The following is a 72,089-nucleotide window of genomic DNA, read 5'->3' as shown; positions in this document are numbered from 1 at the left end:
TTAGGTAGTTAACAATACAAATTTTTGAGTTGTTTGTACCTTTGTTACTTGTCCCACATTTTTCTTTTATCAATGGAGAAAGAAAATGACAAATTTTGGAAAAAAAAAATAGACAATACTTTATCTTAGTTTTCCTACTTTCCAAGTGTAAAATGAGTATAAACATGTGTCTAACTATTAGGAAAGGAAGAGCTTTAACTTATAGGTCCTTTTGGGTTGTTGGTGGTTTGGAGTGTTATAGAAACTTCCACTATCTTTGCAAATATTTTATCTTCATTTCATTCTCAAACACTCCCTTTCTTTCTTTGAATTTGTTTATTAGTGAATGACTAAAAAATGTTGTTGATCAAACATATAATATGGTTTATTAGTTATCTCCATCCTTTGGTACCAATCATTTATTTCTTCGGTGGTTTGAAAGTTTTCATTCAAAGTGTGTAGGTTCACATTTTGAAAGCTAGGTCTCACAAACCTAGTAATTTACTGATTTGAACTTAACTTCAATTTTGAGCTTCTCTTTATCTTATATTTCTTTATTGGGACTTTGAGCACTTCTTCAAAAAAATTCAATGTTTTAATGAATTTTAAAAGTCATTCCTTTTACCAATTACCTCTCTTAAGCCAATTCTGTGAAAAAAAATTGTCATTAATATCCTTTCATTTGTTCTTAAGTTTTATTTCAAGCCTTCATCAATGAAAGCCCCATTTTTTTACTTCGTTGGAAGTATTTCTTCTATGAATACTTTGTCTTGCCAATATCTCTTTGAAATATTTGAGCATTTCTTCCTATTAGGACAGTGGCCTCTTTCTCAAACTCTATTTGCAAAATGATTTTTTGCTAACTCTTGTGGGAGTTAGATTGGTTCTAAGAACCTTTTGACTTACGAGTATAGTGCATGTCTCTTCAAAGACTTCAACTTTCCTTTCTTTTACACAGCTTGAACCTTGTCAGGACTTTAATAAGTTTTGAGAACTTCCTTTATCGTTGACTTCCTTAAGAACTTCTAACTATGGAGTATATTTTTTCATGTTAACCTCTTTGTTAGAGGTTTCAATAGTTTTGAGAACCTTGAAACTTATAAATATGCTTTAGAAAACTTTGGAAGAGGAACACTTTAGAAGTTTGAGTATTCTTTAAAACCTCTAAAGTTATTGATTTGACCCTTCGCTCCCACAAGGGTATGGCTAAATGCAAATCTTAGTTTGTGGGTGCTGGGGTTGGGGTTCCCTTTGGTCATTTAGCATTTTGGTTTGTTCTTGGCTGCATGTTAATCTTTTCATGTAATATTTGTTTTAGGTTGTGGGAGCCTACTGGTAAAACCCATGTCTCCATGTTATGGGCTTTAATGGTTTATCTTTTATGACCTTTATAAAGGGAACCTGGTCCCTAAAAACCTTTTTTTTTTCTTTTAATAAAAAACAATCTTGGACCAACTAAAAGTTAACATTTTGACTTGGAACAGCAACAAAAGAAGATGAATAAAAATATTATAATAGAAATGGTGGTTAGATGAACCTTGACAACTAATGACACAATCAACCAAACTTACAAAAGTGTCAACATAGTGAAAATTACCTAAATATGGAGACTTTTATGAAGACCAAAGGCATAATAGATTTATTTCAAACACTCAAATTACACAAAACATTATTTAGGTCAAATAGATGATTTTTTTATGATCGCGACAAATACAAGGAAACATGTCTCAAGAGACTAAATAATGATCAATGCCAAATATTAGCTTCGAAGGATTCACTTCTTCCATCTATTTTACAAATGGTTATGACCTTCCAAATTTTTTGCATTGTTTATATACAACCCTATCCTATGATTTGTCCATGTATACACAAAATTGGATGGTGGGAAGTTTGAAGTATTGATATTTTGTAAGTTTGGCAAAGTCAACTTGTGACTACAAAGAGAGTTTGCAATCAACCTACTTTCTTTGAAGCATTTTGAATTGTGTTGAAGCCAACCCCCAACATAGATAGATCCCTCTTGTTGTTGATTAATGTGGTTTCAATAATTGCCTTGACATTTCTCTTATCATGATATATAATTAGGCCATTCACAAAGATGTTAAATTAAAAAAATTGCCATAGAAGATTTTAATTCACCTCAGTTTGTAAATCAGTGCCGACTCAACCCAACCCCCTCCCCCTCCAACCATGAGATTCAGTTGATTAGAGCTTCTAGAAAACAATGTGTTAAAGTTGTACTTTGTTTCTCATCTTCATGATGGATCTACAGAGTATAATCTGAAATGTTAATGCAAAATTGAACACATATTTCCTAGAAACTCTAGTCAATTGAAGCTATTGATCTTTTATTATTCTTTAGGATTATTTGTTATATTTTGAATTATCGGTGTTTTTCTTTAATAATGCAATTTCCCCATAGTTCTTTATTTTTTGCATTCTTTTAACTCTTAGTTATCAGTATTTTTCTGGATTGTGTAATTAATCTGTCTATTGTCATTTCCAAATTTCTCTTCTTTTGCATCCCCAAAACCCAACTCTCCATCTCCACATCCCTATGTACCCCATTAGGAAACTTTATGGAACTAACCTTTATAGTCTTGTTTTCTATTACTTTTAATAGATGCCCATTATTTTTGTTGTGATTAGAAATAGTTATTATAATCAATTGATTTGAATGGCCAAAAAATTTCAACATCTTGGAATATATTCCAAATCATGCAATGAGACAAAGGCATATGGGTAAATCGAAGCACAGCATCACTTAGGATCCCAAGGTGATCAAATCATCATCAATGCTAGGCCCCACATAAAAACATTATACATCTATCAAATTGTAGGACTGTAGAAATTTGGATTCACAATAATACATTAAATTGAAATGACCAAACAACTTTATAAAGTAACCCACACTAGGGCCCAAAGTGGATGGATGCGCTTAGCTATTTTTATCATAAAATACTTCAAATTTTTACAAGGATGTATGACATGAAAGGCAAGATTTCAAGTAGATTCACATAACAGTTGATACTATACATACAATTGAGAGAAACCCAAAATGGGTTTTTTACAAATCATAAAAGAATGTCATTAATAAAACTTCTTGTTAAACCCTTTTTAAAGCATATGGATGAAATAATCTTAGGTATAAGGTATTAAAAACATGCAATAAAACCACCCTAAATACCATAAACAATATCAAATGTATGTACCAACAGTAACAAGATAAAGCATGACACTTAATGAACTCAAAATGAAAAGAGCAAGAAATTGAATACACTTGGCACAAAAATAATACTTTCAAACTCCATAGATACTGCATTCAATCATTTCACACCATTTCGATATTCCTCTACAGACTAATTCACAACCATCATAATCTTTCTCCTAACTAAGCCATCATCATAATTGTCAAAAAATAGTGACCTTGAGATGTGATGTCCTAGCTCGCAAGAGTTAGGTTTTCATAATGAAACCACTGCATGTTTAATAAAATAATTTCAAACAAAACCACCAAAAATGGTTATTGATATACACCACTTGATGACCCCAAATCAGTGCTCACAAATATAGTAAAATATTGGTAAGATAACTTTTATCTCTATTATTTTAATACACTCTCTTAAACTATTCCTTCATCAAGGTTCATCTAGTTCTTTTAATGATTTATCTTCTTCACAACTTTTTCTAGTATCTTTGCACCCTTTTACATTCATGATGAACTTTATAGGCTCTTGGTCCTTATGACTTGTACTTTGATTGTCCTCCAAAACATGAGTTCCACAAGAACATTAGCATTGTTATTAATGAAGTACAAACTGCAATAGCGACTTCCATCATGATATGATACATGTAGCATAGGAGTATTTGAGCTATCAAAATTGTAGATTTGGGATACGTCACCTTTAAAATGGTGCACATGAATGTTACTTCAAGTCACCATGGAGGCTCCTTGACTCACGGTTTCTCTTTCTACCTCATTATCCCTACCTTTATATATTTCTTACATACACACATAGACACTCATTTCTTCCTCATTATCTCTATCTTTCCCATATCTTTACCATTAGCCTCATTATATCTATATTATATTTCTTGTATTTGTCTTTGATCTATCTATCTATCACCTCATAATCTTTATCATTTTATCTCTTCATCTCCCCATCCTCTCTTCTCTTCCCCACTTTGATATTTGATTATAATCCATTTATATCTATCAATATTTTCATTGTTATATTTTTGTTATGTCTTTCTCTTATTCAACTTACTCACCATCCCCCCTTCCTACTTCTCCTTATCCCTCTAAATGTTGATTCCTATATGAAACTAATAACCGAGACTTTTCAAATCAATAAACTACTTCATCATCTCTACCTCCTCTCCATCTTACTATATTATTTTAACTCTTTTCTTCTTTCTCTCTTCCTTTCCCCCTCTTCATCTCTTATTTTTGTATTCACATATCTCTCTATCTTTACTTATTCTATCTATCACCTCATAATCTTTATCATTTTATCTGTTCAACTCCCCATCCTCTCCTCTTCCCCACTTTGATATTTGATTCTAATCCATTTATCTCTATCGACCTTTTCACATTTATATTTCACGTTTGATTCTAATCCAGTTTTCTATAATCTAAAGGGAAATTTTTTTGCTTTTAGTTTCAATGTTCAACAAATATTTCCATCTTGCTAATTTTTACTTTGTTGTTTCTTAGTGTTAAAAAATTTCAAATAATTAAAGATAATCTTTGTTTCTAAATATATTATGGCTCTAAATCTCTTTCTACTTATTTATTAAATAAGAGATTTTTTTTAAAAATAATCATAGATAAAATAATTGAATTTTAAATCATTTTGTTGAATATGCCAACAATTTATAAATTAATGTCCCACAAGGGTGTCTCTGTTGTGCGTATCAAATAGTTGTTTGTCCCCAAATTTTCCTTTATAATTATTTTTTGATATGCTTAAATGCTATCCAATCTTAATAAATGGATTCGACTCTAATATAATCTTCTACATAGAGAAAGCATGCCTCCCATTGTCTAAGGCGTGAGTGGGTTGCCAATATGGCATCACATGTACATATCTTTTTAGTTGCTAAGAAATTATTCCCAAGATCAATGAATATGTGTGAATAATTGTATGTTGTTTGGAAATTTGCAAATGAACGGGGACTTCAGAAAATGATTTCAAATTTTTAACATTTTAATTTCTTGCTATAAAACATTGCCTTTAAGTTTGATAACTAATGAACAAAATGATGGCGATTATAGTTAATTGTATAAACTATCTTATGTTAATATACAGTTGTAGATTTCTTAAACCTAACCCTAATGCAATTATATATGTATTTAGTTTTGTTTCTTTAACATGACATTTTAGATCATTAAGAATTTTGAATTCAAATGTTCAAGCTAAAGATGAATTATTAAATATATAATTAGTACTTTTAGATTAATAGGCAACTTCAACATCAATGAATATGTGTGAATAATTGTATCTTGTTTGGAAATTTGTAAATGAGCGAGGACTTCAAAAAATGATTTCAAATTTATAACATTTTAATTTCTTGCTATAAAACATTGCCTTCAAGTTTGATAACTAATGAACAAAATGATGGCGATTATAGTTAATTGTATAAACTATCTTACGTTAATATAAATCCAATTATAAAATTTTAATTATCAATCCCAAACTAACTCAAAACTTAATTTATATCATTATAAGAGTGAAGGAAACTCTCTCAATTCTACGAGGATCAATCTATCAATTTTCCATACAGTTATAGCTAGAGTCATTGTACCAACAATAGTTATACAAGTTGTAAAATTGCCCCCACCCCAAGAATTTTAGGGCTTCTAAATTAACCAATGAGCGTGACCATAGGTGTGTATGACTCAGTTTCAATGTGGAATGGCTGGTTTTTTGGTTTGTTAAAAGAGCAGCACCTAATCAACAAGTGGGAAGTTAACGTCTTTATATTTTTTCCTATTTTTGGATTGTCGGATATGATTTAAAAAAACATAATGGGGGATTTGAATGGGGAATAGAATCTTAAAAACCTTAGGGTGTCTAATTTTAATTAGATCTCTAAAAAGCTTAAGATGCTGCACACATAGAACTTATCTCCTAACTTAAAATATATATTTTAATCTGAAGCTTCAAATGCTACATCCATAGACCAAAAAAATAACAACATTGTGGAGAAACACTATGAAATTCACTATTGGAAACTGTCACAACATAAATCAACATTTTCAAAAATATAAATATATAGTTCATGTGTCCTGACTCAACCTGCTTTTGTTCTACTGCTTGCTGACATCCACGTCAGTGTAAACTGAATTTTCTATTTCCCGCCACCATAAACGTTCTGAAAAGTTTCAAATTAGGAGTTATGTAACTCACATGTTCCAGATGATTAATTATTGCAAACTAACGAAGAGGCTTCACATCATATAAACATGTGTTGTACTTAAAATGTAAAGAAACTAATTCAAATTTAGTTTCAGATATATATTGCCTAAAAATCTACAAAGCCTGATCCCACATGTAGTTAATATATATCAAATTTAAGGTAATAGCATGCAGTATAATGCAGTCATATTTAGCATATTGGAAGTCCCTTATCTTGTTCAGTTAATGTATTACAATAATTTGTAATCCTATATATTAGTGTTATCAGTATAATAAATACTAAAGTGCCTTGTTTTCTAACCATGATTCAGAGTTCTTAGTTTTCCTTGCGATGCATGAGTCAATCCTATCTTGTGTTTGCTTACTGGGTTTTTCTGCTGCCTTAATTCCCTTTGTTGGGTGATCAATCCCCTATTTTAAGTATTTATATCTTTCTCATGGGTCAGCAGAGACATCTCCCTTCCCATGGCATCTTTCCCTTCTCTTAATCATGTATTATTTGTTGAATGATGTTGACTCAGCAATGTAGTATATTTTTACACCGAGAGGCATTCTAGACAATGGCAACACAAATGCCCAGCATGGAAATATGCCAAGATTCCTTGTCAATAAAAAAGAATTGGGAGTAGTTACAAACTTCCAAATTAAATATTAAAAAAGAATTCCCGAAATAATAGCTGGCCGAAATAATAGGAAGCCAAATGGAGGCCGAAATAATATGCCCGAAAAAGTAGGGCCCGAAAAAGTAGGACCCGAAAAAATAGGGCCCGAAAAAATAAGGGCGAAATAATTTCAATATGATTTTTTTTTGTTAAATATAATTTTGCATGCAGATTCATGCTTATTTTTTGTGGGGAGTGGGGGAATTTGAAACAAATTCGTGGAATGTGAAGAGACGTCTGTTGGGGGATATGAGGATCCTCTCAGAAGTTATAAAACCAAGGCTCCTCATTTCATTTTCATTTTATGTTTTTGCAGGAAGGAAGAGGTGGAGGTTATTAGAGGATTAGATTGGAGTTTTTGAATAGGAGTAAATTGAAGTTTTGGAGTAACATTTTTGCAGGTGAGATTTCTATTTTTTATTTACATTTTCATTTAGATTTAGATGTAGATGTAAATTGAAATTCAAAATTAGTTATAATATTCTACTTTGATTTAGATTTCAATTTTAATTAATTTCATTTAGATTTAGAATTATGTTCATAACTATTTAGGCTTGCATTTAATAGTTTAGTATTGCATGTTTGATTTAGATTTAGATTTGTATTCAAAATCTATTTGATATATGTATTTTATAATACTTTTCATTGTTAATGGTGCTTGATGGGAGTGTTTTAGGGGTGTCTTCTTTTCTATTTCTGAAATATTTTGGTCCAATATGTATTTTCCTAACCAGATCTATCCATTTTCTTCTAATTCATGCATGGAGCTTCCTGACGCTATTAGCGCATTGCTGGGACTGAATGGGAATGGATTAAAGATAAATGACTGACTCTGGATCTGGATATGCATTTGGAATTGGCTCTGTTGCGGCTCCAATTTATAGGTTCCTTCCTGCTACCTATTCTTTCGGTGGTTTAATCTGGTTAAGTGCAGATTGAGAGGTTTTGGCTCATTCCCACCGGTTTGTAATTTTGTCACGATGTCTAGCGTGTGGCATTCTGATGAGATTCTTCATTGGAAAATGATGCGAATAATTATGTCAATGTTGAACGACTTGTCCAATGTGATAATTGCTCTAGATATAGAATGCGGCCATGGTGATTTTCTTAGCAATACAATTGAAAAAAAGGGAAATCTGGTATTAACACAATGTTATAGAAAATCTCTGAGCAGAAATGCTTATAAATACATTCAAATTTCTTTTGTAACTCATAATATCAATCTCACTTTTTCTTGTGCTCCTTTAGTCTAAGAAAGATAATAGATTGGAGTAACAAATTGCTTCTGTAACGATAGTTGCAGGTGCAATTATTTTAGCAATTTTGGGCATTCTAACTGTTCCTATGATGGGTACTTATGTTTTAGTTCTTAGATTATGTGATTTGGTTGTATTTAGAGTCTTTTTAATAATGTTTGAAACTACTATTAAATATAATAATAAAGATTAATTTAATGTTAAATATAACATGCTACAGCACTTATCAAAAATATCAAAAACACAATTGCTATAGCAAAACGAGAATGGAGAAAAAACTTCAGTTTTTGTATTAATTCGTCTACTTAAAATATATTACAATTGCCATATTTTATATTGAGAAATGCCTCATATGGACTTTCGCATGCTTATTTAACTACACTACAATCAAGACTAACTTTGTACTTAATCTAATTTTATCGAATGAGACTGGCCCAAGATTCCTATGTAACTGTTGTTATAACAAACATAGACAGCTATAGAACTTGTGATTAATAATTTATAACTACTTGATTCTCCATATTTCATGTGTAAATTCATGATTCTAAAAACTCAAAGTTCAAACTGCATGTTACATTCTCTTCCTTATTTGGTGAATTGGTGCATGACTATTAGATTAAACGGTGCATGGAAGAGACAAAACATTGAAAGAAATTACTATTTTCTTATTATTATTGTTGTTGCTATTTTTAAATTTTTTATAATTATTGTTAGTCTTGATGTTGTTTTTAATTTTATTATTACAAATATTGATTATTAATATCTTTGAGTTCATCCAGAGAATAGTACTAAATCTAGAAAAACTTAATAATAACAGTTTGAGATAACTGCAAAAAGATTTTATTTTCACAAATATTCTCTTTATTTTGAAAATCTGGTATTATTTTGGTAATGAATTGTAAAGTAGAAAGGAAAAACTTTTTGTAAATCTTTTTTGGTTACTGTTTTGCTTGCAGTTTTCATTTTATATGAAAGTTTATTATTTTTTCAAATCTTAAAAATAAAATTTTTTATATATGTAATTTTATTTTATTATTAAAATAATAAGATTTTGGAGGTTGTAAAATATTGAAGTTTAGAAATTATTTTAGATTTTATAAATGAATTTTAACATAATATTTATATTAAAGAAAGAAAAGATAATAAAATTGTTACTTAAATCAAATATAAAAATTATAAAATTTTACCTAAATTTATTAATTGCATAAAAAACTATTAAAGATAATTAAGTTCTATTAAATGTACTTGATTTTATATTATAGAAATACAAACAAAAATTATAAATTGGGACAAACTTTAGAAATGAAGTCAAATTTAAAGAGAGACAAATAACATGAGGTGACGTGTGTGTGTGTGTGTGTGTGTGTGTGTGTGAGAGAGAGAGAGAGAGGATAATCTTAGAGGGGGTAGAAGGAAAAGGGGAGAGGGGGAGAGATGAGCCATGGAGAGAAAAAGCATAAGAAGGGTCCAAAATAGATGGAGATGGAGATGGTGGAGAGAGAGAGTCCATGAGAGAGAGAGAGAGAGAGAGAGAGAGAGAGAGAGAGAGAGAGAGAGAGAGAGAGATTACAATTAATCCTAACCCTAACCCTAAATCTAAATTATAATTATAATTTAGAGTAATAATATTTATTAATTATAATTTTATTAGCTATCATATGATTAGTAACCCAAAAATTATCTTAACAGCAATAATAACACAAACCCCAACTCTAACTCTAACTCTTAACTCTATCTCTAACTTTAATTCTCCCCCTAACCCTAACCTTAACCCTTTATAATCCTAAATCTAATGCTAATTCTAACCCTAACCCTAATTATAATCCTAATCCTAGCCCTAACTCTTACCCTAACCCTAAATCTAATCAGGTAACTTTAACCTTAACCCTAATCTAACCCTGATCACAACTCTATCTCTAACTTTAACTCTAACTCTAACTTGAACCCTAACTCTAACTCTTATATGAACACTAACACTACCTCTAATTTTAACTCTAACTCTAATTGTAACCCTAACCCTAATGCTAATCCTAACCATAACCCTAACACTAACCCTAACCCTAATGCTAATGCTAACCCTAACCATAACCCTAACACTAACCGTAACCCTATCTCTAACACTGATTTTAATCCTAACCTTAGTTCTAACCCTAAATATAACCCTAACTCTAACTCTAACTCTAACTCCAACCCTTATTCGAACTCTAATTCTAACTCTATCTCTAAACCTAACCCTAACTCTTATTCTAACCATAACACTAACCCTAACTATATTTGTAACCCTAATTCTAACCCTCACCCTAATTCTTACCCTTATCCTAACCCTAACTCTATCTCTATTCCTAACTATATTGCTAACCCTAATTCTAACCCTAACCCTAATCCCAACTCTAACTCTAATTTTAAACCTAACCCTAACCCTAACTCTAACTCTAACCCTAACAAGAACCCTAATTCTAATTCAAACCCTATCCCTTACCCTAATTTTCATCCTAATGCTAACCCTAACTTTAACTCTAACCCTAACCCTAACCTTAACACTAACCCTAACCTTAATTCTAACCTTAACCCTAACCTTAACTCTAACACTAACCCTAACCCTAACTTTAACACTAACCTTAACCATAAACATTAATTTGTCCCTAACTCTAACCCTAAATCTAACTCTACCATAATTGGACTCTAACCATAACCCTAACCCTAACTTTAATCTTGGCTTAAAAATTTTCCCTAACCATAACTCTAGAACCTTAACCCTTACTCAAGCCCTAACCCTAACCCTGGCCCTACTATAACCCTAACCCTAGCCATAACCATAAGTCTAACCCTAACCTTAACCATGAGCATAACTCTAACCCTAAACTTAACCATAAACATAACTTTATGCCTAACTCTAACCCTAAATCTAACTCTACCATAACTAGACTCTAACCCTAACCCTAACCCTAACTTTAATCCTAACTAAAACCCTAACCCTAATCCTAAACCTAACCTTAACCCTTACTCAAACCCTAACCCTATCCCTATAATAACCCTAACTCGAGCCCTATAATAAGCCTAACCCTAACCCTAACCTTAACCATGAGCATAACTCTAACCCTAAATCTAACACTACCATAATTGGACTCTAACCCTAACCCTAACCCTTACTTTAATCTTGACTCAAACCCTAACCTTCACTCTAACCTAAACCTTGACTCAAACACTAACCCTAACCATAACCATAACTCTAACCCTAACCTTAACTATGACCATAACTCTAACCCCAACCTTAACCATAAACATAACTCTAATCCAAACCTTAACCATAACCATAACTCTAACCCTAACCTTAACCATAAACATAACTCTAACCCAAACCTTAACCATAACTCTAACAATAACCATAACTATAACTCTAACCCTAACCTTAACCATAACTCAAAACCTAACCCTAACTCTAGCCCTAACCCTAACCTTTATTCTATCCCTAAGGTTAACATTAATTGTAATGGTAACTTTGTCCCTAACCATATATCTATGTTTGACTATAACATTTTACATTACAATATGCCAAAAAGAAAATTACTTTTTTTAAACCATAATCCTACCCCTAACTCTAACCCTAAATATAACCCTAACTGTAAATCTAACTCTACCATAATTAGACTCTAATCCTAACCCTAATCCTTAGTTTAACCTTCACTAAAACCGTAACCTAACCCTAACTCTAACCTTAACCTTGACTCAAAACTCTAACTCTAACCTTAACCCTTACTTTAATCTAGATGAAAACCATAGCCCTAACCCTAACCTTAACCCCAACTCAAACCCTTACCCTAACCTTAACCCTGATGTAACTCTATATACAACCCTAACTCTAAATATAAACCTAACCTTAACCATCACCCTAAAACTAACCCTTTCTCTACCCCTTTCTCTAACTCTAACCGTAAATCTAATTTTAACCCTAACCCTAAGCCTAATTATAACCCTAATTATAACCCTAATTTAAACTCTAACTCTAGCCCTTATTCAAGCTCCAATTCTAACTCTACCTCTAACTCAAACCCTAAGTCTAATTCTAATCCTAACCCTAACTATATGTTTAACCTAAACCCTTACTCTTACCCTCGCCCTTTCCTTAACCCTAACCCTAACTCTAATTCTAACCCTAACTATATTTGTAACCCTAATTCTAACCCTAATCCTAACATTAACTCTAACTCTAATTCTAAACCTAACCTTAACTATAACCCTAACAAGATTCATAATCCTAAAAATAACCCTAGCCCTAACCCTAATGCTAATACTGACCCTAATTGTAACTCTATTCCTAACCGTAACTCTAACCCTATCCATAACTCAAACCGTAACAATAGCCCCAACCCTAACACTAACCCTAACCCTAACTATAACTCTACTCTTCAATATAACATTTTACGTAACAATATGCTTAAAATAAAACTAAATTAAAGTGATGCAAATAAACACCATATATAGAATTAAAAAATAAAATATTCAAGAATAATTTTATAGTAAGTTTATACAATTGTATTTAAAAAGAAATAAATAATTCAGCACTTACCTTAAAAAAATAGAAAAAAATTTAAAAATACTTTTCCTATTGTGCCGCGATTGCCACTAGCTTATATATACCTCTATATATATTACACCGAGAGTAATCATTCTCGAGGTGCCTATTTTCATTTTCATAAATCCCAACTGTGATTAAAATAACCTTGGGATTAAATGAAAATAGGCGCCTCGAGAACGATTACTCTCGGCGTAATATATAGAGGTATATATAAGCTAGTATAAATCCTTTGTTAAAGCTTTGACTGTCGTGAACGCTCTCCACGTATCCACTGTGGGCATTCTTTTCTATACACCATTTTCTGGTGCAACGGCAGAGTTTTTCGGTGGGTCTTCTTTTCTGGCGTAAGACGACCGGGAAGTCCGAACAAACCGATCAAAGCTTCTCAAGGAGTGAAGCCTATCGGCTTAAAATTTTTTGATTTATGCATTTGCTTTATTTATAATTTAAAAAATAAAATCTGAATAATTCGCAAGCAAGTTTGAATAGAACCATCATGAAAACTTCGCTTGACAATCAGTGTTGACTGCCAAATTTAAGGCTCTGACCCACACCAACTGAATTCGTTTTACCTTAATAGATAATTACTCCAAAAGTAGAAACTTTGACATTCACAAATCATGAGCAGATATTTAATGTAAGCTGCTGAATGTTTAGCACGAATCATATAAAACAAAGCAAACAATCATCAAAGTTGATGAGCCCAACTTCATATCATAACTGCAATATTACAAGAACAGCTCATGATCAAAAGAAAGATTTCATTTACATACGTTACAAGAAGCTGTGCTGTGTCAGATTTATAATAACGTTACATTCTCATGTGATATCATATGGCTTTATTCACTCAACATTTTTGGTGATAGATGGTCGATGATATTTGGAGTTAACTACAAAGCACAACTTTATCCTTAAGCTATGATATGTCTAAACATGTCCAGAAAATCCATTGTAAAACTGTCCCATCTTCTTTTATCTAGATTTGTATCAACTTTCATAAATTAAAATGACTAATTTAATATTGACATAACATCAAAACAAAATAAATTCACCAAAAAAACGCTTAACATTTACTCTTCACTTTTAAAAGTATGGAACTACAGGTTCTAGACCTTTGATTAAGTGTGCCAATGCATCTGATTTACTTTATTGTTTCAATTACCATCGTTGTTCTTATTTGTTCTGGGATCAAACATAATATCTAGAAACCTTGCTCTAATTGAAAATAAATGAAAAGACATTTCCAACATCTTGAAATATTTCCCAGATTTCATCTAAGGGCAAACATATTTGGGGTAGATGCAGGAATCTCAATAGGAGTTGCAAGTTTAAACTATAGATCCACCCAAGATGGTCAAATCAATCGCAATACTTATCCTCGGAAAATTATACATCACTAGATTCACGGGTGTGCTAAAAATTGACTTGATCCCCCACATTATGCTAATCCCTTTTTCTTAAAGTTCTTGATTGAGTTTATCCCAAATATGCAAAATTGATGTTAAAAAATTATGTTTTATAATTATTATTTTAGAATCAGGCCATGGATTAGAAGCTAAGAATGTCATAATGAGTAAATTTCAAATATACATACATTGATATTAAAAGATTACAATTATGAATTTGTTGAAAGTAAAATAATAATTAGCCCGTAGCTGCAAGGCTAACCTGAAGCTAGCTTCATGTGTCAACCAGTTCATATTTAGAAATGAATCTGTCACTAATTCAAGTTAGTGATGTTGTGCATTAATCATATTAAATAAATAAGATGCTCATCAAAGTTGATAGACCCAACTCTGCATGAACTGCAATATCATAAAAGCAACTTCTAAATTAACGGGAATAAATTGTGCTCATAGACCCCAGCAAACATGTGCCTTCTGAATGGCAATGTTAGTCCTTTTGAAGAGCCAAAAACAGGCTCATCAGTGTGATCCGGAAGCAATTTAAAACTACAATAGCTTTTTAGCTTTACATCAAATATAATGGAGTTCAGCTTGCTAAGCTGATTTACCTGTTCTCCAAGGATTACATTTTTTCTGGGTTAGTTCTCAAAAGTGCACACAACTTAATGAGCTTTAAACAACAATTAAAATGAGCAGATGATAATTCACACCTAGGTCTTTTTGCAGTTGATGATATCATCAAACAGTGGTCAATACTTCAGCCGGGGTATCTGATTCCAAAAATTTCAAGTTCTTAATCAACCACCAGGCAAAGGGATATTGATGTCTGTATTACGCCTTATCTCACTCATAGACTGTGAGCCTGGCCAGGCCATGGACTGAAAATTGGCAACATTCCTAACTTGTTGACTAGCATTGTTACCAATAGAAGCTCCAGTACCTTGATTCAACAAAGGATTACTAGTAGCTCCAGATTTAGCTCCCAAGGAGTCAATCATAGGTCCTCTAGAGAGGGGGATGGGAGTTACTGCACCACCAGAATTCCCACCCTGTAACAGGCCGATGGAAGGTTCAGGATTTGTTGATTTCGCCTGAGCTTTTCGGCCATTTGAAATGAAACTACCTACCACCACCTGCAGCAAGTTGCAAGTTGCATAAATTAACTAATAAAAATAACAAACAAAAACAAATATGTATATCTCTGATGTTACCTGTACTGGACTGGCTGCCATTAAATTTCCAGCCACCCCTCCACCAATAACACGGCCATCAGGACCAGCCAATGAAACACTCAGCCCACCAGTTCTACTTCGTGTTCCACCATTATCAGTGAGCAAGAACGAGCCTGACAAGGAAAGTATCTCAAAGCGACCCTACACAATGAAAATGTTGAATTGTTGATTGTATTGGTTATTATCAGTGTCAGAGTGTCCAATATATCCATTAATATATGATTCGGAATTTAATGGCAACAATAACTTGTAAATTTTCGGCATACTGGTGATTGAATATCTTCAGAAAGTTTAAAGTTGGTCCAATTAAATAATTGAAAAGTTGGCATGGGTGAGTGTGTCAAATCCCTTGAAATAAAAAAAACCCTAGCTACCTTTTCCAATCTTACTCAGAAATTGAGTCAGAGGGTCAGGTATGTTCTCTGAAATTATCTCTTTGACATAATTCCTACCAGCCAGAGCATTAATGTTTACCTTAAGTTCAGCAAGCTTTTGCTCAGAATGCAAGAGAGTCGGAACCTGTTTAGTCACTTAAAGCTATTGGAGATGAAAAATTCTTCTATTGCCATCTAAATAAAGATCTCCATGACCAGAAGGCACAGGTTCAACTAACCCCTAGACAATTAAAAATACTGAGAACCAAAATAAGGAGCAATAGTTGTTTAGGTTTTATTGTGCCTGAAAGAATAAAATTGTATTCCAGCAAACATTGCTGAGCTGGTTGCTTCTTTATACTATCTTGGAAGTAAAGTAAGGTCAAACAAGAAAGGGGGCTTATATATGCTACCAATGGTATGCACTGGAGAAGAGGATGCTTCACACTTCTTTCCTAAGAAAAAGTCCTAAATATATTTGAGATCTTAACCAGACAGAATACATCCAGCTTTTTCTGGGCACCTTTCCAGATAACATTTGCACATCAGTAAGTAAGGCAACAAGACATATACTATTTGTTTGTATCTTCAAGATAACAAATATTCTTTATATCAATCTAGGCTTTCAACAATATATTTTGAGAACCACCCTTTTAGAAGGTTAATAAGTTAACAGATTGATACCTATATTACCAGATTCGCTTCTGGAAGTTGGGTTCGATTTGCTGCAAATTCCAGTCCTTGTCCCATTCCCTGGAAATTCGACCACGGTGGGCCAAATTCGTGCCAAATTCTTGGAGGGACCTGAGCCAAATTTACCAAAATTTATGGTGCCTTTGACTAAACGTGGCAGAGCCCGGGCTTACCTTGGTCAAGAAAACAACTTTTTTCAACATTTCTTAAGTCTTTGTCTAATTTAGTCTATACGAATATAAATATGGAAAAAATGTGATTATTTTGGTAGGTGAATAAAGTGCCAACCACCAAGGTCTTATTCATGTCTATTATTATCTCCTTCCAGTTTGATTTTGCATACTTGTTCTGTTTGCCAATGACCAATATACTATTGGGAGTAAACTATCTGGTCACAATTAATGTTTGCACCATCTCATTTGCATTGGCATACATTTTATTTTTGCTGCTGCATATTCCTGAAGGTTCAGTCTGCATTTACTTGAGAGTGCGGCCATCTAAATGTGTGCAGTCTTGGTTCTGTTACAGAAGATAAATTGTACTTGAAAAGCATCTAGTGCTTCAGTTAACCCTTGAAAAATTTAGAGTACTTTGAAATGCTTCCATTTGCATTACGTTTGGGCGGCCATAACTTGGACTGGTGTCATAAAGCCTAAGGCTCATTTCACTTCATGAAAAGGTCTATTCTCTATGTTTATATTTGTGAGTGATGAATCCTATAGATCTAAAATGAGATGTGCGGTGATACATTTCCAATTGTTAATATATATATATATATATATATATATATATATTTGCTATGTTGCTTTACTATTAGCATACTAGTGTATGAACTTGTTTGCTGCATATACATGTGTGTGCGCGCGCGCACAAATGCATATGTGTATGATTGTGTGTGTGTGCTTGTGTGTGTGTGTGAGTGTGAGTGTGTGTGGGGATGTGGGTGGGTGTCTTCGTACGAACGAATTCAAACCTACCAAAAACAATTGAAGGAATTTTGAACCCAAATTTGAACCGGAAACTTAGATTAATACTTTGAACCGGAAACATAGATTAATATACTGCATCACTAAAAGATAATATAATGGGATGTATGAGGGAGAGTAGTGACAATAGAGCTAAGAAACTAATGGCCTGTAGAGACGAAAGTCAGATGAACTCTCACAATTATTAAAAGAAATCCTTATTTACTCCAGGAATTCTTATAAAAGATGAATCACTCCAATTTCTTGATAAAATAAGAAAGAAATGATATGCTATCCTTTTCTTTGCACCGCATATGCGAAGCTGGAAAGGCTAAAGATGTGCTGTCATGTCCCAAGTCCAAAATACGAAAGAGTCTTTCACTCATTCTTGATCCAGGCAGAAACACCCAAAGTTGCTACTGTACCCCCAATACAAACTATTAAGCCTTAAGACCCACCAAAAGCAAATTGGAATACAATGGTATCCACCACTGCAATCCAGTGGAGAGCCATCCAGGCCTGAACCTTTTCCATGCAAATGCAGAAATCATTGTAAAACATTTGTTACCAAAAAACTAAAAGCTGAATACCATTGACATTCTACACTAAAATGATAGCAAGAGAATATTTATCCATCCCTAACATAATTCACACAATCTTAAAATCAAAACAATTTTCTATATTAGTTTATGAGTATTTACTCTCAAAGTCAAGAGAGACCATCCAAGAGGCCACAATGTTGTGTACTTATCTTGAATGGATTAGTTGCACAGGAAAAAATTAGTATACCTTCTTGGGAGCTTTTAAGATCAAGATTATCACGATCAGAGGTTCCAGATGATAATGACTGTCCATGTCATTGTCCCAAAAGAAAAATATATAACAGCTTCCAATCAAAATTAGCTGCTAGAATTCTACTAAGATTTGCACAGCAAACCAATAATATTGTCAACAACCAAACAGTAACAACTCCCCCAAGGAGACAATTTGTCACATCAAAGCTATCTTCTGAAACTGTAAAACTTGATCAGCACACTTCCCTATTTTGCATTGTGATGTCAATCTTTGCATGTTCAATCAATATAAATTCCAATTGATAGTAATATTCAATAGATAAGTATTAAATGTCAATTGATGGTTAAATATTTAATATTTATCTTTATCAATTGGCATTTAATATTGATAATTTTAGTTGTCACAATGCTTGATTCTGGTCTCCGCTCTCAGACCCCTTATTTCTTTTTTGGCACTCAACATCTTTGGGTATGCCTGAAAACATCAGGGTACATACTCAGGCATACCCAAACACCCAAAATACATACCCAAGGCGTATCCTGGGCAAACCCGTACTCAATGTGGTACAGGATGCCTTGAGGGCATACCCAGTAATGTTATTCAAAGAATTTTTGGCAAGTAAATGCAAAAAAAAGCCACGAGAGAATCGGGGAAAATTTGAGCAAAAATCACCTGCACAACCCACATGCCTTACCCTCACAAGTTTTCTATTTTACTACTCAAACCCAGTTGATATCACATACTTATTTATTAATACCATGTTGATCTTTTAAAATCACAAGTCTTTACCGTCAAATTGCTTGTTCCATGCAAACCATCAGTTAATAAAATTTGTATTATCCCATTTGAACAGTTTCTTGACTTTCCTGGCAGTTTCAGCCTCCTTTTCCCAAAGTTATAGCAAACTCCTATCTCTTTGGCTAGTTTCAAGATCCCTAGGATTTTACACAGTCGAGGATATTTTTGTCAATTGTTTATTGTGTATAATATATTAATATAATTAAAAACACAATGATAATATTATATTTATGCTGGTATTGTATTACAAATATATTATTATGATACAGTTGTATAACTTTCTTCTTAAATCCATTTTTTCTGAAAAATCGTATACTTTTGGTTTGCCAACTTTTTCCCAAAGGATTTTTGTTTGACTGTACATTTAGAATTATAAAATGAAAGAACAATAATACTCATAAAACCATAATATTAATAAGTATATTTTTAAAATACCTCAGAATATCATATTCATAATCTGCAAACATGATAATAAAGACTTAAAATGTCATTATACAATGAAAATTCAAAATTATAACTGATATTAACATTCATATGCTTCTTAATCACAAGCACCAAGGTGAATGTTTGATTCAACTTCATTTGAACCACAATCCATTGGTTTGCCACTCCCATTACTTGTGTCAAGTGCAGAGGTTTCCTCATCTATAAGGGTTTGGGCAAGTTGTACAACTGTGGCATCTAAATCAGTAGACTTAGGGGTTAGATCCCAATTCTTTGTCACACCCTCATTGTATTCAGATTTCCTATGTGACAAGAGACAAAGGTTGGAGTGTTTGTAGATCAAATTATTTTCTTTTTTTCACCCAAATGGTTGCTCTTGACTAAGTCATTTGAACCCCGCTCAGCTGAAGAACCTACAATCTATTGAATTTGCATACGACATTTAGTATTTAATTTTATAATTCAACAATCAAAGCTAAAAACATAAATTATAAAATAAAAATATTATATTATATTATATAGAATGATATCATTTAATAAAAAATAATGAAGATGAAAAAAAAGATACATGCCTGGGAGAGAACTTTAATTGCAAGAGGCTACAAGAAAACAGAACCTTGACCAAGTAGATACTGCCACTCATCAGTAGCCATCCTATAATTGTTGGAGTGAAAACATCATGATATTCTGAAGATACGAAGTACTGGCCAAAACTCACTCAAACAATACTTAGATTTCCTCGCTTTTATATCTTTTTTTAAATGCAACCTTATTGCCAACAACAACCTCCCCATCTTTATATGGTGCCACCCTCCTCAGAAATGAAAGTACCTCTTTGCTGTAACACTTTGGCAACAAAGCAAATGCTAAGAGATGTAATGGAGTGGTCATCTTGTTCCAGCAATCAACACTAATTTGTTGCACAATTTTCAAAAAAATAAATTCTTGAGTCATGTTCCTAGCCTCTACCATGAGTCCATACCATCATAAATTTCACCCAAACATGGAAAATGAGTACAGGCATAACTAATCATGATCAGGATAGGCTCAATGAAGATCAAAACATATTCCACACGAGCCCACCACTCATCGGCTATCGAATATGTTGGCAAGTGTACATCATGTGACCATACAGGTGTTGTCATTTATGGCAAACATAACTCTCCAGTATGGGTGCAAGTCTTGATGACAGGTTTTGATAATTAAGATACATGAAAAATCTCCAAGTCCAGGAAGGCTACACAGTGCATAGTCAAATAGTTTTGGTTAGCTAAGATAGAGGAATGATCAGTTGACTCTATAATCAAAGGGATATGATATGAGATGTATATAGTCTACCATTGTGATACTCGGTTCTTATGTGATACAGAATAAGCTACGGTATCAGGAAGTGACATGGGTTGAGGTTGGCAGCGATACAGATCAGTTTTTATAATCAGAAAAATTGACTAAGTAAATCAAATTGGTTCGTCAATTGAACTAATTGGTATCAATGGGACGACATTCAAGTTTTAACTCTTGGATAGCATATCTATATATTATGTTTTGATATTGTGACAACACATTTGATTAAGTCCTAATTGGGCCAGCAAAGATGAGATAAATTATATTGGTATAAAGGAATGTATCTTGAGATGTGATGAGGTAATGAAATATGTTAATATAAAGCCTTGATGTTGGATATCAAAGCAGAGAAGATGCGAGCTTTCATTGGAGCTAATCAAAAATTGTAATGCTAATTGTAGTTCATTAACTCTTATGTAAATCTTTTTGTAATGGAAAATGAGTCCTTGCAGGTGGCTTTAACCTTCTCCATTGAGCAATGAGTTACAGGCGAGTGCCTCCTTTTTAAGGACCTTTAATAGGGTCTTGTCCTTTTATAGGAGCTATGCACTGGATGTATTGCATTGACTCCTAATAGGGCCAAGTTTCTTAATAGGGGCACTTAACTAGTGCATTATCTTGTGGGTTCAATCCCCACCAGGGTTTTCCCTTGGCTAGGGTTTCCTCGAGAACAAATAATGGTGTTATAAGTTATTTTGTGGTGTATAATTTATTGTTATGCTTTATCATTTTAGGTTATTGTATGGATGTATTGCATTGACTCCTAACAAGGCCAAGTCTCTTAATAGGGATACTTAACTACTGCATTATCTTGTGGGTTCAATCCCCATCAGGGTTTTCCCTTGCCCAAGGTTTCCTCGAGAACAAATAATGGTGTTGTAAGTTTTTTTGTTGTGTATGTTTTATTGTTATGCTTTACCATTTCAGGTTATCGTATAGTATTATTATAAAAAGGTTAAATTGTTTAAAAGTGCTGCAACATTGATTCACCCCCCACCCCCTACCTCTCAGTATTGCTTGATCCTAACAAAGCAATGCTTTTACCTTTTGGCCTCTTTTTGTGCTTGACTACCTCCATATACTCACTAGGTTGTTGATGACCACAAAACTCGAGACCTCTTGCACCTTCGCAAGTTAACACAATTGTGTGAGATGCAAATCATGTCTCAACTACCTAACATGGTACAAAACAATATAAGTCATATCTCAAAAATAAAATAAAACTATATTAGCTTCAGCAGCTTCAACTTGGAGAAGACCCTTGATATGAGTTGCAACATATGATCTGTCGCGAACATTTGGATCTCCTCCACCTTCATGTAGACATGTTTAAACCATCCAATTCATGTACGAATCTTTTGTGATATTAAATTGAGTGAACAAACTGCACATGGTGTCCAAAAAACGTGACTCTATGTATCCCCACTATAGACCTATCTGCCCTACAATTTTTAGCGTGGTTTGAAGACTTGGACAATGTTTTCATGCCCCACCATTTCACTAGTTTCTATGAGGACATTGGAATGAAACTTATTCCTCACACTACAAAGGCTTCAAAAACATTTCCCTTTTATAGGACACTACTTTAACATTGATCAATGATCATTTTTTGCAATCTTTCCATACTAAGGCTTTCTCCTTTCCAATAAGGTGTTTCACACCTTTTCATACCCCAAACTAGCATAATGAAGAGGTGTATTGAAAAGTATATTCACCATATCCTACCAATAAGGTGATCTAACAATATTGAAAGGAAACGCATCACCATAAAATGCAACAAGCAATGCATGAAAGGTTGAGGGGCAGCTAACTGTGTGAGGCCGCTAGAATTTTTCTACAAGCATTTCTTAGCAATAGGATGTGAAAGACCCTTTGATTTGTTATTTCTCCTAATGGCAACCTCTTCCACTTTAATATAAGCCAACACTAAATCATTTGACAACCTTTTTTACTTGGCCCCTTATAAGCTTTTATTCCTTGTAAAGGAATGGCACATATATGACCTTTCACTTGAAAATAAGAGCTTGTATACTCTATGTTGCAATTATTACACCACCAAAGAAGCTCCCATCACCAAAAATTTGTTTAATCATGGTTGTATATTGCCAAAGAGTAGACCCTAAATCAATTTTAAATGGAACATCCTCTTGGCAAGAGAATGTGCACGATCCTTTGATTTTCTATTTCTAATGTTGGCACCCTCTTCCTCTTTAATATAAGCCGATATTAAATCTTTTGTAACCTTTTTTTATTTGGCCCCTTACAAGCTTTTATTCCTTGTAAAGGGATGGTGCATATATGAGCTTTCACTAAAAAATATGAGCTTGTATACTCTATGTTACAATGGTTACAACACCAAAGAAAACTCCCATCACAAGAAGTTTGTTTAATCATTGTTGTAAATTGCTATTGCCAAAGAGTCGACACTATATCAATTTTAAAAGGGACTCTTCATTTCGGCCCCAAGCAATCAAATTAGAACTGTCAGTTCCAGTCATTCTACATGTACCTAAAATGAAAAACATTATGCAATTCGAAACAAATTCTTAGCTTATTAAAAAAATTAAAAATCTTGAAAATATTATTCAAAATTTGAAAAAAAAAATCTGCTCATCTTTGAAGGCTAAATATTCTTTGTCCAACAATTTATAAGCTTTTGGAGTGCATCTTACTCCTTTGTAGCCTTCACCTTTTAAAAAATGAAGCAACCTTCAAAACCCAACAATGGCAGCTTGGAGGAAAAAAAATAGTTTTCTTTTTGCTTTGTGTTTGTGAAATGACTTCCAAGCACCAAATAGAAGTTCAAGGCGAAATCCATCATTGAAGGCAAAAAACATTATTTTGTTACAAAAATCACTATATGGTCACCTTTCTTGGGCATACTCCCAGTTCACCAAGGTACCCAAAAGCCAAACTCATAGGTACCTAGGCAATCTAGTGCTACTCTAAGCGAATGCGGGACCACACACGCACCACAACTAGACCCACATCACACCCACACCCAGATTGAGCCTTCAAGGGAGGGACCCGGTGACAGCATTTTTTTCTTCTTGCTATAGATCTTAATGGCTTTAAATTGTTGTTTTTGACTAATATGTTTCTATCATAGTGGAAGTAAGACAAATGTTTTCAACATAAATGTTGGCACTGTATCAGCAATTAGGCCTATCCATTGCTACCAAAGTCGCCATCGTTTTCATCACAAAACACAAATTTTACACCATATCAAAAACAAAGCTTATCCATTTACCATCCCCTTCATTGAAAACCTCTATCATATCAGGTTCCTCCCTGACTTTGGGCACTTTTCATCAAAAACAATGTATCTAATGATATTTGTTCCTAGCAACTGGTAACTCACCTAGGCAACTCCAAAGACTAGGGGCTTATATTTTCCCTGCATTCCTTAGCTCTAGTCATAAAACTCCTGCCTATAAAGTAGTGCTACCATCTCTTGGATCATGATCCTGAACATAGTTTCAAAAACTCACCGAGTACTAGTAAGCATTTGAAGAAGACGATCTACTTGCACTTGAACTTACAACTCGGCACATATGAGTTTTGGCAAACTGGGCAGACTTCCTCGGTACACTTGGCAAATCAGTCTGGTGTATTCACCAGACATGCTTCACAAGTATTCACAGCAAGAAAAACATAGAAATTTGTTCAAAACCGACTAAAAATATGATGTATGCGGTCCTTTTTAAGCATATTCAACCATTCCATTTCTTCACACAGTATTTGTAAGATTGATCGTGTGAATTATGTATACAATTTATATATTTTAATGGAACTAAAATGTTTCCAAAGTTGTGGAGTCTTGCCAAAGCACTGAATCCAAGTCAAATTTGGAACTGATGGTTTTTATTTGAACCATAGTCATGTGAACCATACCATCCTGAACATAAAATCTACCTCTTGCTTACTCTTCTGCTTGATATGTATCAACTTGATGTTCCTCAATGATATAGAAATGCTTTGAGCTTCTTGGATGTGATGTCTACTCACCATGCCTAACAATTATGGCTCCTCTTTGCATTCATCAAAATGATTTACCTTTCACTTATTTGTCCCCCCAACTTGCTTTCCTGGTACTCTTAAGTTACCTGATCATTTCCATAGAGATTCTTTTATATTGTACTTGGGTAGTCTCCTGTCAATATAATGATCCCCTAGTTGATAGCAAAAGGCCACATGTTGATCCATCAGTTGCCCTATGTTTTGTTGGGACTCAAATTTGAAGCCCTTATTTTGAGTACCATTGAAAAAATCAAGCCCTATAAGTGCTTTTTAATGCATGTGTACCCGACTGTCTGTTTGAGGCCTAAGGGTGTTTAATGTTTCTAACAGCTTGCATTCAGTATATCCAATCGTCCCATGAAGACAAGTTGCCATTCCGAATAATTTGGTGAAGTTCTGTTTTGAGCAATGACCAAATTTGCATTTTTTCCTGTGTCAAACAGTGACAAAAGCCTGTGCTTGCATTTGAATATCTCGCACCTAGTAACGTTTCACGACTCACCACTTTGGGTGTGTTTAGTGTCCATACCAAAGAGCCTATGTTTTGGATTTCGAGTCATTTTGAATCTGTTTGACTAGGTTTTAAATCCCTCAAAGTTGGTCATTTATTGTTGTCATGCTGATGCAAAATATTCAGAATTCTAGGAGACCCTGTTTGACTTGTTATAACTTTGACCCAGTTGACTGAAATGAGAAAATTCCTTTTGCATTGCATTCTAGAGGTCAGAGACTTGCTATGTTTCAATTTTGAGGTTATGACGAATCCGTTTGATTAGTTTTCGAACACGATTCTAAATGCAATTCGTAACTTTTTACTGATGTCAGTAAGTGCAAATTAGTTGGTGCCCCTATTCGTGATGTCATATCTCTGAATCTGTGATAGGTGAGATCGAATGGATTGCACTGTTGCGTTCTACACTAAAAATACTTTAAGTGTGCTAATTTTCAAATCTTGACAAATCCGTCTGCACACTTTCCTAGGTCCGTTCCATTTGTAAAAATCACCTTTTTGCTAGTGTTTCTAGTTCTACAAATTGAGTAGCCCACTTTGAATACTCGCCAAACGCGCCCAATTATTTGTCATGAGCCCTAATCACAAATTCATACTCTCCTCATGACGGTGAACCAATTCTCCAATTTTCATGCCCCCAAGTGTCAGTTTACCCAGTTTTTGAAGCCAAATCCGAACATGATTTACAGTTTTCTGGCGTGTTTGCTTGCAGGCAATTCTGAGAGGGCAACTTTGACAGTCAATATCTTTTGACCGAGAATTTGTCATGAGACGAGATCTGGCATGGTCCAAGAATGCAAAACAGAGAATCAGTATGTCTGATTGCAGAACTCAGTCAGGTGTTTTTGTTAGTTTTTAAAGCCGATCAAAGGACCTTTGACATGAAATTGGCAATCAGCAAGAAAGAGGCCAAACAACTTGTAAATGACAATTCAATGATTGAGTTTAATTTCAAATCAGTGTAATATGTTCATCAAATTGATTTGACATGTCAGGGGTTTGAATTCAAAAAAAATTTAGCCGGACCCACTTCAGGGCCCGACTGTTTCCATCAAGTTGATAAGTGATTGGGGATTTCAAAATGAGGTCCATCTTTCGAAAGGCATTGCAAAACTTTTCAAGCATAATAACATGGGTGATGTTGTCATATATTCAGTAAACAAAACCTTCCAATTTTGAGTTGGAGCCGATTGCCTGTACTATCGAATGTTTTAAAGGCAAATGGACTATTGCTTAAGACACAAATGGAGTGTGAAATGTTGCTCCATTTTATAGTATAGTTTTCTCAAACTGAGTGGCGGCCAAAAAGGAAAATCCCTTTTAGTGCAGCCATCACAAGCCCAAGTGTTTGAGACATCATTGAGTAGTAAGAAGTATGAGCGAAATTTCATAGGAGAGCAGACAAACAAGGACCTTTGCGTGAGACTCAAAGTGCCTCAAGAAGAAATTGCTTCAGTGATAATTTGCTGGTGTCGCTTTTTCCTTTGCCAATCTCCTTTAAAGAATGATAGAAGGGACATGTAATGGCGTCAACCCTTATGAGTATTTGTTACAAAAATTCAGGACTCCAATAGAGGCAATGATAAAAGACAATGGGATTAAAGAGTGGTCCACTCACTCGCCCACGACGCCTTCACCATGGCATGGTCGCCTATCGTTTCTGGAGGCCATTGACTGGATCGACCATCGGTGTGAACGTTTTCCTTTTTGAGAACCGCCAGTGCAGCGAAACCTTCTAGGCTCCCAGCTCACCATGAATCTTTCACTTGGTGTTAAAGTACCCAAAAAAAAGAGGCATGGAGCAGCCCAGTAAAGGGAAGAAGACGCAGGTCAAAAGTTTGTAGAAAAGGGCATCCCGTGGCATTTAGGAACTATCCACACCGCACGAAGGGTGCACAGTGCGAGTGCACCATGTGTATGGGAAGCTTCCACGCTACATTAGATCTGGAGGCGTCAGGATAGGAGGAAGTTTCACCAAAGGCAATGGCAGGAGGGAAGGCCAAGCTCCACATAATAGAAATGCAAAAGGGGGCGACTACAAACAAGAGTCCCATGATTTAAAGCGGGCTGCTAACCGAGACTCCATTAAGTGGACAACCATTCCCGCAATCACTCCAGTTCTTTGCAAATTTAGAAATTAAATGTTTTAAATAAAGTATCAATGGTCTCGCTCACTAAGATGAAATTGCATCTATTTGGAGGCGTTGGAGAGGCCTATCCAATGGAGCAACGTGAAGACAATGCAGTGGTCGTCCATGATAAAAGGTAAGGTACATCTCCTCACTCCAATTGCAAATGCAAGGGGATTTGTATATGGAAGCAAAGCAGCAAAGAAAAATCATGAAGAATAATCCCACATTGCACAAGTTATGTGTTTTAAGTTCTTTAAATAGAAATCCACTAAATAAGACTAATGTCTTAGAGACGTGGACCTTTTAAAAGGGTAGCACAAGTAGCTTGAATGGGCCCATCCGTACTTGGACGACAGCTGGAGGCAACCTTACAAAAATTTTGAACCAAACACATCACCCAAGAATGATGACGTCATGCAAATATGGCAACCGCGAACGAACCAACATATGACAAGCGACAAGATGTGCTCCAACTAGGTGCGGATTTCGAAGATGCTGACGTGGCACGGGGGACACGTGTCGCGAAGGCGCTTCCCCGCTTGCACAGTCAACAGCTACTGACTGTAATGCGAGGAAGCACCTAGCTGACACGTGTCAGTGGGCCCCGATCGGAGGTGATGTGGCAGGCCGGCCAACGTGGTGACGTGGAAGTCCAGTGACGGTCGAAGAGCAAATAAGGAGCTAACATGTGGCGATGACGTGTCAGCCAGTCAAAGGGTCCGACCAATCGGGGCATGACACGTGGTAGGGTTGGTCAACCAAAGTTGACAAGAAATGCATGGGTGAGGCAAAAAATTAGAATTACTAAAAAATGATTTTCAAATAGATTCCCGTGCAGAGTTTTTTTAATTCAAAAGGAGATATATTCTAAAGTTTTAACTGTAGAGTATTTCAAAATTTTTTAAAATGAGATTCAATCCAAAGACCATGTACAGGGGGTATATTTTTCAAATTAAAGTTTTGGGCATTTCTGATAGGCAAATATGGCAATATTATATATCGCCAGAACCGGGAGAAGACGAACTTTCCATTTTTGGAGTTTGTTTTTGCGCAAGAAGCCGTCTATTCAAGTTATACGAGGATTTCTCCTAGATTCTCACCTTGCAATCGCATTGAGGTATCAAAGTTCAGTTTTGATTTCGAGCAAGATGATGAACTAAATGTGCATAAAATGCAGTTAACGTCGAATTTGGTTACCTTCAAGTCAGTTAAATCCAGATTTTATCAGCATTTCAAATATTTGAGCAACAGAAGGGTTTCCATCATTCACATGAAATATTTCCAAGTTTGTTACAAAAGAATGATAAAAACTAAATCAGATTTCAAGGGTAGAAAGAGGAGAGATGTTTTACAACAGCAAAGGATGGAATTTCAAGTGGACATATGTCATCTTCAGATCAGATCCGGGAATTCATTCCTTGTCTATATCTCTCTCTTTCTCATCCATAATAAGGGGGGTTCCGGTTTTGGAGAAAAATTACTCACTGCTGTGATACCATGTTGTTCCAATCTTGAGTTTATTTGTGAAACTAGGGTTCTAGTCTTGATGTGTTTTCATTACTGTGACACCACATTCTTCAGCATATTTTCTCTTGTATGAACAGTAGTAGTCAAGATAATATAGCTAGTTCTAATCTATTAGGCATTTCTATGTTTTAATTTCATGCATTTGAATGTATAGTTTCAAGGAAATAAGTACAAATGAGCAGAATTTCTTTAGCTTCATTCTAATTCTCGTCTCCTATCTCTTGAATCTGCAATCTTGTGTGGTTTAAGGACAAAGAACTGAGACCCATTTGCATCCCCTTAAGGTTGTATGTCTGATGTGTTTTGTTGTTGGAACAAAGGGCCAAGTAAATGCTTGATGTGTTTGACAGGGTTGCTGGTTATTTGAGAAGGATACTTCATAAGAATGAGATCTTTATGAACACCGATGTCTAATTCACAAAGTGATAAGATAGATCTGATATCTGGGTGTATGAAATATGTCATTGATATCACAGTTGTATGTGTTTGATTCATAGAATTGCCCAATAGATAAGGCACTGATCAGCTATAGGATCACTTGTTCATAACATAGTTGGAAAACTCGCCAAATGCAAAAACTCGCCAAGCCCCCCAAAAGTTTAATCGGGAAAAACTCGGCGATTTTAAAAAAAAAACTCGGGAAAAACTCGGGAACCTAAAAAACCGCTGAAATTTAATTAAAAATACATTTATTTTGCAAAATTTAATGAGAAGATGCATCTAATAAGTTAATTAAAGACAATACAAAAGAAAGAAACAAAGTTTAGATATATATAAATGCATAATGCGTACAAAATTGCATTCTCATGCAGAATGCTCATGGTAGGAAGCAAAATAGTAAATTACTAAATAGTTTCAATCTGTCAAACTAGAAGTAAATACTAAAAGTCTAAATACATCAATACAATGTGACAATGCCAATCACATCTTCCTCTTTCCACTTGCACTAGCAGGAAAGCGAGGGGGTCTAGTCCTAGAAGAAGTGCCCCGCACTGGGATAGGGCGTGAGCTGCGTGACTGTGAACTCTGTGGCTGTGCCCCCTCGCTCGACGTCCCTACTGACTGGCTCGGCGTCCTAGAAGAGGATGCATCTCCTCCTAATGGTAATGTCTGATCCTCGCCTGAATCATCATCATCCTCGTCCTCATCCTCAATGTCATCCATAGTGAACTGAAAATCAGTGTCAACCTCCCCCTCCATGGCCTGCCTCTCCAAATCAGCGATCTCATCTGGTGTAAAAAATGGACTTGGCTCCTGTGCTGTCCAATCAGAATAAGGATCTATCTCATCTAGATCAAGCGGACCAGGTAGTTCTAAGAGCTGTGACTTTTTTATGCGCAACTTAAGATTATAGTGCACATAAACAAGGTCATTAAGCCGTTTTTTAGTCATTCTGTTTCTTTTCTTTGTATGGATGGACTCAAATAAGCTCCAATTGCGCTCACAATGGGATGAGCTACAAGGTTGGGATAGGACTCTGAGAGCAAATTTCCTTAAATTGGGGGTATTGCCACCCCAACTTGCCCACCAAGCATCTGCAAAACAAAATTTAAAAAGTTATAAAGCAATAAAAAACAAAATCAGAAGCACAACTTATCAATTAGCAAAAGTTTTAAAGTTTGACGCTTTACCTGGTGCTTGAGTAGATCTTGCTCTCTTTGCTAGCATAGAAGAGAACAAAGGACCCCTTGATTCCACATAGATTTGTTGTTCGGTCACAATAAAGTCTCTCTCCTCTTCACTTGATATCATTCTCTCAATGCATTTAGAGAGACCTTCCATGACCTCTCCATTAGGATCTGAGTAGGAATCATCAACCCTAAAACAAATAGAAAATGATATCAAGTCTTACTACACAACCTTAAAAAGTAAAGTAAAATAAAGACTTATTAAAATCCCAACTTCAAGGACAATCAATTATCATAGTACCTGAATTTGGGATTGAGGAAGTAGCTTGCTGCATGAATAGGTTGGTGGAGCATATTGTTCCACCTCCTATCAATTATTTCCCAAATGGGGTTAAATCTGAGACTGTCCCCGTGATAGTAACTTCTAACAGCCTCTTTCGCCCTATCCATGGCCTCATAAAGACCTCCCATTGGGGATTGCTGCCCATCACATGTGCGCAAGACTAGAACCAGGGGCAGAGACATCTACATTTGAAATTTGAAAAATACAAATTAGTTAATAACATAGTAAGTTATGAATTGAAAATGAAACTTGAATAAACTAAAAATATAATGAAGTTACCTCCACAATCTCCTTAGCCTTTGCAAAAAAGCTATCATCAAAGACTATTCGTGCCACAGCTTCTCCTTCGGGCTTCTTTGAGTAAGGTGAAGCAACCCAATCAGCACACACAAACATTTGCTTCAAAGCCAATATGTGGTCAAGAATACTTTGCAACGTCAAGAAGACCGTTGCAAACCTTGTCATAGCAGGTCTCATCAAATCTTTGCCTTTAGTGGCTTTTCTCATCAAACTGAGAACCCATGGGTGATTATAGATATATTTCGTGACTCGCCTAGCATCTTCCACAACTGGACTCACCCAATCAAGTTTTCCTATGTCCTCCAAAAAAAGGTCAAGGACATGTGCTGCACAAGGTGACCAAAAAAGTGTGGGATGCCTCTCTTGGAGGATTCTACCTAAAAGATTAGCAAAAAATCAATAATCAGTAACAAACTTTCCATATTTAGTATTTACAAATTACATCAAATCTAAATTGAATAATACCATAGCATTACATTCATGATTCATATTGATTCAAATATAAAAAATTAAATCTACCTGCTGCCACATATGCTGCTGCATTATCTGTGATTATTTGCACCACATTCTCTATTCCCACCTCCATGACAACATTCTCCAACATTAAAGCCAATGTGGCTGCATTTTTCACTTTGTTGGAGGCATCGACAGATTTCCAAAACACCACATCATCTTTGCAAGCAATCAAGAAGTTAATAATGGTTCTACTTCTTCCATCTGTCCACCCATCAGATAAAATGGTGCAGCCATACTTCTTCCACTCTTTCTTTTGGTCTTCTATCAACAATCTTGCCCTACCAACCGCTTTGTCAAGCAACCTACAAAATTTAAGTGTAATATTAAATAAAGTGTAAGTGTTAGTAAAAAATTAGGAAATAAGTTATAACAATTAAGATTTAAAATATAACAATGAACTAAAGTGAATCTCAATTATTTACAATTACTAAATAGTAAAATACTAACCTTCCACTCATATCCTTGCAATTAGGCGGCTTGTACCCTTTGCCTGATATTGTCATTGCATTCACCATATTGACCCAATAGGGACTATCAGCGGCATTCATTGAGATATTGTTGAAAAACCAAAAATCAACTGCTGCAATATCAGTTTGCTCATGCACCTCCTTAAACCATGCAGTGCCCTCTAATGATGGCTGTGCTCCAGGTGTGTTCCTGGGCACAAAATAATCACCTATCCCTGATGAGGATCTGGATGGTGATGATGAAGAAGTAGGAGATGTAGAAGAAGTGGAACCGGTAAAAGAGAAATTTTGTTTGCGGATCCGTGGGCCACGAAGAGATCCTGGTATGTTCTCAAGTGCTTCTTCTTCCTCTTGCATATCAAAAGGAGCTCCTTCAGATTCAGCTATGGCTGCCCTCATAGCTATTTTTGCCCTCTCCCTATTCAATTTTTTCTCTTCAGCAGCTGCAAGTAGGGCATGGATGAATCTTTTTTCTTCATCAGTTACCTTGAGACAAGGATTTGAGTCATGTTTCTTTATGCCTGCAAGGTGGTATTTGAGGCGGTTTATGCCTCCAGAAATAATTCTCTCACAGGGAATGCATATCACCTTCCCAATATCATTTGGATTTGGAGCTTCATAGGCATACCGCCATGCCTTATCTCTTGCATTTTTAGGCCGAGTGCCTATATATCCAAATGGGCATGGTGTTTGTGGCCACTCTTCTTGTGGGTTTGTCATTTTTTTAATGGTTGACCGCTGCCCTACACATAAATATATAGAGAAATGAATAAACAAAGTTAGAACTTAGAAGCTAGGGTTTCAAATGATTCAAACTTCAAACTTGAACCATATCCTTAGCAAACAACAAACTTCAACCATATCCTTAGAAGCTAGGGTTTCAAATGATTCAAAATGATTTTAAATGATTTGAAAACATTTACAAAAAACAACAAAAACAAAAGAACATTTGTTATAAAACTATAAAAAGTTTTCAAACTATGATAAGATGAACATACCTGGAAAGAAATTTGTCTTCTAAAATCGGTTAGAATCCTCTACAATCCACTCAAATCCGCCTTGAATCACTTGCAATCAGCCAAGAATGCCTCCAAACCTTCTTCTCTTCACTCCTCAAGGTTCTAAACAATGCAAATACAAGAAAGAATGAGAAAAAACACACTCACTGCCACTTAAATCCTCACAGGCCGCGTTCACCAGTAAATCGCAAGTTTTTAGGAAAAACTCGCCGAGTTTTTGCCGACTACTCGCCGATTACTCGGCGAGTTTTTACCAGATTGCCGAGTTTTTAAATCGGCGAGTTAACTGGTTAAAAACTCGCCGAGCTAGGAAACTCGGCGAGTTTTAAAAACTCGCCGAGTACTCAGCGAGTTTTCTATCTATGGTTCATACTACTGCATATTTGGGGTTTTGCTGAAATCAACATCGTTAATCAAATGTTTTTCCCTTTCATGTTGAGGAGCTAAAAAGTGTTACCCTCACTCAACTTATGGATTTCATAGAGTTGCAATTTGCTACTGCATATCTTTGTCATTGCATGAGTATAGGAGAAATAAGGATTTTATCTGCTTTGTTAAGATTCAAGTGTATGTTTTAGTACTGGTACCATATACGTGAATCTGAGGTACACCCGCCTAGGTTTTGCATTGCCTAAAGTAGAAGAAGAGTCTAGCCTTATAGTTGGCCCGATGCCTGAAAGGATATGTTAAGGATGGGAATTAGCTACCCCTAGATGTATCTTGTTCTCATCGGGGTAATTTGAAACCGTGTTATTTCAAAACACCAACATGTTTCACGCCTGTGTAATAGTGTTTTGAGTTGCATGTGGGTGTTAAATTAAACTTTACAAAGCATGATTTATATTGAGATAGGCATGCAAAGCCATAAATATAGTACGAATGCTACTGCCCAAAGATATTGGTGATCAAATAGAAATTGAAAGAACTAGTGTACACTAAGTTTGTGTTGAATATGAATGCTGTATTAAACTTCAAAAAGTATAATGTATACTATAAATATAATACTGCTTCTGCCTAACTAATATTTTGATAGCCAAAAAGAAAGAGAAATTTAAAAAGGAAGCCAACACAGATGAGAAACAGTCTACAGAAGGAACATAAGTGCTCATGTTTTTGGATAATATGGAAATTATATTACTTTAAAAAGGCATACAACTAAACAATGAACATACAACTAAGAACTTTGAAAGAAGAAATAAGAAATTAAAAGGTGGTCATGAAAATCTTAGAATATAGAATCCTCGGTAAAAATATTTTGCAAGATAAGAAATAAAAGGTGATACAGAATGATCACATATGCACAATGTACATACACCCACAAAGAGAAGACTGGAAAGTGTGACTCAATGTTTGCTGAAGTATATGGAGCTGCCATCAAATATTAAGCTTCTCATCACCCACTTATCTTTGGATTCTAATAAGGAAAGTCATGGGGAGCACCTGATCACAAAGATTCATAATTTGATCCAGGCCAACGGAAGGAGTTTGGACTCGTTTGGGTTCATTAGTACAAAAACATGTAAAAATTATAAATATATATATATATGAAGCATGAGTTAAAATTACAATGTAGCATAGTAGCATAAACACATTTAAACAACAAAAATACCATAAACAGTTAACCTTGTAATCATAGTGATCAGACCATCATATAGTTCACTCAACTTCAACATCGAAGATTCAAAACATTTGACAAAATACTCTGTTTGGAAACATAAAATGGCAATGAGAGGCCACCAAAAGCAATTCATCACAACTTTTAGGGTTGTGGACACCAATAAACATTTTTTTTTGGCCCAAAAAAGCACTTTCCAGCCGTCTGCAGGGCTTAGTTCGCTGCGGGTTCAAACTGGGTTCGAACTTTTTAGTGTTGGTTCACCCAGTTTCGAACCCAACCGAACCTGCAGGGCAAAAACCAAGTCTGAACCAGACCAGAACTGCAAATCGGTTCGAACTTTTCCTAGTGCGGATGGGGGGAGGAGGAGGTACCTGTGCAACTTAGTTCTCAGCAAATGAAATATCTTTGAAATGCCTGAAAATCTGTCTTTGCAAGAGACTAGACAGATTTTACAAACTCCAATCCCTTTAAACCACTATGAGAATACTGGGTAATCTCTCCATCAAAGAGCAATCCAATTACCCTTAGGGTTTCTGTCCTATAGTTTTAACGTTTAAGCTCCAAAAAGGCTCTCAAGATCCCAATAAAAGAAAACAATCCAAGCATTGTGTAAAGAGCTTCGAGATGTTCTTTTTACAATCCCTGGAAGCAACCATAAAACTTTTTTGGTTTCCCACTCTTTTAATATTTTATTTAATCGTGGGAATAAAGTGACTATTAATTCTCCTTCAACACCTAAGCCAGTTTGTAACACTTATTAAATTAATTAGATAATATTACCCATACATAAGCTTTGTCAGATAATATTAAATAATTCATTCTCCTTTTTTCCGACTCTATGGGAAGTAACTAGGCTAATTAGTCACTCTAGATTACCCTTGCGATTTTCTAAAAGAGGGAATAAAGTAAACTGGAAATTAATACTATTTTGTTAGTAAGCCAGGATTATCATGTTAGTCCTAGTCAACATTAGATAGTGCTGTAAATTCTTGTGTTCAGCTGTCGACAGTAGATTAAGTAATAACCATAGTGTTTTGTCATTTAAATTTTTAAATAAAGTCTATGTCAAGAGCAGTATGTTGCCTTGGCTCACCCTGTAGTGAACAATTGTAAAGAAACTGCATATAAGGAAAGATCTGCTTATCTAATATTTTTTGTTTTCTAAGTTACTTTTGTTATCATTTTCATTGCTGAACTCTGGTAGTTTAGATTTAGAATTCATATCAAATAGCACTGAGCTTGTATTGATTGCCTTGCAGCACACTGATATATGCATTTTGGTTTGGTTCTAGTAAGTAAACGAATGGATGTGGCAGAACTGCCTCTTTAGTGATTCTTTTAAAAAGCAAGATTATTTTCTCTCTTGCGTTCCCTAACTTATTTAATAGTTTTAACTTTTTTTAGTATTGACAGATCTCTATCAAAATCATTCTGAGATCTTTCATGTTATCGAGTTCAGTAAATTTTCACAGAAACCCTAGCCAATTAAAGACACTACTTAGTCATCCAGCTACTGTTGCCCATAGTAGACACAAAAACAGTTGGCATACTTAAATTTTCGATTAATATCTGCTTATCAAAGGGTTTAATCCTTAGGATAATTGAATATCCCTCTTTCAAGCAGTGTTTGCTTAGAACTTCCACTCTCACTGGGGCTGTGGCAAGCCAAAAAATCCTTAGGAGCTAGACAAATTGGATACAAAAGATAGATAATATATTATAATCTAATAATAATCCAAACAGCCTCTCAAGTAAAGATTTAAGTAATGCAAAATTTTCTCTAAAGATGGGAAATTACAGGTTAGATGTTAACTCCAGAGCAAACCTCATATGTCACAGTGCCACCGGAAGTTGCAGACTGACGAAGTGTCACATTAGAAATAGCACCATTTGCTGAAAGAATACATACTGCTCTCGGGCCTTGTTGAGAAAATGACATTATTTTTGATGAAACATCCTGCATATGATAGAAAGATCCAAGGTAAATAATAATGATAAGAAGCATCACACTTGCAAAGTGAGTTCCCAAACTACAGAGATTCATCAGTCTAACTTTAAGCATATTCAATGGGTTTGTTGACATATCTGGTATTTGATCCAAGAAAGACATATTTGGCATCCCAATCATAACATGAGCACATCTGAATCTAAACACATCTTTATATGCAAATTCTTAAAAATGTAATCTTTTCAATTGATTATGACAGTGAAAATGTTTCCAAAAAAGATATCTACAATTTGCACACTAACTAGACTTGTATGTATAAGGTACAAACACCATTTACATTGCAGACAGTGGGCAATAAATACAGAGACTAACATATTAACACTTACAGTTCATTTTACAAATTTTCTCTGCAACTACAGAAATTACGATCCAAAACATAGCTGGGAAGAAATAGGCATAGTTATATATTTGATACTTGCCCTTACATTTGTGCAAGCTTCTAGTCATATGTGTCATCCTGAGGTGGCAGAAACTTTTAAAAATATAGAGCTGTAAACTAAAGTCGATAAAAGGCATTCTGTGCAATAACCCAGGATAGCAAAACAGCAACCTAAATGGCTTATCAAACTTCAAACAGCGAGACAGAAACGAAGTACATTTCATTCAAAAATGATCAAAGTCAGCACATGGGACTGAAAAATCAATCCTGTTAAAACCAAATAAAATAGTTATAGCTCAAACACAAAATAAACACAGTTTACCAAAAATGCAATTTCAAAGATCTAAAAAAATGACTAAGCAATTGCATTACAAAATAAACAAGCTACAGAAGCAAGTAGAGAAGACAAGGCATAATAACTACTCAAGATCATCCTATAGGCATTATAACAAATGGTAGTTCTCCAACAGGTCTAAATGTTTTTCCTATGTTAAGCAACCTAGAAATCTTTGACTTCTTTATCTGGGTGATCAAACCTTTAAGATTGAATTAGAAGTAATTTTTATTTCAGTTTCTTATCAGAGTAAAACTGAGCTTAAAGATGAACTAATCTTGATCAACTGACTTCAAAGCATCAATACAACAGTGTTTCCAAACCCACTGCAAAGAGTAGAAGCGAGGCTTTTTAACTTTCAACATATTGGCTTTACAAATATAGGTAGAAAAAATATCATCAAATGTAAATAACTGCCCCATCAAAGCTTCACCATTAAAGTGACCACAAGAGCCTGAACCTACACACTTTTAGCAAAGTTCCTAGTGGATCATCACAAAGACAAGCTTTAGTGTTAAAACCAGCACTCGCTGATTTATGATTAAAAAATGCAGGCAAGTCTAATGACTCATTGAAGAGATACAATTTGATATAAAAGCAACAGGTGCCGGCATTTTATGAAAATTGGCAAAGAAGAAAAATATATATGAATCATTTCCAATCTTACATGCAGAAAGCACTGGAAGTACATGAGAACTTTAAAAGACTAACTGTGTAATGTAGAAAATATTTTAATTGTGGATGTATTATTTAAGATTATAAAGGATTAGTTTAAGATAAGTAGAGACAGTGCTTTAGGCAACGCTTAATCTGTAGAGTGAGAATTCCAGGTATTTTGATAAAGTTGGTGCCCATTGAAAAATTTACTCAAGTATATCTTTGAAAATGGCCAATAGAATGATTGGCATATAGGAATTCCTATCAGGACTCGGAATCCTGAAAGTTGGAACCTTTGTCAGGGAATTTAAAGTTCCTGTGGATTGAGGAAACAAAGCCTCCAGTTGAAGAATTTATAGATGTATACTGCAACATCCTAAAGAAATTTCACCAAATAAACAATGAAGAGAGATTATACACTTTGGGAAAGTAGGGAAGAATGGACCATTGATGGTGAAAGGAGCAGCTCTGGAGTGTGTATATTGCTTGATGAACCGCTTCCCTATTCATAGGAATATGGCAGAATTGTCTAGGATTGTGACTCACTCAATGTAAAGTTTAGAGTAAATTATGGTACATATTATGATAGCAGAGCCCATTCAAGAAAATGTAAAAACTGACTATGGAAGCTTCTCCAATTCAGCCTCTGTAGAAAATTGCTTCATGTTGTTATTTATTCATAGAAGTTGCTAAGAGTTCACGAATAATACAGAGAAGAGATTGTCAAAAGTAAAACCCTCCATGACTGCCAACTTGGAATGGAAAACTGAGTCCTATGAAACTTCATTTGGGTGGGTGAAATTTTTGGGTATCCAGAATTTTGTGATTTCTTTATCTATACAATTGGGAAGAGAAGCTTATTTCTAATCTTCTACAGATTTTCACTTGGTGCATTGGTTTAAGCTTAAGAGCTTTCTCAAGAAAGAAAAACAAAAAACATCTTTTCTCCATTGATAAAAAAGTTCAGATTCATTACAAACAGATTTCTGGAAAAGATATCTTTTACCCAGCACCAACAATAAGAGTAAACCCATAAAGCTGTAGACTAAATTGGACAAATGGAACTATCCAAACCCATTTCATGAAGTCCTATAAGTGTAGTGCACCATCAAACCACCATCATCAAAAAGTAAAAGCTATAATAACAAAATCAACTCAATTGTGCAAAGAAATCTTATCAGCATAGGAATGCAATTTTATTCACTAACAGTTTTTTGGATGTTAACATTGCAATGTACACTAAGGCATGCATTTGTAACAATGTCATTATGCAAATACAAGTGCAAGCTAATAAAGTTGCCCTGGAAGTTGCGCACTTACAGGAATTGTTAAATCATTGGGGCAATGCTCCATGCACCATTGCCAGAGTGCCTCCGGATGCCTCAGCCGATGCCTCTTCGTCCCGCGGTCGCCGTTCCCGACGCCAGTCCTCTGGCCGCCATTCACACACGCCGCGCCCCCAAGGTCCCAGCCACCGCTCTCCCAGCGGTGGACATGGCGGCTGGAGGCGCCGCTCCGCTTCCCCACCGCGTGGTGGTTCTGGCTGGTCCCCGGCTCCTCCCCCTGGGCGGGCTTCTGGCTGGTCCTCGGCTCCTCCCCCTGGACGGGCGCACTCTGGCAAGTTTCCTCGGCTGGCCTTGGCAATTTCTCCTCCGCAACCAGACACGAAGGATGCGGAGACTGCGACTACTCCAGATCCTGCTGATGCTGCTGACGACTGGACTGTTCCCAGTCCGCCCCACAATCCCACTAATGCGTGGGGATTTCATGATAAAGATGATCCTCCCTCTGCTGGCACTGCCTTGGCAGCTTAAAAGTTTTTTTTTTTTGATGAATAGTTAATAGTTTTTGGCTGAGGCCATGTTGTTTTTTCCGGCTTCGGCCGTCTGAACTCATTCGCGGGGTGATCCTGTATCCCCCGGCCCCTCTTTTGTGAATTGTAATCTAGTAAATTTTATTAATTGAAAAGGACTATTCATCAAAAAAATCTTATCAGCAGATAAAAACACTATCAAAGCAATCCAAAGTTCAAACGTTCAGGATAGAACGAACATTATCCGCATTTATTAAGTTAATGACCTAGTGGGGAGTTTGTCACAAAGACGCTTTACTAGCCTATTTACCATCCCCTTCTTCCTTTGGTTTTCATTCTTTGATACCAACAATGAAACTGTAGTGCTGCCTCTCACTTGTCCCAAGCTTTTAGGCACTTAAAAGATTTCAACTCTGAATCACCCACCCTTTGGACTCTGATGTGACCTTAATAATCTCTAATGCAGCATCTGCAAACTTCCAGAAGAGATCTTTGGAAGCACTCTGTAGAGAGAACAGAAGGCATTTCCCCAATGTGCTATTAGTTCGACCTGGTGTTGTTCACAGCGAGATTAAACGGGCATTTTGAACATTTTTGGTGATACGCTTTCTATTTTCACTGACATAAGATTTCCTGTAATAAAAATGATGTCCATGAGTTTTCATATTGGTGCAGGTTGTGCTCTCTGACTACAAGTTTACAATAAGTAATAATTAAAATAAGACTGCATCACTGATGGACTCACTTACCTGAATTCAAAGATTAGTATACTAATCATTGAAATTAATATTGAGAATCAAAACAGCCATTCCTGCACTCATAATTGAAAAGATGGATTGTCATTTCAAAATTAAGTACGAAAGTTTACTCTGTCAGGAGAAGTTTGGTTCTTTTTTAATGCAGAGAAAATAGGAAGCGGTTACTTCAAAGGTTGTGTTTGTCATCCTTGGCAATTTAACAGTTTCAGTGTTGAGAAGCAAAGATGCTGATTCCAAAATCCTATATTTGTAAATGATATCAAATTTAACAAACAAATTGAAATAGAGATAGCAACAAACCAAATATTTATCTAAGGGAAAGTCTATAAGACAACTGTTAATACAAATGTTTACACTCATTCTTGGGGTATGACCCCCAACCGACCTTATGAAACACTGAATCAACCTTCAAATGTGAGACCTTGTGCATGTGAAGTGGAATCTCCACAGAAGGCTGGCTTCCTTCCAATCAAGGTCCACCTAAACTAACAAGTGCGGGGAAAAGGAGCAGGACAAATGCATGAAAGGGGATGATGCATCAGATTGAAACTTTGGTTGCTCCCTGCCTAGAGCTGCAAATAACATCAATAGAGCTCCACAACATAAACAAATCTCAACTCTAATCTACCCTCCGAGAAATCATATGCAAGTTACAACTTAACAAGTGTTGCAAGGAAAAAATTTTATTCACACAACAGCAACTACCAAGAAGATTTAACACAACATACAAAGTAGAAAAACAGAACAGAAACATTCAACACAAGGCAAAATACATGCATAAGATAGTTAAATGGCAAGAAAAGCCAAAACAGGGATTTCTATTGTAAATCAATCAAAGAAAAATTACGAGTGCAAGGCATAGCCACTGCAAGAGAACCAAAGTAGAACCCAAATATTATGTGCAAGTATTGCTTTTATAGATTAGGCATAACTCAGATACAACATTGGAGTTCAAACCCTAAAGCTAGGGTTAGGTTGCAGGACAGCAAGAGGAAAATAAATCAGGCCAAAATCTAATCTGTGTTTACAATTTGATTCATGGAAGTGATAGAAAGGGGCCAAATGATGCACCAGCTATATCCTGCAAGTGATAAATGAGCATGTGACTGCACTAGCATCGTGTTTACAGAGCCAACGAAGTCGCTCCACATTGATTGTTCATTCCTACCATGCCGTGACTGCTATCAGTCAAATTGTGTTGCTGAGGAAGAATTGTTCAGAGAGAACTCAAACCATCCCAAGGTTTAATAGTTTTCAAAAAAACAAAGACTTGTTTTGTGGAGCTGGGCAGCATGCTGGAAGTGCTTCTCAGCTATCTCATTAACACATAGACTGTACGGAATGCAAGCTTAAGTTTATATGCACTTAAAAGATGCGTTCTTCTTTCTTTGTCTTCACTTAACAGAAACAACTTCAGACAAAAAAAAGATAATAAGAAAAGTGTCTAAGCTGTTAACTTTCAGGCAGAGCCAATGCAACCTGAGAGGTTGGAGACAATAACATTTACCACCATAACAACTCATACTGTTTGATGTGTCATGTGTGGACTGATACAGTATAGGAAGTCCAGGATTACAGCAGGGAAGTAGGAAACCTCAACACCAAATTCAATTTGAACAATATCTAAAGCATGATACAATAGTAATGATGTATTAATTACATGATAATTAGGGGACTGTACTTCCATGTTGAGAATACCAATCATACAGTTGCAGCAGAGCAACCATCCTCAGGGTTCTATGTCTACATGGACAGATTTAGACTCCTTACAAATCTACAAGCATTAGAAGGATCATGTGCAACAATATAATCACCCAAGTCAAACATCTTGGGAGGACCAACAATAATCAAGTCAGTCACTTCACGGTCATAACAACAGCTGATCTCTATGAGTCCGATGTAAAAACAAGGTTGAGCAATTAATTGAGTTATTCACAACTGCAGACCACCCCTACTAAGAGTAATGGCTAGAAACCCAAGCTTAATGGGTACCTAAGTAACCTACATTAGCCAATTGTGTCTAGATGGTGCAAGTCGGATAAGGTGTGGATTGACTTCATTTTCAACATGACTATGAATCTTTGGCCAAAGTGCACCAAAACATGTTGATGCTTGTAATGTCCTCGTTTTGGAGGTAATTTGATTTAATTAATTTAATTAATTAAGTTCTCCAAAATAATGAATATTTTATGAAGATGACTAATTAATTATTTTAATTAAATAAATAAGTGGTAATAAGTTAATTATTTATAAAGTTATCAAATAAATAAATATAAAAAGGTAACTTTATATTTAATTAATTTAATAAAGTGACTTGAATTATAAAATATCTTATAAAGTCACTTAATAAATAAAATAAAATAATGTTCTAGAAGTTTCTGAAGAAAGTGGAGAAAAAGAATAAATAGGCATCGAGGGCTCATTGTCTATCAAGCAGATTTGTTGTTGTTGATATTGATGTTTGATGGCTGTGGAGCTTAGGGTTTCTGCAATTATCTTTGGCCATTGAGAATGAAAACTCTCAATTGGTAAGCAATTTTGAGGGTGTGAAATATCACTTGAATTATTGCAGCTGGGAGAAAGTTACTTCAGACTTTTTATTTGAACTTCATTGTAAAAACTTTGTGGCCATTGGCCAAGTTTTTGTATGACTCGATTTGATGAATTGTTGGAGATATTTTGGTGATCAAAGTCTTCATCTTTTGGCCATATTAGGGTTTGATTTGCAGCATTCTTCATTTCCAGATTTCTGATATATTTGTTTCAGTTATCTTTAAGTCTGCATAAAGCCACAATTTTGTTTATTGAAGCTGCAATATTCATCAATTATGATCTTGAGTTACAGCGCTAGAATTCCAAAGAGCTGGAGACTATCACTAGAGCTTCATGAGATCTTTAGAGGCTGATCAATAATTAATTTTCTAAGGTCTGCAATACAGGGGCGATTTGGAAATGATAGCACAAATAAATTCATAGAAATTCATTCACACATTTTTGGCACATGGGTATTTAGGCGAATCCCTTCTTGAAGCTTGGCAATGAAGATTGATGATAGTAATTGAAGGTTGCAGCTGTGATATATTTATTTTGAAGGTCTGAAAGTTACAGCAGGGGCGGCTCAGCTTTGGGTCATTATTCATCACATACAAGGTGTTCATTTATTGATATATGCTGGCTACTTCATCTCCCAAACAAAGGCAGGTTCTTTATGTTGTCTTGTATTCTATTTTATGCATATATGAACATGTGTGAGAGGCTGCAATTTGTACTCAGAAATTGTTAAGTTGCATAAGTATGATGCCAAGAGTCTTGGCCAATTTGTAATCAGCTTTGTATTGAATGAACATTGGCAATCAAGGAGTGATAAGAAGTTTCTCAAATTCATGTTGCAATTGTGTAATCAAATATCATCAGCTTATGCATGCCAACTGTTTGACATAATGTTAGTGTTTGTAGAGGTTCTTACCAGCATATAGGTTGCATACCGTCTGTTAAAATTACCAGTAGGCTGTAGGTGATCATTTTTCATGATTAGAACTCATATATGCATTTAATATTGTCAAAGTCAGTTGCACATTCATGTTAGAATATTGTTTAGTCAATTTAGAGTCTTCTTGCATGCATTCTTATTGATGTTAAGTGAAGGAAAGAGCCATTAAAGCAAACTAAAATGTTATATCAATCATATGACCCTTGTATGCAAAGTGTTTGATGAAATTCCTTGAGCCTTCATCAGCATTTTGAGATCAGATTTGAGCAAGGTCATTACAGTGGTATCAGAGTGGTCTCCTGCGATCCTGTTGGGTGAAGAATGAAGACATTATGGCTATTCTTAGGATGCAGTTAAATGCCATGATGGGAGAATTGGAGAAGCTTATACAAAGTCAAAGAAAGATGGCCGAATTGCTCTCACCAGCAACCATAGACAAAATTGCAAGGTGTATGATTTCCATTTCTAAGAAGTCTACAACACAATATGAAAGGAAGGAAGAACAAGAGGTCTCTACAAGTGAGTTATTTAGAAACCTCTACAAGGAGTTTGCAGCAGTGGGTGACCAGCATACAGCCGAATCTAAGGAGGACAAAAATCAGACCAGCTTGGAGGAAGATGTTGGGCACAAAACACTTCACGAGGATTGCAAGGTTGAAGAAGAACAAATGGTGTTTGAAGACAAATCAGTTGTTTCGTGTGATGCTTCAATAGGTGAGTTTAACATTGCTTCTTATTATCATGATAAAGAATCAGATTGTAGTTTAATGAATGTTGATTCATATGGAAGTCTATTGGAGGCACAAGATATAAGGGAGGATATGGAATTTGATCCTCTACCTAGTGGAGCAGCCACTAATGTTTTTTCTTCACATAATGAAGAAGGCATTTTACAATGGCATGATGTCATAACAGATTGGTTTGAGGACAGCAACCTAGTGCATTATCATTCTCATGAAAAGGAAGCTTGTGATCATGAACAAGCCAAAGATATGATATCATTTCTTGATGGCAGCACTACACCCATTGGAGGACATGAAGATATCAAGAGGACTGATTTTGTGTACTTTGGCATTGAAGAGATTAGAAAGTCCAAAATGATGAATGATGAGTGGATGAGGAAGGCCAAGGAGGCTAGGTTAGTGGCTGCCAAGGCAAGACAATGCCTTCAAGATATGAAAGAAAAAGTCAATCTCTCCAACTTGGCAAGACAAAAAGGAGTAGATAACATTAGAAGACTCCTTGCTCAAGGGAAGGATGCATTTTGTGATGAGGTTGATCATTCTTTTGAGGAGGACGCTGATATTAGTGATTACACTCATAGTGGACCAGCCACCCAAGAGTTGTCCTTGGAGGGTAATGAAGGCATCTACAACTCATCTTTGGATTGGTTACCTATTTCATACAATAGGGCAGCTATCTACTTGTTGGTTGGTGACTTACTTCTGATCTCAGATGGTGATTCCAAGTTTGGCAGGTCTTCTACTTTGTTCTCTCATGATGATTACCATTTGATTTAGGACTTGGGGACTTGCTATATTTTGGAGATGGGAGGTATCAGAGTGGTACAACGGGAAGCAATGGGAGGTGGCTTTCCAATAGTATGGGCATATCAGATTTATCATCACAATTTTGGGGTTGAGTTGATTCAACAGGTTGTGCTTGTGCTACAGGAGCTGTTTGGTGATGATTGGGACATTACACAAGTCTTTACTTGGGATCCAGGTGGCGGAAAATGGTACTTGTTGCTAAGATTGCTTGGGGACAAGCAATTTCAAGAGGGGCAGACTGTAATGTTCCCGTTTTGGAGATAATTTGATTTAATTAATTTAATTAATTAAGTTGTCCAAAATAATGAATATTTTATGAGAATGACTAATTAATTATTTTAATTAAATAAATAAGTGGTATTAAGTTAATTATTTATGAAGTTATCAAATAAATTAATATTTAAAAGTAACTTTATATTTAATTAATTTAATAAAGTGACTTGAATTATAAAATATCTTATAAAGTAACTTAATAAATTAAATTAAATAATGTTCTAGAAGTTTCTGGAGAAAGTGGAGAAAAAGAATAAATAGGCATCGAGGGCTCATTGTCTATCAAGCAGATTTGTTGTTGTTGATGTTGATGTTTGATACTTGTGGAGCCTAGGGTTTTTGCAATTGTTTTTGGCCATTGAGAACAAAAACTCTCAATTGGTGAGCAATTTTGAGGGTGTGAAATATCACTTGAATTATTGCAATTGGGAGAAAGTTACTTCAGACTTTCTATTTGAGCTTCATTGTAAAAACTTTGTGGCCATTGGCCAAGTTTTTGTATGACTCAATTTGATGAATTGTTGGAGATATTTTGGTGATCAAAGTCTTCATCTTTTGGCCATATTAGGGTTTGATTTGCAACATTCTTCATTTCTAGATTTCTGATATATTTGTTTTAGTTATCTTTAAGTTTGCATAAAGCCACGATTTTGTTTATTGAAGCTGCAATATTCATCGATTATGATCTTGAGTTAGAGCGCTAGAATTCCAAAGGGCTGGAGACTATCGCTGGAGCGTCATGAGATCTTTAGAGGCTGATCAATAATTAATTTTTTGAGGTCTACAATACAGGGGCAATTTGGGCATGAGAGCACAAATAAATTTATAGAAATTCATTCACACATTTTTGGCACATGGGTATTTGGGCAAATCCCTTCTTGAAGCTTGGCAATGAAGATTGATGATAGTAATTTAAGGTTGCAGCTGTGATATATTTATTTTTAAGGTCTGAAAGTTACAGCAGGGGCGGCTCAACTTTGGGTCATTATTTATCACATACAAGGTGTTCATTTATTGATATATGCTGGCTACTTCATCTCTCAAACAAGGCAACTCAACCAGGTTCTTTATGTTGTCTTGTATTCTATTTTATGCATATATGAACATGTGTAAGAGGCTGCAATTTGCACTCAGAAATTATTAAGTTGCATAAGTATGATGCCAAGAGTCTTGGCCAATTTGTAATCAGCTTTGTATTGAATAACATTGGCAATCAAGGAGTGATAAGTAGTTTCTCAAATTTATATTGCAATTGTGTAATCAAATATCATCAGCTTATGCATGCCAACTGTTTGACATAATGTCAGTGGCTGTAGATGTCCTTATCAGCATATAGTTTGCATACCAACTGTTTGTTAAAATTACCAATTGGCTGTAGGCGATCATTTTTCATGATTAGAACTCGTATATGCATTCAATATTGTCAAAGTCAGTTGCACATTCATGTTAGAACATTGTTTAGTCAATTTAGAGTCTTCTTGCAAGCATTCTTATTGATGTTAAGTGAAGGAAAGAGCCATTAAAGCAAACTAAAATGTTATATCAATCATATGACCCTTGTATGCAAAGTGTTTGACGAAATTCCTTGATTCATTACAATGCTTGTCAATGTCTAGCTCCCGGATATGTCTGATAGGGATCTTTAGCTGAACAGTCTTTATATTTGATATTACAATTTATCATAAATGTCCTTTTCAGTTGAAGGTGATCATAACGGTATTAATGCCCAGAGATAAAGAACTCTATCATAGCTACAAACTCCAGCATGTTGGATATTTGCCTAGAATTAACATGATAAACAACAATAAGGAAAACATAAAACAAATACAAGCGACACAAAAAATACCCTGGGAAAACCCTTTCAAACTCGAAGGGAAAATCCCAAACACACAACCAAAAATAATTTTATTGATCATAAAATGTTCAAATGTACAATGCCCATCGCTTGATGCAATATAGATGACATAAAGAGAGACTCTTCATATTCCAACCGAAGGTCTCTTCGTATTTCCATGCCACAACACATATTCTATGACAAATGTCTTAATATTTAATATTACAATTTATCATAAATGAAATTTTTAGCTGAAGGTGATCATAACAGTATTAACGACTAGAGATAAAGATCTCTATCGCATCTACAAACGCCAACACTTCCTAGCTGAAAATGTTGTTATCTCTAATAGAGATCTTTAGCTGAAAAGGTTATTATGTTTGATGGAGATCTTTCGCTGAACAGTCTTTATATTAAATATTACAATTTATCATAAATGTCCTTTTCAGCTGAAGGTGATCATAACAGTATTAATACCCCTCCAACACTCTAGCTGAAAGGTTGTTATGCATGATAAGATCTTTAGCTAACCAGTCTTTATATTTAATATTACAATTTACCATAGATGTCCTTTTCAACTAGGTAATCATTAAATTAACACCAAGAGATAAAGATCTCTATCGCAACTACAAACTCCAACATGTTAGATAATTTTCCAAAATTCACATGATAAACAGCAATAAGGAAAACATAGAAAAGATACAAGAGATGCACAAAAAAACCCTGGGAAAACCCTTCCAAACTTGAAGGGAAAAACCCAGCCACACAACAAAATATCATTTTATTGATCATAAAATGTTTAAATGTACAATGTTTATTGCTTGATGCGATATTTATATATAAATATATATATATATGCAAAACATAAAGATAGACTCTTCATATTCCAACCGAAGATCTGATAGAGATCTTTAGCTGAAAATGTTGTTATGTCTAATAGAGATCTTTAGGTGAACAATCTTTATATTTAATATTACAATTTATCATAAATCATAAATGTTTTTTTCAGCTAAAGGTGATCATAACAGTATTAATGCCCAAACATAAAGATCTCGATTGCAGCTACAAACTCCAACATGTTGGATATTTGCCTAGAATTAACCAGATAAACAACAATAAGGAAAACATAAAACAGATACAAGAGACACAAAAAATACCCTAGGAAAATCCTTCCAAACTTGAAGGGAAAAACCCAGCCACACAACAAAAAATCATTTTATCAATTATAAAATGTTCAAATGTTCAATCCCCATCGCTTGATGCGATATATATATAACATAAAGAGAGACTCTTCCCATTCCAACCGAAGGTCTCTTCAATTTCTGAAAAATATAATTCTTTATTTTCGAATACAACTCTTCGTAATTCCATGCCTCAACGCATGTTGTATGACATGTCTTTATATTTAATATTACAATTTATCATAAATGCCTTTTTCAGCTGAAAGTGATCATAACGGCATTAACACCCAGAGATAAAGATCTCTATTGCAGCTACATACTCCAACACCCACTCTTAGCAAGGGAGAGATCTTTAGCTGAACAGTCATCCAAGGCTGCAGCCAAAATGTTAATGATAAAATCTAATCACATAGATTCTATATATTTCATGGAATCACTTAACATGAAAACCCTACAACAAACACAACTAGCTTTCATCACAAACTCTATCAACATGATGTTGTCGTGTCTATCTCTCAACATAACACTAAGAGAACAATAATCATGGAATCGCTCAACATGATAGACCTGTAACAATTAGTCATAATCATGGAATCACTCAACATGATAGATGGAAATATGTATTCATAATTAATAATCATGGAATCACTCAACATGAAAAACCTGTAAAAGTTACATTCAACTTTCATCACAAACTCACTCAACATGATGCCATCGTGGAATCTCTCAACATGACAAGTTAATAAGGTTTACAACCAACATTTTATCACGGACTCACTCAACGTGATAGTCATGGACTCTCTCAACATGACTTCCAATTTCTCTCACGAAATCTCTCAACATAATGGCATCATGGACTCTCTCTACACAATGTTCACTCAATATGAAAAGACTTATGAATCATGTCTAAGATTGACAAGGATTCCATAAATACTCCCTCTTAATAATGATCCTCACAAGAAGATAGTTGATGAAGCCTTCCTCTGAAGCTAAAACATCTCCCTCTTATTAAAAGCAATATCCTCATCCCATTGCTTCTTATTGCATCCTACAACAAAGAGAGATAAGATAAACTTATCAAAAAGTATATTAGTTCTAGTTACATAAATTCATGAATTATACAAAATAGAATGCTTATCTCTAAACCGAGTCGAACTGTTGTAACCATCTATGCTAGAAATATTAGTGTTGAATTTTTCCCCCTTTCATTATAAAGCTTTGTATGCACAAGAAACAATTTTCGTCAACAAGCACCTCCATATTTGTAGGCCAACCTTTGACACTTGTCACAGCCTCAGAAAGAATGACTATGCTTACCCATTAAGAATTTAGAATATGGACTCCGGACTGTCCATCATATCCACTATAGTGCAAGAGCATTAAAGTTGTATCTAGATTTTGCCTTCCAAGTAGTTAGATACAGAGCTTAAGATTTTATTGCAAAAAGATTCAGAAATATGATCCCACAGAAAGACTAGGCCATCCCAGTCACCAAAGAATTACACGAGATAGAAATCTAGGTTGACCCCATCCTTTTCATAAAATTTTGCTTCATCTGCTACGATTCCTGCCAATCTAGAAATCTATCATGATCTTAAATAGATCGAAGGATAACAAAAACATATATTTTCAAACTCTTTTCATCCAAAGTATCACCAAACTCTTCTCATCCTACATTTTATGAGAGACTTGAGACAAAATATTAAAAGACTTATATAAATGAATCTATGTAAACTATGATGATTCACAGAGACTGCTCAAAGGTCACATATGATCAAATGAAAGAGTATTATTGATGCAGGAGCATCTTGCATGGAAAAAAAAAATTGAAAAAAAAATGGTTTTAAAAAAAAAAAAAAATTGTGGAGGAGAGAGAAAGTGACGAAAATTAGAGGAGAAATAATAAAAAAATAAAAAAAGGTAAAAAGGAGAAAAGAAACGAAAAGGTGATTTCTATTTTCGAGGTGCATAGGTGGCATAAATAGAAAAATAAGAAAAATAGTTGTCATTACATTAATCGAGGAGTAGAAACTTGAGAAGTAGAAGTTGTGGAAGGAGAAGCTCAAGGAGAAGCTTGATATCATCTTGTGGGTGTTGTAAGGATCTTCAAGTATAATAAAATTTCTTGTGAAGCATTTTTTTTTGGTCTCCATATTGTTGCTTTCTTGATTGTGAGTGAGTAAGGGTGGTGTGGCCCTCTATTAAGTGGTATCAGAGCAGGAGATCCTGAGTGTACAAGCAGATCGCCGAAGAGTGAGGCAGTTTGTACCAGGACCTTGGTTGGGTGAAGTTTATTAGAGTGGGAGTTCCTGAGCGTGTAAATAGATCACCGAAGCTGAGGCAGTTTGCACCAGGACCTTGGGAGGACATGCAGATTGATTGATGGATGCAAAGATGAAAGTTTGAACTTGTTGAGGCATGATCGTAGAGAGCTTGTGGATTGCAAATCCATTGTCCTAGACTTGTGATGTGGTTCCTGATTGTTCGTGCAAGGTGGCAGGTTGCGATCTGACTTGCAAACAATTTGGTTGTCACAAGGAGCGTGGGAAGGATTTGTTGTAGAGAGTTTACGAAGATCTTGGGAGATGGCTCCAAGAGGATTGGACCCTAAGATGATTGCAAAAATCCATGATATAGTGGAGAGGAATTTTTCTAAGATGATTTCTCGGTTGGATGATAGATTGGCTGATCAAGTTAAGGAGGTTCGTGAGAGAAGATGGCATCGCAAGGTTGAGGTGGAAGAGGTTGGTTTTGCTGATCAGTTTGTGGAGCCTGATGCAGAACCTGCAGAGCAACTAGAGGTTGTTGCTGAAGATATTCCTAATGTTATTGATGTTGGGATCGAGGTTGGTTTTCATGATCAATTGGTTGAATCTGACATGGAGATTATGGAGCACTTGGAGGTGGATGATCCAGTTGTTGGAGGTGAGTTATGTATTGCAGAGCATCTTGTTGTGAGCAATGAGGTTGTTGGTGTTGAGAGTTTGGCATGTATTGATGGATATCTACATGTTGGTGCTGATATGAAGTTTGTTGTTGCTGATGCGGGGTTTGTTGCTGCTGGTGTGGATTCACTAGTTGTTGATGTGAATGGGAGTTTGTTGATGAAGAATTATGTTCAGTTTGTTCCTGGGAGTGAGCATGTTGATTGGATGGTTGAGATTCTAGTGTTTGATAGAGTAATGCAGATGTGGAGGATTTGCATGGTGGTTTTGTTGTCCCTGTTGAGATGGAAGCCTTTGGTGAAGATGAAGATGGTGGTAGATTTTTCTTTTGGCGTCAAAGTGTGGGACACACTTTTCTATCTACCGGGGGAGTCTGATGCAGGAGCATCTTGCATAGAAAATACATAAAAATAAAATTTAATATGATATGAAATCAATGGAAACAACAACAAATACATTTACACTTTAATCTCCAATCTCAGTTTCCAATTGAAGCAAACAATAGTAAGCACAAATCTCCATGGGCCAAGTATGAGAACCCCGAACCATTCAAATGGAAATACTTCCTATACTTGTATTGCTCATGGAAATCCAATGTTCTCAAAGACAAGAATGAATGTATCACACCAAACCCCTTGAAAGAAAGCATAGACCACATAATCAAAAAAGATAAGACACGATATAGACATATGATATCAGTCACTGGAAGTAACAAAAAATCCCCTTTTAATAATCCCTGAATAGATTTCTTTATGACATCACACAAAAAGACAAAGGGCGGTCGCCAAAAATCAAATAGCGATATTGATGATGAACAAAAAAAGTGAGAAACATGTCATTCCAAGAAACATCATCGGGTGATCACCAACCGTGTGCCTACCTTGAACACGTGCCGAGAGGTGCCCGAAAATTAAATTCATGCATCCATAGAGAGAAAGCTAACGTAGACTTATGTCGATAATTACCTGAATGTCCATGTTGTTGTCAGGAGCTGAAAATGTTTGGATGAACATCCACCACACTCATACAAATCATATTTGACTTACACCAGGCAAGATGAATGAAACGACAGCTTAATATTTAGTTTCTATTCACCAATGATGGACCGAAGGAGTACACAAACACACAGCATTCAACTGCATATTAAATATAATAAACCAGCATTTGGAAAACACAAGAGCTCAAGAGGAGCTCAATTACTTTTATTCACATAAAATATATTATATCAAAATCAATTTAAATGAGGTAAATAATATAATTTCGTATGCAACTATAAATTTAACATTTTCAAAGCAAAATAAAAATGCATATGATCATCACTTACTTAAAAACACAAACTGCAGAATGAACAAACTAAAGAAGCAAAACCTTATAAATTAATCCATCACAAAAGAAACTTCTTTCAAATTATTGCATAAAGCCAGCAAAACTCTTAATGCTAAATTGTTGTTATCAATGACTAAGCTTTGATACCATATTAGATATTTGCCCAGAATTAACATCATAAACAACAATAAGGAAAACATAAAACAAATACAAGAGACACAAAAAAAAAACCCTGGGAAGACCTGCCAAACTTGAAGGGGAAAACCCAGCCACACAACAATAAATAATTTTATTGATCATAAATGTTCAAATGTAAAATGCCTATTGCTTGATGCAATATATATAACATAAAGAGGGGCTCTTCACATTCCAACCAAAGGTTATTAAATTTTGCAATACACAAATCTTTATTTTCGAGCACAATTTTTTGTATTTTCATGCCTCAACGCATGTATTACATGTCTTTATATTTAATATTACAATTTATCATAAATGTCCTATTCAACTGAAGGTGATCATAATGGTATTAACGCCCAAAGATAAAGATTTCTATTACAGTTACAAACTTCAATTAGAGCTACACTAAGTTAGCAGGAGCTATAGGGCGTAAAAGATTAAGTTTGTAGGGCAACATTAGTTCCACATGACTTAATTCCTTACCACATATCTTTCCCTAGCAGAGGATTAGGCCCACTTCAGTTAGAAGTGTACATGTGAGGATTGAGATTTGATCCATGGTTAGGTGGATAAACACCCTAATGATACATTTGTTGGCAGTGGGCCAACGTCGCTCATAGGATTTGCAACATGGCTTAACCGCCTCCTATGGTTCTATAAGACTATTAGTTGTATCAGGCATTGACAAGTCGATCTTTTGGTACAATGGCAACTCTGGCCTTTCTAACAATTGGTATCAGAGCTTGGTCTTTCTAACAATTGGTATCAGAGCTTGGTCACATGTTCGAATCCCACAGGCCATGACGAGCGACGATGGGAGGGGGATTGGTGGTAGTGGGCCAACGTCCCTCGCAAGATTCGCGATATAGCTTAACCGCCTATTGTGGTTCTATAAGACTAATGGTTGTATCGGGCATTGACAGGTCGATCTTTTGGTGCAATGGCAACTCTCGCTTTTCTAACAACCTTTTCCTCTGACAAAAGAGAAAGTAAGGTGCCCCAAAGTAAGACTTTCCAACTTCTCAGTAAGTCCTTTTCCATTTTACATTTGTTCTAATATTTCTGGTATATATTGAAGAGTAGATTAGATTTAGTTTCCCTAGCGGAGGGTTAGGCCCACTTCAATTAGATGTGTACAAGGGAGGATCAAGATTTGATCCATGGTTAGGTGGATAAACACTCTAATGGTACCTTTGTTGGTAGTGGGCCAACGTCCCTCGTAGGATTTGCAACATGGCTTAACCGACTCCTATGGTTCTATAAGACTCTTGGTTGTATCGAGCATTGACAAGTCGATCTTTTGGTACAATGGCAACTCTGACCTTTCTAATAATTGGTATCAAAGCTTGGTCACATGTTCAAATTCCACAAGCCATGACGAGTGACGTTGGGAGGGGAATTGGTGGTAGTGGGCCAACATCCCTTGCAAGATTCGCAACATGGCTTAACTGCCTCCTATGGTTCTATAAGACTATTGGTTGTATCAGGCATTGACAGGTCAATCTTTTGGTGCAATGGCAACTCTAGGCTTTCTAACAACCTTTTCCTCTGACAATAGAGAAAGTAAGGTGCCCCAAAATAAGACATTCCAACTACTCAGTAAGTCCTTTTCCATTTTACATATGTTCTGATATTTCTGGTATATATTGAAGAGTAAATTAAATTAAATTTCTCTAGCGGAGGGTTAGGCCCACTTCAGTTAGTTGTGTACAAGGGAGGATCGAAATTTGATCCATGGTTAGGTGGATTAACACCCTAATGGTACCCTTGTTGACAGTGGACCAACGTCCCTGCCTCCTGTGGTTCTATAAGACTATTGGTTGTATCGGGCATTGACAAGTCGATCTTTTGGTGCAATGGCAACTCTAGCCTTTCTAACAATTGGTATCAAAGCTTGGTCACAAGTTCGAGTCCCGCAGGCCATGACAAGTGATGTTGGGAGGAGGTTTGGTGGCAGTGGGCCAACATCCCTCACAAGATTCGCAACACGGCTTAACCGCCTCCTATGGTTCTATAAGACTATTGGTTGTATCGGGCATTGACAGATCAATCTTTTGGTGCAATGGCAACTCTAGCCTTTCTAACAACCTTTTCCTCTGACAAAAGAGAAAGTAAGGTGCCCCAAAGTAAGACATTCCAACTGCTCAATAAGTCTTTTTCAATTTACATTTATTCTGATATTTCTGGTATATATTGAAGAGTAGAGTAGATTTAATTTTCCAGTTCAAATATCTTGCCAAAATGCTTAAACATAGTCTAGTGTATGTGTATTTGGGTGCTTTATTCTATTCCAATTTATTTTTTGTTAAAGATTCATAAGTCTTTATGGCAATTAGATTGGTCTCTTTTCTTGTAATTTAGAATTTTAATCCTGTTATTAATTAGAAAACTAACCATTCCATTCTCTTATCAAATTTTAGCATATTACACCATAACATAGTTAATATTTAAACTTATTATGCCTCATGATCAAATCCGCTCACTTTTTTTAAGAACAACTAAATAGGTTAAAATCTAGAAATTAATTTAACACATTTTTGGAAAATAGCAATGACACATCCATCACGATCCCCCATATCCAAGATCTCCAATCTCTTTTGCTATAAGATTTCTAAAGCTACCTGACACAGTAAGTTGCAACTTAAATCCTACTTCTGATTTACAAACATTCACATATATTATTACCCTCTGATTGCTGTTCAGAAATTTTGCAATGATAAGTTTATCCTTCCTCTTTAACATTGACTTAACAACCTTCTTTATTGCTTAAACATGTGTTGGCTATGAGTCTCTAGCTGATTATTCCAATATATGTTTTAGCCTCATAGATTTTCTTCTTACATTACCATGGAAAGGTGGTACAGACCTGTCTCCTAGAAACATTAACAATTCTAAAGATGAATTACTAGTGACCTTGTATCCCACCATGTCATTCTCATGTAATAGGCCAAAACTGATTTGTATCTCAGTTTGATGCTATTACAGAAAATAAATGTTTTACAATCATAAATTCCCCTTTTCATTGATGCTTGTAGAAAAAATCTAACATGATTATGCCCCCTTCACATACCTGCAAGCAATTAGCTTCCCTTCTACAGGCTTAAAGGATTATTGTCCAAAATTTCAGATCCCTCTGTTGCATCCATCTTTACAGATTGTAAGATTGAAGCTGTATTCCTATAGATGGATCCAAAAAAGAGATTTGACATATTGAAAAATAATTTCCGTATGCAGTTGCTTCTGTAGATCTTAACATTCAGTTGTAAACAACACAACCTTAATTCCATAAAAAGTTTGTTGCTCTTGTGGCACTTCTCTACAATTCAAGTAATGATCATAATTTATAAAATTAAAGCTTAATGGTTCCACCAGTGATATCACAATATACCATAGAAGCAGATGTCCTCAAACTATCACAGGTAATTATGATAGCACATTTATTGCCCTGCCTGTCAAAACATTTCTAGAAACCTTTGAAATTCTGAAAATAACAGTCAACAAGAATTTGACCAAAAAAAGCTAATTTTGTCCCAAGTAAACTCAATTTACTACAAAACTTTCATGACATTTTCAATTTTTCCTATAAATGCCTGTTAATTTCCAATTACTATCAGTCAACTGAATTATTAAGTCATTGTGATATCCAATTTTTTTCAATATTCAGACATTGCATGTCAATTTGAAATTTTGGAACTTTGTTTCTTTTTTCTGCAAATTTCCTGTCAGGGTTTCTCAAATTTTTAGACACAGATTCTATACAGTCCACCTCATGTACAAAAAGTAAAAATTAAATTGCAAACCTGCATGGAATCACCTGCAGCACAGTAATTGACACTAATCATCTCTGATTTTAAAAGAATATATTCAGTTTAAGCCATTTTCCCCAAACCAGTATATTCGTAAGCAAAAGAATTGTTTTCCGAAATTAAAATACATAAGTAAACAGGCCCTGCCAAATAAAATTGAAAACTGTCTTTTTAAATTTATCAGTTGCACCTTAGAGCTATTGATCTAAACTAAAATTTAAAAACACTCATTCAGATTCCCGTATTCTTCCCCATATCCTCTTCCTTTTATTTTGAAAATGTTGGAATGGGAGTTTTATCTTACTAATTTCATTTTCTATTTATCCTTTATGATAATTTTTCAATGAAGATCCATTAGCCTGTTTAAATGCACACATTACTAACTTCCGCTACCTGCATCTGAATCAGAATAGTTCACAATTCAATTTATCAGGAAGCCAGTTGCCTGCCACCAACAGATTTTCTAATGAAGACCTGCCAGGATGATCATTTGTGTCATGATTTTACCTCAGATTTGCACAATTTGAAGAAACTCTGATAAACATATACATGTTTGGGTGCAATCTAGCACCAATTCCTGCCATAACTAGATGAATTTCATTCAATCCAAGTAGATTATAAGCACCAACATTACAATCAGCTTAAAGGTTAAGATGAGATGTTCGATGAGGACAATTGTTAAATTTTGCATCCCAGAGTTTGAAGAACAAATCAAATTGATTAGAGAATCAGAGACCCCTTTTGACAACACTGCCGTCTTCTTTCCTGTAAAAAAGAATTTGAAAATTATAAGTTCAGTTAATAAAAGGCTGACTTTGGGTTCACTTAGCGTGTTGGTTAAGTGGTGGCGGTGTTGTTGGGCCCACCAAGGTTCAAACCCCCCACTGGGCCATTGTGATTGCAGACTTGTGCCTTTGCTGGTCCAATTCACTTGTGGGCTTGAACCTCAGCTTTGTTACATGAGGATGAGGTCCCCTGATTGTGACCTTCCCAGTTCATAGCTCTGGGTCAAACGCAATTCAGTTGGGGCCAGAGGGGGTGTCATGCCAGTGTCACCAGTCAAAGTAAAAAGTTTACCAGGCACGCACTTAAATATTTTTAAAAAAATTGAAGGCATGATAACATTAAGAAAAATAAATCATGGTAATTTTGAAGGTCTTATTGCATTGGAACCATAGTTTCTGGGTTGAATATTATTGTTTTAGTAGAACATCTCAGTTTAATACAATGTAACCCCAGTACTGGGGTACATCCGGACGGGGGGACGCTGGGACAAGTTTCTGGGACGTGGAGAAAATGGGCCTCATTTTTGGGACAGCGGGGGGACGGCAAGGGGAGGACGGTGGCAAGGGGAGGACGGGGAAAGGGGGGGTGTTGTATAGTATACATATAGAACTTGAAATGCTTGTTATGAAATGATGTTTCAGTAGAACATAACAAATTAAAATACTTCAACATATCAAAATTGCAACATGAACTAGAACAATTGAACATTCAACATAGTAACATATTACATACCCAATAGTAACATTCGAAAAACAAAAATCAAATAGAAATCCAACTACCCATTCCAGTGGAAGCATGGTTGCAGAAGGACGGAGGTGGGGGTACTTGGGTGCGCAAGTACCCAGTGCAGGGACATCTTGGGGATGGGTACTTCAAGGTTTGGGAGGTGGGTGCGAGTCCCTGTGATACACTGGTTTAATATCATTGAAGAAACAAATTTCTTTTTTAATTAAAATATGAAGAGCAACAAGAGAAGAGGTCATCAGTTTGAATCTTGAAGTCATGAAGGATGCCTAGGTATTTGATGGAGAGCAGTTGGATTGAACTAAAAGAGAGAAATGCCAGGAGCTTCGTCATCAGAAAATCTGACTTCTGGATCATATTTCATAGCAGCTAGCTTTATTGACTGCATCTGCTTGGGTTACTGTGTAGTTTGTAATTGATTTTAGGTTGACATTTGCATTTTGTAGTTTGTAATTGATTTTGAGGTTCAAATGTCGAAGTTGAACCATGTAGTAATGCACTATACAGTGTGCACTGTAATAAGTGATCTGTCAAAATTAATAAGGAAAACTAATATTCTAAATTTCATGGTGTACTCTCTACTCTATTTCTCTCTCTCTATGCAATTAGGATGGTTTTAAAACTAATCAAGCCAATTATTTCTTGCTTATTTTTCTGAAAATTTTGGTTTCCCAATATTTTCATGCTTCTTCGGTTTTCCAGGTAAATTGAAAATATATTCATCTTCTTTAGTTTGCCAAGAAATTATCGGAACATCTTCATCTCATATCAAGGAACTGGAAATCAAGAGTCGATAAATTTAGAGCTAAAATACATTTCACTATTTATTGTAAACATTTCGCCTAAGATGTCATGTGTCAACATTCGAGATTTTCCTTTTTCACCTACACCCATTCTTAGAAGATTGTAAAACAAATATGAAGGAAAACATCAATAGTGTGGCCTTTTATAACTCATATACATAACAAAAAACAATTAGTGTTTGTCACATTCCTGTTCACATATACCACAAAAACTACAAAAAGCATTACAAACACTGATTTAGTTTTAGAACAAGATTCCCAAAGCTATCACATACCTCTCCTGTGGCTATTGTTATAACATGTGGAGTGAAACCCACACCTGCTGATCCTGCAAGCCATTCTCCTGGTACACGGGATTTAAAATGAACAAAATGAGAAAAATAATATGGGAAACTAATATTTGCATAGAACTCACATAATTGCCTGAAAATATAATATGAAAGAAGTAGCCCCACAAAACTACCACTAATATCACCTTTCTTATATAACAATGTTGACGTGTTTCTATTCTGTTAAAATTTGATTTGACTAGGAGTAGCAATCATGATAGCTGTCTAAGCATTTTCTTCTTACTATCATCATACACAGGTTTTTCCAGATTTCCGGAAGCAGTATTTAAATTTAAAAATAGCATACTTGTAGATAGCAATAAATTTCACAATAGGGTTTCAAGAGCTCTAATGCCACTCAACCCTGAATCAAATTTTCCTGGCATTGTTTTTACCATGCTTTAGACGCACCCAACTTATCCTATAGACTGGATGGAAAGTTCCCAAATTGTAGTATTTTTGGTAGCCTGCTTAACAGTTTCTCTCGTGATTGGAAGTTTTGGTATATAAAATACTGATAATGTGCAATCTAGAGATTTCTACTCGCTTGGAATTGGGTTAAATCGCTACATGTACTATAAAAAAAATTATAATCATGTACAGTTATGTCTTGTAATTTTTACTGTATTACATTAAATATATATGCTGGACATGAACTAAAATACTACTACTTCTGGAATATACATCCCAATGTGTTACATTAAAATACTATTATTTTTTATGTATAAGATTAAATAGCATTAATGAGTTAACATATATACAAATTATAATATTTTTTAAAGCACGTTGTTTCCACAATTTCGACGGTAGAGAAAAGCCATTGGACGTTTAACACTTTCTCCCATGATTAAAAGTTTCTTGTAGATAAAACACTGTTGATTTACAACCTAGAGATTTTTACTGGTTTCGTCGTTTCTATCTATGGTTGAGTCGCTACATGTAATAGAAGAGAAAATTTGCTATCGAGTACAATCATTGTCTATTATCATTGTGTCTAGCTCTTTGTATGTACTGTAACACATTATCCGTATGCTGGCTCTACAAAGTGTCCTGGTTGATACTCTCTATGCATGATCACTATGCGATTGATCAGATCATTAAACTGAACAACGGGTATCCGGCAATGGACCGCAAAATGACCAGTTTTGTTTAGATTGCCATTGTTTTGTTTTTAGTCATTATTCATAAGATGTGACTGTTCCGATTTTCAAAAATAAAAATGGGATATATTTCGTTAAAAAGGCTATAGGCAGCTCCAGAAATACAAAGCACTGTTACAGACGATAGCTCCTTCGAAACGAGGATAAATGGCTTAAAGAGCCGAAAACAATATTCAGCGCGCGTAAAAATGAATGATCAAGACAAAAGGAATCTCACACATCATAGCATGAGCACAAATGCAGAACTCAAATGTAATATAATGTCAAATGATATGTAAGAAAAATGATAACCCCCGGCGCTAGCCTTTTAGGCAGTAATGCACACCATAATTTGGTAGAATAGAAACCCCTAAAATGTCGCTTCTTGGGATAAAGGTGCTCTACGCTTGACAGTGCACTACAATAATGGTGAATAAATAATAAATAAACCGTGAAAACAATGGCGGTGTTCTAGGCTTGAAAGTGCACTCCAATAATGGTGAATAAATGATACAATTAACCATGAAAACAATGATTCATAGGAAAGGAAGAGTAGGTAACCTACCAAGAGCAGCCAACTGCTGCTTCCTGCCTGACCCAGGTGGCCGCCCTCTACCCCGCTTCTGCAAAGCAGAAAACGATCCTGGAACTGAAGGAGTCAATGGAGATAGAGCCAATGCCATACTTCCATCCGGTCCATATTTTCTAGGTCTCCCCCTCTTCCTCTTCAGTGGCTCAGTGCGTGCAATACCAGCCCCCATTCCCATTCCCATGTTGACGCCATGGGAAACAACGACGGGAGAAGAATCACTTGCGTTATATGGAGGATTACTGCTGGGAGTAGAAGCAATGGTCACTGCTGGCCTCAATGCTGCTGGAGAATGTATAGCTGCAGCAGGTGCCGATGCAGTCGGTGCTGCCATGCCACTGCTACTACTATTATGTAGAGAGCTTACTCCTCTCTGCTGTTGCTGTTGCTGCTGCTGTAAAAGTGCACCAAAGGACGCCGGACCACTCAACCCCACGGACTCTCTGCCCTCCATTCATAGATTTCAAAGCCACTGACGAATTTTCCGTATATAAATTTTAAACAACCAGAATTGCGCATTCCACATCTATCAACATATACTACAATACAAAAGCTACGTGTTTCTCTCAGCATATGCCCAGCTCCCGACCCACTTAACCGCTATTGCAGTTGTATTTAAAAGCTTAGTTACTAAATATCAAACTCCAGCGAGTCCGGAGTTGCCAGGCATCACCAATGCTGGCTTTTTCCTAAATTTCACCTAAAACAAAACTAAAATTCCTCTGCCACTCCTATTCATCTCTCGAAATGGAAAACGACTGAGAGATTAAATTGGCATTTACACCTGTATGAAATCTCTTTGTCCAGCTAGGGTTTTGAACACCAATTCCTCCCCGCCCTAAGCAAAACATGAAGTGCTTAAGCTCGCCTCCTTTTTGTCCAATGAAGCCACTATTTATCTGTTGAACATAATAATGCTCCTATCCTAGAAATGCTCAATCTCCTAACACTAAATGCCACGTCTACTTATAAATGCCATGGAATTTAAAGAGCTTGCCATCAGTCAAATTGTAAGGATGAAACTCTAAAAGCTCAAAACCTGCAAAACAGAAAATGCAACCGCGAAAGAAACATCTTTCATTGTTTCACATAATTCCACCATTTACAGACTCTGTGCGTCCTGCTTAATACAGTCTCTCTGCTGTGCTGCTGAAAAAAAAATACCAGTTGCTGAATAACCTAAATAAATACATAAACACTATTTTAGAGATAAAGTTAAAATTAGAATTTAATATTTAAAAAAATTGTCTTCATGTTGCTTTTCCTGGACTTGAAAAAGCATTTCGATCCGTTTAAACAATACGCACCTAATTTGTTTTGCAAGAAAAAAAGGTGGACTTGAAATTAATTTTGTTTTCCTCTAATATTAGACTTAAAAATTGGTAGTATACCCAAAAGGCGGGCGTGATAGGAAAGAATCAAATATAAAATCATTGCTGTTGTGTGTGGAATTCAAAATAGATTCACTTTAATTCAATCTCGATATCATGAGGTGGGGACTTTGTGTGTTCATTCATATATTTTTTATGGAGTCAAAGATAAAGTTGAAAGCTGCCAAATTGACGCTTAAAGAATTCTGATTTGTTAAGACAAAAGAACATACCAACCAACCAACCAACTCTGTTCATCATCCATTCTCTTTGACTGTACCTTCTTCTTTTTCAGTGAGAACAACATAACGCCAACGCTACAATGCGAGAACACAGATTTACTAAATTTCAAGATATTGACGCTTCCTCAATCACTGCCAAAACTACCAAAATGATAATCTGTTCGATAGAAACACCTGGATTAATATAAATTTAGTCTGTCGAAGTCATTAATAGGTTGAATTTTGATATTTGAAGGTTGAAATTGGAGGATTTTTAACTTTGGTGGATGGATTCATCAATCAATATCTTATCATTCTCTCTGCGATTAAATCTACTCAATTCTTCAGTTTAATAGATGACAAGTCATTGAGATAAAAAATTAATCTTTCCGCATGACTTTTTCTGTACAATTGTTGATTGTTCAAAGACTTTAAACAAAAAATCTATAATTTATAAAAAATTATTATAAATCTACCATAGAATAGTACGGGATTTTTAAACTCTAAAACTATATTTGCTCTTCTTAATAACGAATCAAAAGATATAATTCAAAACTTCAATTTTCAAAATTTTAAACAATCTTTTACTAAAAGCATGTCTTTGAGATAGTACTAATTTTTATAATCTAGATTTCAGATCAAATTTACTAACTATTTTTCCTCTTATTAATAATCAATTACAGAATATAATCGAAACTTAAATTCTCAAAACTTTAAACAATCTTCCAATAAAATAATATCTATCAAAAATAGTACGGAATTTTTAAAATCTAGATCTCAAATCACATTCACTAATTATCTTCCTCTTCTTAATCGTAAATCACAAAAAAATACAAAACATTTTATTTAAAAAAATTACACGATCTTCCACAAAAAATACAGTCCGTTCAAACTTTTCCCTGGAATCCATGCCCTGATCTGTGCCTTTGATTGAGGATTTTCAATGCTTATTTCAGGTATTTATTCAAATTTATCTCGCCTCTTTTTCATGGTCAAAAAAGGTTATTTAATAATTTATGAAATCCTTTTTAAAACACACTTTTGGAGATCTTTACTTTGAATTCATATCTAAAGTATACTTTTTCTTGGACTTCTTTCGGAGAATCTCCGTGTTGGAATTTCCAGCGGAGATAACGCGTATTTCAACATTCAACTTTCTATTTATTTGCAAATGTAAATTCACATCGATAGTGACACTAGGATGTACGCACGCCACTTTGCAACTCGCTTAATATTGACTAACAAAAGATGGATTTATTATTTAATTAAAGTCAAAAAAACAATCATGAAAATTTTGAATATATTTATATATAGGTTATAATAAATATTCATAATATTGATTAATTAAATTTACAAAATAGAAAGGAGTTTTTAAATATTTAAAAATAAAAAAGGAAATATATTTATTGACAATAATGCAATAAAACAATCATTAAGTATATAGATTTCAAAATAATAATCATAATCATAATTGTAATCACTTTAGATACATATTCAAGTTATGATAAGGAAACACAACTTTTTCTAATGAATTTATTACTAAATAAATTATAATGTCATAAAATAACTATAAGTATACGGATCCCAAAATAATTGTCATAATTGTAATCAATTTAGATACATATTCATGTTATGATAAGAAAATACAACCTTTTTAAAATATTTTATTGAATAAAGTGATAAAATAATCATAATCATATAGATAGATAGATAGATAGAGATGTGTAGAAATAAATTTATATACTTCAAGAAAAAAAGTATTGGTCTTGTGGGTTTTTTAGTCTAAGTTTGAATCAAGTGAGGTCACAAATGGGAAACCTCGTCCACTAGTCAAATGAGGTCGCAAATGAGGAACTTTAACATTATTTCATTATATAGTAGGTTAAGTAATCTGAATCATTTTTTTATCATTAAATATGTTATAGGTGAGATTTGATTGAGCGGGAATGAATTGAAAAAGAGCAACAATAATATACAAAATTGTAACCTTGAGTTACGTTCTATGGTCTTGAATTTTCTTCATGGCTTTAAATAATGTACTTTATATCTTTAGGTTCTTGTTTGCCTGCACGTATCTAAAAATAGTGGTACTTTCTAGAAGCATTCTTAGACATTATTACTCTCAAAAACCAAAATTAACTAGAATCCCATCATGTTCCTTAAGCAAGTCCCTCGATCAATTCAATGATCTATAATGAGTTATAGCAAGTCAAACAAAATGCAAATGCTTAAATATTGTAAGCAAGCCAAAGTAACGAAAAAACTTCCTACATTAACCTTGAGAGGAGGATTATGCAAAACTTCTTGAGATCTCTACAACAACTACAAAAACATAATAGGAATAAGTATAGATAATGTGTGTACCACAAAATGGTGATTTACATGAGAAAAATACTTTTGGGAGAAAAGTCCCATACTCTAAAAGTTGTCCAACATATTTTTCGATGATGAAAAAATAAAAAATTATAATATACTAGCAAAGAAAGCCTTTCACATGAAAATCAGCTGTGGAGATCTAGAGGCAACTTGACAACTATTAGACTCTTAAAATAATTGCAATGCTTAATCATAACATAATACCCTCTTAAAATAGGCTTGTCTTCTTGAGCAAATAATGTGCACAAAATATCCCCCTTACATCCCTGCTACTCTCATGTATCAATAGCAACATTTCTATCAATAGTATATTTTAATTATTACAAGGTTGAGACACCCTTTTCCTAACAAAAATATTCTTGTGACTACATATAATAATGAAATGTTGGTGTAATCATGAGCAAAAGGACCTCAAATATATTTGTCTAGGTAGTATAACAAGAGTCATGCAATGGAAACAACAAAGAACAATTGAAATAAAAGCAAGGTTAGCCTTTGTGATATTAAGAAATCGTATACAATGGACCTGCAACATGTAGTCTTACATTCCAAGTACACAAGTTGAATTATACAATAAAATCCATACAATTGATTGCTTAAAAGCTTAAGCTTTTTTAAGTTGTTCAAAGTTTCCTAAATAATGATTGATTACATGATTTTATTCAACCTCACAAGCATCAAGTTGGCCTAGAAAATATTACATTTCCTAAGAATAGGAAAATGTATTACAAATATACATTAAGACCCAAATCATAAGGATCTCCCTCAAATAGATGAAACATAGAATTTGATCCAAGATACAAGTCGACCATATGTGTAGCAACATCGATAAATAAGCCACAAAGCTTTGTCAGTTTGAAAATTCCTTCTTGAGATCAAAAAACACACACTAGTCATGAAATGTGAAGAACAACTAAGTCCTACCAAGAATCTTCAAGATCTTGACTATGAAGTAATGGATTGAGGTATGAACCAAAAGGAAAGGTCCAAAACAATGTCAATAACACACTACCAAGCGCGCAAAAGTCGAAAGTCCAAATTGAAGGTGTGTTAAAAAACAAACTCTGAGGTAGTACAAATAGGAAACTTTAAACAAATATACTTTTGGTTGATGTGAGATTGTGAAGAACCCAATATGCTCATGCATCAGATACCCAAGGTTGTTGAAAAGTGAGCCTCTCACTTTGATTCTAAATAAGAACCAATATGGTCTACCTCATCTTAAGAAATCTAGAAAGAATCTTCAATGGGTATGTCTTTCTAGTTCACAAGATATTCTTTGTACTACTTGCCTCAAGTGCTTCCACTAATTTTGCTATCCAAAATCCCCTCAATCTCATCCAATTTCACTTCTTAGGATACTAGTGCTCAAAATTTGATCCATCATCACTGAAATATGCCTTGTGATACCCATACGAATTTGCAACATTGAATATAGGCAATATATTGATGTCATCTAGCAACTTCATTCATATGAATTTCCTAAATCAAATTTCCTCAAGATCTTAAAAGGTCCAAACTTCCTCATCTTTAGCTTGTTATATGTTCCAATTAAAAACCTCTATTTCTTCATATATACCATTACTTTAATCACCCTCTTAGAATTCTTTTTGTTTCTTTCTTCCATCATCCCTCTCTGTATACTTCTGAATCATTTTCTTCAAATGTTTTCTCAAATTTTCATGTAACATGACTTCATGAGCTCTACAGACTTCTCTCCTTCTACACTCCTCTTGATCTAATGAATGACATATCTCAATTCTAATACTCCTTTACACTTCAAGGTTGTGATGATCTCAAACGGTGTCTTCCTTGTACTCCTATTCATTGAATTATTATATACAAACTTTGTCTGAGCTATGAATAAGTATCAATTTCCATACTTCTCTTCCACGAAACTCCTCAATACATTTTGTTAACTACCTCTTTATGTCGATTTATATGTAGAAATGTAGAACAAAATTTCAAGTCAATTTTCATCTTCTTGCAAAGTATCCTCCAAAAAGAACCAACAAACTTGTTATCTTTATTTGACACTATGCTTCTAATTAACCTGTGTAACCTTAAAATTTCTCTCAAAAATAATTTAGTTGCATGTACTATTAGAGTAATAAGATAATACCTTATTAATTAAATCATTTTGATTTAATTATTAAGTCACTTATTATCTCTAGCTTACTTAAGCTAAACTTTAGGCGTATAATAATTAATTATTATCACACAACCTAGGTTTTTCCTGTTAGGGTTTTGATCTTCTTTATAAGGACGATCTCTCTTTGTAAATTTCATTCATTCAGTTTTGATAATAGCAATTCATCTTTTTTCTCATCAAGAATGTCTCATCTATGGATCTTCAAATTTTAGCCTCCATAGCTTTTTGCTTCTCTCTTCTATCATAGGTGTTTGCATGTAGGTGATTCATGGGAGTTGTAGGGTTGATCATTCATCAACTTCAACATGGTATATGGGCTCTAGATCTTCATGCCCCTATTTTGTTTATGGGAGGCCTGGCTTGGCTTTTAGATCTGTATTTTTTTCTTTCAGAGTTATTTTGTATTGAATCTAGGGGTTCACTAATTTTCAGGTCACTTTGAGCCCAAACGAACATCGTTATTGAGCTCAGAGCACCCAAAAACCCCTATATTCATATAAAATTTGTCCAATTTGGACACAGTTGGAATTTGAGGCAAAATAATATTGATCCCAAATTTGGCACGTTTCTTAAGGTGTCATTTTCTAAGTTTTGCACACAAATTGAGATCTTTGGTTCAAAAATCAGGATTTTTGGCATGTTTCCCAATGTGTTGATTTTCTAAATTTTGGCACACAAATCGAGATTCTTGGTTTGCAAAAATTGATATTTTGGCACGTTTCCTGAGGTAGTGATTTTTGCAAAAAATGAAACTTTTTGGCACACATCAAGATTTTTGGGTATGCAAATCAAGGTAGTTTGGTACAAAATTGGCACACTTCCCAAGACAATTTCAGATGTTGTTGGGCACACTTGTGATGCATTTTGAACCAATCCCAAGGTAATGATTCTTTATTTGTTTTTTCTTGTCCAACACTTTTCTGACCTACATGTAGTTTCTTGGCCATAACTTGCTCATCTGAACTCTAATTTTCAATCTGAAAGAAGCGTCAGAAAGTTGATTCTGAGCCCATCATGATGGTGCAGTTTATTTGGATTTTTTATGCTATTTGGTGGCCTATTTTGGCTGTCAAAGTCAGAAGTTCTATTTTGCACTCTAAGAGACATATTTTGAGACATTTTATTTTTCAAATTCTGCTCCAGACACATCCCATTTAGTTTTTTATATTTTGCATTTTGATGGATATCTTGATTATTTCAGGTCTAGGGATTGATTTTTTTGTTTCAAATGATTTTTCATGAGTTATATTATCTCTTGTATCAACCTTATGTCTCTTTTGATCTTTGTTGACATCCTTTTGTAGTATTTTTGCAAATGCACTAAGATAAAGTGTCACTCTATTGCATTCTAGGATCTTGCACATCTTTGTAGTTTGTTGTACTCGCATTACATTATAAAGTTCTTTGGGGGTTTTCATGTTGGCCATATTCTCCATCTTCCTTTTTCAAGTGAGTGTTCCTTCCACAACATTAGCCTCATGATGTGTCGATGACATGTGTCATTATAAGTGTTTGTACTTCTTTTGCACTCTCAAGGTTCCTGGTTCTTCTTTCTGCAAGAGATATTGCATTTAGTTTGAGTGTTCATATCTTACCTCTTAGTATTATAGGGAGGCTATGTTGGTTCTATTGCTTTCTTGGTTCGATGGAGTAAGCTATGTATTGAGTATTTGATCCTATGTACTAGGCAACTGCAGTGGCTAGATACCTATGCATTTCAGTGAGATGGATCATTTACCATATAGACATCCTTTCATTCCTATTTTTGGAGGCCATGAAGATACTTTTCATCTTTGATTGATCAGCTCTTCAAACTTAGTCTTCTCTACCTGGTCATATTCTATATAGTGGAGGTTCTTTAGATCAACAATTTGGTAGTATTTGCAACTTCATGCTTCAGTGGTGTTCTTCATGATCATCCTTTTGTTTCTATCTTCTAAAATAGTATTTCCATCTATTTTTAGAGTAAGGTTCTTCCCATTTGGTTTTGTCTATTTCTCCTCTTTTTAGAGATTTGATTGTACTTGGGTACCTCATCAAGCCTTGTTGTCAAAACCCAATTTGCTTTCAGCAGTAGTTTCTAGGTTTTTAGCTACTCCCTAAGTTTATCTTAAGGGGGGGTGTTAGAGTAATAAGATATTTCCTTATTAATTAAATCATCTTGATTTAATTATGAAGTCACTTATTATCTGTAGTTTACTTAAGCTAAACTTTAGGCATATAATAATTAATTATTTTATTAATTATTATCACGCAACCTAGGTTTTTCCTATTAGGGTTTTGATCTCCTTTATAAGGATGGTCTCTCTTTGTAAATTTCATTCATTTAATTTTGATAATAGAAATTCATCTTTTTGCTCATCACGAATGTCTCATCTATGGATTTGACAATTTCAGCCTCCATAACTTTTTGCTTCTCTCTTCAGTGACAAATTTTTGCATGTAGGTGATTCTTGGGAACTGTGGGGTTGATCATTCATCAATTCAATATGTACTGCATCTATACTCGTCTTACAAGGTGTGTTTTATGTGATATTTTTGAAAATATATCCACTACCATAAATATAGAATCAACACCTCTTTATGTCTTAGGCAATCTCAATATGAAATTCATGCTTATGTCTTTAAAAGGTCCACTTGGTATTACCAAAGGTGTATATAATAAAATATTTTAAATACTGCCCTTAGCAACTTGACAAACTCTAAAACTTTGAGAAAAATTTATTACATCCTTATGACTATGTGGCCAATAGTAATTCTCACTTTCCAAAACTACTATCTTTTCAATACCAAAGTATCCAACTAATCATCTACAATGTTTAACTTTAATTAAATAATCCCTTATTGAACTTCTAGGTATACATAGTTGAGTTCCTCTGAGTAACATTTGATCCTGAATGAAATAGTCCATCCACTTTCTTCAATATATTATAATAGGTTCTCTATAGGCTTTCCAAGTTTCTACAAAATCAAGTTATTTCTCATATAAGGTATTTATTTCATCAAATCCTAACACCTCAAATCTCATATTTTTCAACAAATGCATCAACCTAATCAAAGTATCATCAACCTTATTTGACTTAACACTCCAATTTTTTAACACAAATGTATATCTCTACAAGAAATCAACCCATCTCATGTGTCTCTATTTCAACTAACCTTGACTACTCAAAAATGAAAAAGCTTGATGGCTATTATACAACACAAATTCCTTGGGCAATATGCAATATCTCACTTATTTAAATCTTGAACTTTGACATAGAACTCTTGATCATAAACTGAATATATTCTCTTTGCATCATTCAACAATTCTTCCTAAAATAATGAAAAAGTCTTCCTTATTCAAGCATTACTGCTCCAATTGCATTCTCACATGCATCATAGACCACTTGAAGTATTGTACTAAAATTAGATACGCCTTACACCTGTTGTCCAGTCGCCTCTTGTTTCAACAATTCAAATCTCATTTGTGCTCCATTTGTCCACTTAAACTCCTTTTTATCATCAAGCTCATTATTCATATCACAAGACTACAATTGAACTAAAATTCCTTTTAAAATTATATTAAAAGCTAAATAATCCATGAAATGATGTTACCTCTCCAACACTCTTAGGTGTAGGCCACTCAAAAATTACTTTAACCTTCTTAGAATACATCTTTAATCCATTTACTAAGATCACAAATCCCAATTAAACTACCTCTTTTTTCATGAACAAACACTTCATGATCTTTATGACCAACTTCTCTTCCCTTAACCTCTACAACACTTGTCTCAAATGTAACAAATGATCTTCTTTTTCTTTGGTAAAAATCAAAATGTCATAGAGGTAAACAACCACAAACTTGCTCAATAATTTCTTCAATGCCTCATTCATCAACCTCATGAAAGTATTAGGTACATTGGTCAATTGAAAAGGCATTTCTAACTACTCATACAATCCTTCATTTGTTACAAATGTAGTTTTCCATTCATCCACTTCTCATATTTTTATATGATTATCCACACTTCAAATCTATCTTG

At 34.9% G+C, this 72,089-nt stretch overlaps 3 protein-coding genes across 3 annotated transcripts; all 3 read right to left on the bottom strand.

The window, feature by feature from the left end:
- Positions 1-14,708: 14,708 nt before the first annotated feature.
- On the bottom strand, positions 14,709-63,232 carry LOC149544003 (AT-hook motif nuclear-localized protein 5-like). The gene is made up of 5 exons (XM_089798645.1): positions 61,925-63,232; positions 60,167-60,234; positions 36,853-36,984; positions 15,513-15,674; positions 14,709-15,434 (listed from the first exon to the last, which is right to left on the bottom strand). The coding sequence occupies exons 1-5, from the start codon at positions 62,400-62,402 to the stop codon at positions 15,099-15,101; spliced, it is 1,176 nt and encodes a 391-aa protein (XP_089654771.1). The 5' UTR covers positions 62,403-63,232; the 3' UTR covers positions 14,709-15,098.
- LOC149544005 (uncharacterized) lies at positions 29,885-31,049 on the bottom strand. The gene is made up of 2 exons (XM_089798644.1): positions 30,768-31,049; positions 29,885-30,671 (listed from the first exon to the last, which is right to left on the bottom strand). Exons 1-2 carry the CDS (start codon positions 30,916-30,918, stop codon positions 30,058-30,060), a joined length of 765 nt encoding a protein of 254 aa, XP_089654770.1. The 5' UTR covers positions 30,919-31,049; the 3' UTR covers positions 29,885-30,057.
- Positions 30,913-33,640, bottom strand: LOC149544004 (uncharacterized). The gene is made up of 5 exons (XM_089798643.1): positions 33,389-33,640; positions 32,371-33,133; positions 31,927-32,225; positions 31,387-31,784; positions 30,913-31,289 (listed from the first exon to the last, which is right to left on the bottom strand). The coding sequence occupies exons 2-5, from the start codon at positions 33,108-33,110 to the stop codon at positions 31,050-31,052; spliced, it is 1,677 nt and encodes a 558-aa protein (XP_089654769.1). The 5' UTR covers positions 33,111-33,133; positions 33,389-33,640; the 3' UTR covers positions 30,913-31,049.
- Positions 63,233-72,089: the final 8,857 nt, after the last annotated feature.

Source organism: Cupressus sempervirens, chromosome 8, assembly GCF_028749045.1.
Source record: "Cupressus sempervirens isolate cs-2001-9-10 chromosome 8, ASM2874904v1, whole genome shotgun sequence".
Taxonomy (NCBI): domain Eukaryota; kingdom Viridiplantae; phylum Streptophyta; class Pinopsida; order Cupressales; family Cupressaceae; genus Cupressus; species Cupressus sempervirens.
The sequence above is the reverse complement of the archived record's forward strand: the minus strand, read 5'-3'. Positions and strand labels throughout refer to the sequence as shown.

What these genes read in the sequence shown, in the direction of transcription:
- LOC149544004 (XM_089798643.1), bottom strand. Translation starts at nt 33,110, where the DNA reads ATGACAAACCCACAAGAAGAGTGGCCACAAACACCATGCCCATTTGGA. An exon ending in TGCAAGGATATGAGTGGAAG is followed by an intron (nt 32,226 to 32,370) that starts GTTAGTATTTTA and finishes TAAATTTTGTAG; the next exon opens with GTTGCTTGACAAAGCGGTTG. An exon ending in AGGCTAAGGAGATTGTGGAG is followed by an intron (nt 31,290 to 31,386) that starts GTAACTTCATTA and finishes TTTCAAATGTAG; the next exon opens with ATGTCTCTGCCCCTGGTTCT.
- LOC149544003 (XM_089798645.1), bottom strand. Translation starts at nt 62,402, where the DNA reads ATGGAGGGCAGAGAGTCCGTGGGGTTGAGTGGTCCGGCGTCCTTTGGT. An exon ending in GTGGCACTGTGACATATGAG is followed by an intron (nt 15,675 to 36,852) that starts GTTTGCTCTGGA and finishes TTCATTGTGTAG; the next exon opens with GGTCGCTTTGAGATACTTTC. An exon ending in TGGCAGCCAGTCCAGTACAG is followed by an intron (nt 15,435 to 15,512) that starts GTAACATCAGAG and finishes AACTTGCTGCAG; the next exon opens with GTGGTGGTAGGTAGTTTCAT.
- LOC149544005 (XM_089798644.1), bottom strand. Translation starts at nt 30,918, where the DNA reads ATGGAAGGTCTCTCTAAATGCATTGAGAGAATGATATCAAGTGAAGAG. An exon ending in AAGATCTACTCAAGCACCAG is followed by an intron (nt 30,672 to 30,767) that starts GTAAAGCGTCAA and finishes TTTGTTTTGCAG; the next exon opens with ATGCTTGGTGGGCAAGTTGG.